Here is a 71,212-nt window from a genome sequence, read left to right as displayed (position 1 = left end):
CAGAGTGAGTTTGCACCACAACAGAGCACGTTTGGATTGAGTAACTTAAAGATTAAATGTTTATGTGAGTGGTCTGGAAAATAATAGCAACTTTATTCAATTATGTGTTTAATTCAAAAGGGGATTTTCCAGGATAGATAGAATGTGATTGAGTTGCAGCGCTCTCCCCATACCAAGGATATGTGTCTCTGAACTTTTTAAGGAAACAATTAAAAACCTAATTTTTCATAGTGTTTGTAATGAGTTAGGTTTTTTTTCTTTTGCTGGTTTCAATATGTTGAAGTGAGAGGGGTGAAAGAGACAATTTTAAAGGTGAAATATCCTTGGAATGATAAATACAAGACAAGGTGCAGATGTTTAGTTTTAGAATATCTAGAACTTCTGTCAGTGACGACTTCTGTGTGATTAGCCTTGACATTTTAAATGTATATTACTAACATACAGCAGATCTCATTTCTTCTTTTTTTTAAGAACAGAAATATATTTCATTATATTATGACATAGGAAGTACATTGTGTCCCACAGGGCGTTGCTCAGGTTATGATTCAGTCTTTTCAGTTGTCTTCATGTACACTTTTCAACGCACAAATGCAGGATGTAAGTCTTAAAATGTAAAACAACAAAAGTTTTATTTTCGTAATTTTCCAGATGTGTGTTTTCTCTTCTGCTCATGTGCTGATCAATGTCACTGCTGTCTCCAAACTGGTTAGCACAAATGTATGTACTTATGCAGTATTCGTAGTAAAAAGATCAAAATTACAGTAGTTATTAACTTTGGGCAAGACACTGAAGTTTCGTGCAAATGCAATATAATACTGTTCTCTGGTGTTTATTATTTGTTCAGCACATGTGAGAAACAATGTGTGACTTCTATGCTGTGTGTGCAGTGAAACCATGTATTTTAAAGATACCTGAGTTTATTTTAAGATACTTATTGGGCAAAACCAAGTGGTAACTTTAAAAAAGGTGGACTGTCTTGTACTGTCTGCCTTTTAACCATCCAATATGTTCTTTTGTAAAGTGCGTGACCTTTATTATATGTGATACTTGAGTAGACGTGGGAAGTGGAAAGGCCAGAGTGTTTTCTGAGTTTCCCTGGTTTATCTTATAGTGCTAGCAATTATAAAACTTCTTAAGATTTACCATGTAGAGAGAGCAGCAATAATATTTAAATGATTGAGTAAAGCTCAAGCATAATTGCTTTTTGACCATGACTACACTAGAACACAGCTTTCCCCCCACTCCCTCCAAATGAAAAAATTCCTGGCAAATAAAACACCATGTTAATTATGTGTCTGCACCCTCAGAATAATAAACTTGTAGTTTTCTTATCCTTTAAATCTAGAAAGGGAAACAGAATGGTGTTTTTTATCAGTCCATGTATTTGATTAGGTATGTCTGACTTAATTTACAGACATGGCCTTCCAGTTCTTTTTGTACCTACAGGTCTGTCACTGTCGGAACTTTGCACCAACTTACTCCACCTCTGGTTTTCTGTTACCTGTCCAAGTGTAACTCTACTGTCCACTGGGAGAGATGAAAGCCTCATCTATTAATAACTTTCTGTGAAGATGAAAACCAGGATTCTCCTGGTCATAATAAAAAGTACTTTTAATGAACATTTAATTCCATATGTTGCTGATGAATATCTTAGCAAGTAGCATAGGTTCAGTAAAAAAAATAAAAATACATAGCTCAGGAGACCCTTCCACTGATCATCTGTAGCCCAGTACTGTTCTCCTGCATCATCCCATCTCCCTTCCGATAGACCATCTTTAACGTTGCTTTGTTATATATAACAGCAAATGCTTCAGCTGCCCACCTTGCCCCTGACAGGACACTGCCATCATCCTTTCTTTTGACCTTTACATCATGGTAGAAACGTCTGCTTTAATTTCTTGTTCTTTAAGAGTGTGTGTGCATGCTTGCATGCTTGTAGATGCTTTTTTTTTTTTTTTTTTGATAGTTGCAAAGAAGAAAGGCAACAGTATGGTCTTGGGGCATGGGAGGGGGATTCTTACTACTGCCTGCTTTTCATGATGTTGTGCAACAGAGTGATACACCCTGGATAATGGAAAGATGCAGGTGATATGGGGACTGCATCAGGCAGATGGCAAATCGCTTTGCGAGGAGTCAGCTCAGCTCTGGGGTGACAAGCTTGTTAAGTTCTGCAGAATGCAGTTCCTGTAAAAGCCATTGGGTGTCTTCATAGCAGAGTCTTGCAGAACTCCCAAACTCAGTATCTGCGTTCATGACAAGATAAACCACTCGAGATTGAGAGACAAATCTGAAATCCAACTGTATAAATAAATAGGCTTCAACTAATCATCCAAAGCAAAATAACCATGCATACTTTTATTTTCTTACACCCATGAATAATTAACCCTTGATATGATGAGATCAACTTCATATTGAGTACTTGTCTTTGCTAGCTTTGAACCTGTGGCTTGTTTTGAGGAGAGACAAGACATGGAATGAATTGCAGATTGCTGGCTAGTTTGTTGCCTTTGGTCTTATTTCTGAAGGTGTTATTTAAACATTAAATATACTCTTACCTACTTTCTATGTAAAAAATACAAGAGATGCATAATTTTATAGCTGAGGCATGTTAGCTCAAATTTTCATAGATATATTTGTTTTGTTATATAGCTAATGCTGAGAGAACTGGAAGTTTCATTAAAATGTAACATGGTTAGAACACAATTTAATTTACTTCTGTGGGTTTTTATTAGGAGCAGGAATTTGTGCAGAAGCAGCAACAAGAACTGGATGCATCTCTGAAGAAAATTATTCAGCAGCAGAAGACAGAACTAGCCACTATTGAACGAGATTGCCTCAACAACAAACAGCAGCTCATGAGAGGTATCTAGCAGCAGACTCTCTTTAAAAACAGACATTTATGTTGTATTTTAGTAAAACAATAGTCTGTCTTAAATTTATGAAATCAAAGACCTTCATGACTAATCTAGAACTGTAATAAAAACATCTGCTATGGAATAACATTGTTCTTTAAAACGCACTTGTAGGCCACATCTAAACATACACTAGCAGGTAGATTAGAAAGTATTGTATTGTACTTTCTGAACCAGCCTTCCTCTTTTTTCCAGCTCGCGAAGCTGCAATCTGGGAGCTAGAAGAGCGACATCTACAAGAGAAACACCAGCTCCTCAAACAGCAACTCAAAGATCAGTACTTCATGCAGAGACACCAGCTGCTTAAGAGGCATGAAAAAGTTAGTATTGACTTTGACACTTTCTTTCGTGTGTTATAATATCCAGGTTTTTTATCAAGTAGTACTATGATCTCTACAGGTAGCTGTTTGCTTGCACAGGCAAGACCCCCCCAGGTATTTTGAAGCTGCGTATGATCTGTTGAAATAAAAAAATCTTAATAATTTAATAACTTAGTAGTATGTTGAAGTATAAGTGATCATATTTTTCCCTTTTGATTCCTAAAAAAACCCCAAAAAACCCAACCACAACATCAACCTTTTTCTATTAAAATTACCAAATTCTGCTTATACACCAAAACCAGTTTGGGCTTGTATTTAAATAAATCTACTCATTAGTAAATCATCCTGGAATTAAATGAGGAGAGTGAACTGGATCAGCTTTTGGGCAAGTAGCTGACAACTGTCTCTCTATAGCTAAATCCTATAAAAGCTCAGAGACAACACTTATTTTCCACAAGGCATTTTGTTTTTTATAGAATACACTAAACAGAATAGTTCAATTTTTGGAAATGTAAATCCAATAGAGAGATATTATAGGATCTCCTTGGTGATTGGATCATGAGCAGCCTCTACTGAAGGCTTGTTTCTGTATCGTTTGGTTTATCCCCATAATGGCTGTTGCTTTCACCAGCTTTTGCAACAAACTGACCCTTCACAACTGCAGTAGTGGAAGTTCAGTTCCACAAAAGTTTCTCCCTTTGAATAACGTAGACTTTTAAAAATGCAATTCAGGAGTTGAACAACAACTGGTAAAACTTGTATTCATATTCGTTAGAGAATTTCATCTGGGTTGGGCATGATCCAGAACTTTCTGGAATAAGTGGAAGACCCCTTCCTTCCCATTGGTATCGCTAGGGCAGGGACTGGTTTCTGCTGAAAGAAGCTTACTCAAACAGCATGCTTATTGAAGAAATGAGATGCAAATATTCTAATGTAATAGTTACTGTGTAACATTTCCATATGGTTAACATTTTAGGAAACAGAACAAATGCAGAGATATAATCAACGCCTTATCGAGGAGTTAAAGAACAAGCAAACTCAGGAAAGAGCAAGACTGCCTAAAATCCAGCGAAGTGAGGCCAAGACTCGAATGGCTATGTTTAAGAAAAGTTTGAGAATCAATTCATTAGCCTCTCCAGACCAAGATCGTGAAAAAATTAAGCAGGTAATTAATAAGAACAGTTTTAATAGTGTAAATGCTTAATGTGATGTAAATGTGAGGATGGGATAGAGTGTACTCTCAGCAAGTTCGCAGGTGGTACAAAACTGGGTTGATGCACTGGATGAGGTCAGAGGAAGTCATCCTTCCCCTCTACACTGGTGAGACTCATCTGGAGCACTGGTTCCACTCTTGGCTTCCAAATACAAGACAGACTTGGATTTAATGGAGCAATTCCTGCGAAGGACCTTGAAGATAACTGAGGGACTGGTGGGTCTTGTTATAGGAAGAGACACTTGGGATACCTGGGATGCTTCAGCCTGGAGGAGAGAAGGCTCAGGAGGATCTTACCCCTGTGTATAAGTACCCAACTGGAGGGAGTAAACAAGGTGGAGCCAGAGTCTTCTCAGTGGTGCCCAGTGACAGGATGAGAGGCAGTGGGCACAACTGAAATAGAGAAAATACAACTTAAACATAAGAAAACGCTTTTTTGGTGTGAGGATGGTCAGAGACTGGAACAGGTTGCTGAGAGAGGTTCTGGAGATACTCAGAACCCAACTGACCCTGCTTTGAGCAGGGGGGATTGATCTTCACAGGTCCCTTCCAATGTCAACTGTTCTGCGATTCCGTGAAATGTTTTTAAGAATACTTGATTTTTGTGAGCTTTTGAACTAAAACTGTAGGTATTCACTCATTCTTTAAAAGGGAATGTTGTAAAGAGGTTTAGAGGTTTGCTTTCTACTGATGCACAAAAGTTCCAAATCATGGTTTCATATGGTGAGCACTGGAAGGATGAAGAATCTGGAAAATACAGTTTCCTGTAGCTGTATAACACCAACCTTAACTGACACTTGTAACAGCACTGCTGTGTCACTTATCAGGGGGAGATAATTTCAGAGTCTGGAAATGAGATGTACTGTCTTTTAAGGAAAACTTAGAGTGCAGACAGAGAAATGGAATGATAGACAAAACTGTGAGGGCATTCCTTTTGTAAGAATTTTAAAGAAAGAATAAAGCAAATACAGTTATCGTTTAAATCTTTTTAAACCATTCTTTTCAGTTATGCTGTATATATTCATTCTGTTACATCCATTTTTTTGACTTATGTAAACTGTTGTATCTAGAGGCGCAATACAAACCATCTTTTTTAATTTTAGTTTGCTATTCAAGAAGAAAAGAGACAGAAGAATGAGAGACTGGCTCAGCATCAGAAACATGAAAACCAAATGCGAGACCTTCAGTTGCAGTGTGAAGCAAACATCAGAGAACTGCATCAGTTACAGGTTAAAAATAGATGATATTAAATGAATATTCAGTGGGAAGCTCAGGTTAATAACAGATGCAGGCAAAGCAGAAACATCTTTTCCTTCATTTTTACTGATTGGTGTAGGATTTTTTCAACTTGGCTTTCAAGGGCCTGCAGCATACTGCTTAACCAGATTCATGTAGTTACATCATTTAATGAAAAATAATTTTAAATGCAAGAGGAGCATGAACCAGAAGCAGATGATCACTTCTAGAATATCTGTCAAGTTCCCAGTGCTATTTTCTGTAGGCAACATTTCCTTTTAACCTGATTTTGCTGAAACTTCTTTAATCAGAACAGAGGTAAGCAGCACCAGGCATTACCCACAAGACATTTGTAGCAATACATGGAATGAGGTGGTTTTTACAAAGTGCAGGCTGCCATTTGTACTTGAGCTTCTGGAAGGTACTTAGAAAGAATTTTCTTCTTGTGATAAGGAACTCTATTTTGTCTCTTTTTGTAGGTATTTTGTAAAAGTTGTTGCTGTATACCAGAGGCCAGATTTCCTTTTCCGTTAAATCGGCTTTTCCCTGTTTCAGGGATGCAAGGCAGTTTTAAAGCATTAAATGATCACCTGCTGATAACCTTTGTGTAGAGAAATCTTCCAATGACCAATGAACCTAGTTCTGCTCACTTTCTTATATCCTGTGAAATAGTCTCTGACTATGCCACTAATACGCCTAGTAAATCCCCAAGTACCGTGGGAGTCTTGTGAGAGTTTCAGCTCACAAAAAATTGAGCGGATTAGGGCTACTCTGAACTTCACCGAGAAAAATTGGCCCCTAGCTGCACTCAGGTCTAGCCAAGTGCTTGTCACTTTTGTTCCTGTGGTTTTGTACTCTGCGTCAGACCCAGCTGGGACTGGAACCCTAGAAACAAGAACATGGGGTTTAGAGATTGCCATTGCCAACTGCTCTTAAAAATCAAAGATTTGATGTAGCCAAATACTTATTTTTTTTTCCTTACCATGCTTCAAAAGTCCTCTGAAAGCTAGGCAGATGCATATGTACCTTCCTGAGAGGAATGTGAAGCTGATGTGTGGTTTGATTATCCTTTTCCTTTTTATAGGGCAATTCTGAGCCTGCTTCTGCAAGCACATTTCTCTCCTCTCTAAGCTCTATTTGTTAGTCTCAGCTCCTTGGCACCAAGAGTTGAAATATTTCCAAAAACATCCTTTTTAATGTAATTGATTTTAATAAATTATACAAACTGTCTTTAGAAAGCAAAGCAGAAACGCTGTATGACCTTGAAAAGCATTATTAGGCAGTGAAACACAGTTTTGAGTAACACCGTCAGCTGCTGCCTTAATGATACTCAACAGTATATTTGGATTTACGAGTATTTCTTATCTCAATTGGTTCTGATGGAAGGATCAGCTTTTGATAATGCAGCCTTGTAACATACTTTTATCTCGTAATTATTCACGTCACTATTTACACGGAATAAGCTAATTAAAAAGAATTAGGACAACATATGTTGCTGTACAAATGTTGAGTTGCCTAATCTGAATTAGTTTTACATAAGGATTATCTTTATCTTGTTTTAAGAATGAAAAATGCCATCTACTGGTTGAGCATGAAACTCAGAAGCTAAAAGAGCTAGATGAAGAGCACAGCCAAGAACTGAAGGAATGGAGAGAGAAATTGAGACCAAGAAAAAAGGTAAATCGGAGCAGTTTATGAATTGGAAAATAATCAAGAGTTGGATCTATCAAATACAGACAGTACAAAAAGTATTGCAGAGGAGGAGAATCAAGCTACTGTACAAAACTGCTATAGTTCACTGAATAATTAAAGATGTTAAAAAAAAAAAAGTGCAAAAGCTGAGCAAAGGGCATGTGCAACAAAAAAGGCTTGTGTCCTACCAGCCTCTTACTGTGTTCTCTCTTGCAGTGCATGTGTGCATAGTGCGTATTTGCATATAAAACTTCTTAGCTGGAGGTAAATCTGGTTTTAGGAATATATTTCAGAAACTGGTAGGTTACTACAAAAATTGAGTGCTAAATAACAGATAGAGGGTGGTGGAGGTTGTTCTTGCGTTTTATATTTTATTTTAAAATGGAAAGTACTAGATTTTCACACAGTTCAGAGAGTATCCTACAGGCAGATGATGTTCTTAGTTTGCTGTGTCTTGGTTGTCTTGCAATTTCATAATTGCTAGGTGATTTTTTTTTTTTTTTTTTGGTGATGGTGTGTGAAGTTACAATGTTACATCAGACAATATGTCACCAGTATAATAGGTTTCTTGTACTTTGCCTTATAATCCTATGACAATCTGATTTTGGTTTTAGACGCTGGAAGAAGAATTTGCAAGAAAACTGCAGGAACAGGAAGTTTTCTTTAAAATGACTGGAGAATCCGAATGCCTTAACCCTTCAACACAAAGCCGGATTTCCAAATTCTATCCAATCCCCAGCCTTCACTCCACTGGGTCATAACTCTGGGAACTGCTGTAGGTTTTTTCATATTTGGAATTCTCCATCCTCATTGTCTAACCTGACTTAATCTGCAGTGTACATCAAAGGACCTAGCGCTTTTTGTTTTCAGTGGAGACAATCGGTGTCATGATCAGTTTCTTTACTTCTCTGAATGGAAGAGAAGAAAAAAAAAGTGTTGGTGTATAATGGTAATGTTATGTCCTTCAGCTGTTTCAAGAATTAAGTGGTTTTTTTATCTCAGTCTCAAAAAGTATGTTATCTATGGTTTTGACTTTAAGCCTAAAATATTAATTATACTCTTTCCAAACACAAAAAAATGGTTTCTCATGTGAACATTTAAACAGTGTAATATTAGTTCTGCTACTGTGTAAGTGTCTGATTTCTCCATGAGAGAATTCCACAACTGAAACTGCCGTGAGAGGTTTAAAATTTTATAATGTTGAGCAGTGTCTTCATAGCAAGGACTGAAACTAATTACTCAGAACATGCCAATAATCAGAAAAATAAACCCTTAAGTTTAAACACGATTGGCAAAAGCAAAAGCCTTTGCAACTTCTTTAAAAAAGAAACCTCTGGCATAAATTAAACTGAGCAGACCTCCATGATGTATTTTTGTCCATTAGTTCCATAATGAAATGGGGTGCTAGTTTAATTAATACAGTGCCTGAAACACCTAGGTATGCTAGTCCTGGCAACAGGATAGTATTTTGTCATTTAAAAAAACAAAACTCCTTAGCATTGTTGTTACTGTACAAACCAGAAGATTTCTTGCTGCTACTGCCATTTTTGTTGTAAATCCTCACCCTAAAATATTTTGCACTAAAATATGTAAAGGTGAAAGAAATGCTAACTTTAAAATGCACAGTTTATTATTTTCCTTAGCTATTACATGTGGTTAGTTCTACAAATTGAAAAACTGTAGAATGTATTTTTTAGAAAGCGGTGTGCAAAATGCACGTGGTTTCTCTAACTGTACCTGGAATGGGTAGAGCCATTTTTCTGTTCTTACCAAAGCCTGTTCATTTAAACTCCATCAGAAAAGTGGAGGTGGATGGTCATATTTATAAATAACCATGGCTAAAGTCTGATTTGATTAGAAGTGTTAGATTTGATTTTTTTATTTTAGTCATTTTATTTTAGAGAAAGATTTAAGTTAAATATATAGACAAACTACTTTATGAAGCTGGGTTTTTTGCTTTTGTGTTGCCACGTACTAACATAGCCTGTTTTTATTTTTCAAGTTCATAGATGTACAATAAGTTATTTACCTGACTGATCTGCAATGGAAAAAATCTGAAATGTTTCTCATACAGCCGGTAGGGAAATACAACTGTATTAGGTCACTTTTACTGCACTCTTTTTGGTGGTTAGAGTTTGAGTCATATCAATACAGTATTATAAGCTGTACTTTGGTATGCTGGAGTTCAATTTGTAAAATAGTATTTGCTTTCTGTCATTTGAGGCCTGACTTTCTAGTCTCTTTGGGTATCAACTGTAAACATTGCATTAAATGTGCGACTGGTGACCATTACATGATGTTCATTTCATGGGAACAGTATTGATGCATGTGAATGAGCTCATAAATTAACATAGGACTTTAATCAGATGTGGTTGAAATCTTGGATGCTGAAATCCTTGGATGTTGAACTGATACCTTCTCAATGAAGACACTTAATTTACAGCACAGTAAAAAAAAAAAAAAAAATTGAAAATGCATGTTTTAATTTAAATTTTGTAACTTTTTGATAGCATAATTACTTTAATAGCTAGCCTTAATTTCCGGCATTTTATTATATAAATATGTATTGTGTACTGTTGTAAATCCACATACCATATCTCTAGAATGTTATCTGTTGCTGAATGCAAAGTTCTTTAAATTGTTTATTCAGTAGGGTGAAAAATATCTTTGAAGGCCTTTTACTTTTTAAGCTCCACCATCATAAATTGACTGTTACTAAAATAACATTAAATAATCTTCATCTCTGTATTTAACAGAATTTGTTTGCAATTTCGTATGAAGTAGGCTCCATGCTTTACTCGGGGAGTAGACAGGGCAGGCAGTTTTCCCCTTCGGGATTTTCTCTACCTTCATCCACATTAAATACTCAGAGGGAAATGTTAATCTTCTCCTTACATTTTTTGGCAATTTCAGTGATAACTTGCTAATACATATTGGCATACTGTTTACTTCTGCCTAAATCTTTTAAATCTTTTATTTGAAGATCCTTTTCACACAAGCCCCTGCAATCTGATGTCATTGTACTTGTACGAGTAAGTAACTGACTTCTGTGATGAAGGGAGAGATCGAATGCAGCGATTGAAGCCTTAGCGGGTGCTTGGTCAGGTCTCCAGGTGTGGAGCACTGTTAAGCAGTTGCAGCCTTGTGAACTGTGCTGAGAATTGATATCGAGCGTGAAAATGTGTTTTTCTGGGGACTAATAGGAACTAGCATGGGTACTTACACATTTAGGCTGATAAAATTGGTTTTAAGTATTGCAGAACATGAAAGAGCTGTACAATATTATATTAATGTCAGAAGATTCAATTCAAATTAATTTAGTCTCACATAGGCCTAGAAGAGATCTCCTGAGATATAAAATCCAATCTCTCTACTATCACGTCACCTTCCTTTAATAAATGTTAGAAGCTCCACCTCCAGGGTAGTTAGGTGTATTTTCCTTAGCCAAAACGATGTACTTCCTTACTGAGTGTTTGGCAGATCTCATTTTCCCCACATGCCTTTCAAAAGATGACCACAAATCAGTATTTGCTCACCTCTGTGTTTTACTACATCGTAAATACAGTCCACAGGAAAATGAACAAAGGCAATAAAATGCATGAATCGCGGTGCAATACATTGGTTGTCCTCTTGTATTACAACTGATTCTCACAAAAAACCTGCCTGCGGGCCCACAGCCTCCGACCGATTCAGACCTCGCAACTTGTTCTTCCTGAGCTCTGAAAGCAGATTTCAGCACCTGCTGAGTCAGCTTTCTTGGCACAGGGCCCTTGAAATACAGGAGCCAGTGGCTCTACTGGCATCCTAACAGTTACTGGAGCTCAGCTATTTGCAGGATCTTGTAGTCCTCTGCTAATGCAATGCTGCCGGTAGCCCAGGGAGATCTTTGGCTAACCAAACCTCAGGTGGTCTTGCTGCCCCTGTTCTTAAGAGGTTCTGCATCTTGAATAAATTCTGTATCTCGCCTGCACGGCGCTGTCTAAGGAGAGGTTACCAGCCAGGGAGGAAACAGGCTGTGTCCAGCCCTTGGCCTCCTGAAGTCCCAGGGGAGCTTCGCTGTTTACTTTGGTGAAGTGGAAATACTCCAGGATTTGTTCCTCTCCGATTCCCATAATACAAATTTGTTTCTTTTTCCAAGTACTCTGCTGTCTCTGCTGAATACTTGAGAAGCATGTACATCATGAAAAGATACAATATTGAGGTTGTTATTCTTATGATTGATTAGATAGCTCCTGATTTATTAACACCTTTTATAGGAAAACCTTTGATTGAATTGACACCTGAATTCAAATTCAGAGGGGGCAGTACCGTGCTGTCCTGACCAGTGGAATTCACTCAAAGTGATTTTTCACATCACTTTTAAAATACTGATATTCATTTTGAGCTGCATCCTTTTTTTCAAACAATATTTTAAGCTAATATCCTTTTAAAATTACATTCACGGGTAGTCAATATCTAATCAATCACGTGGTTAAAAAAATTCTTCTGTCCCAGAGGCTTGTCTCTATTATAACTCCATGCTACTGAAATTTTTTTCTTAATAAATACGAAACTTAGCACCTTAACTAAGACAGAGCCAAGCAAAGCAGTAACGTAATTACTTTCATCAAACCACAATGTCCTTATGACGGCAGTATCATGTAGGAAGTTTAAGCTGATTCTCCACCTGAAACAGTATGTGTCTTGCAAGTATTTCAAGGATACTTTGGTATAGGAAAGGTTTGAATAAGGTTTTTTAAATTCAGGCACTTAATCGGGCTACCTGAAAAGTGGATTTATCTGAGCTGCTGTATAGCTGCAGCTCCTATGAGCTCAGAAATGCTCATCTTCGCTGAACACCAGGGAACAGACTAAAATGTGCATATAAGCTCACTGCTAGTTGCTTCTGCTGAGCTACTGCTTTTTGGTTGATCTGCCATGGGGAAGTGGGACAAGTTTTTGAGGACAGTGACTAATGGTCATTGGAGGGAAAGGCAGGGAAGAGTGTTTGGGATGGTCACTATGTAGATAACTTTCTGCTTTTTATGTTGGTATTTACAATCTGGTCATTTTACTTCAAAATCTGTACTTCTGGATCTCAGAAACTTTCTTGCATTGATGTGTCCATACACATTTCCTATTCCCAGACTTCTGCCATCTTCACAGCAGATACGAAACAAGGTCAGAGAGAATTAACCTTCCTCGTTCACAGGCAAGCCAAGGCCTGGATGCCCTGTTGTTTCTCAGTCTTACAAAAGATAAGAACAGATAAAGGGAAGGAGAAAACAAAAGAAAGTTTACAGTGTTTCTCTATGTTGCTTGCAGAGCTTTTAGTTGTTCTCCATCGCTTTTCTCTTGTCTCAATCTTCATTCTTCATTTCTGTAGCTACTTCTTTGCTTCTGGCATTAGGGCAGTCAGTGGAGCCAGAGAAAGAAGACAACCTCTTAAATAAGAACATGCTCAAAACCAACTCATGGATAAAAGCTCATGTGCTTCCACTACACTGAAAGGAGAAGGGAGTGGCTGAGCCCAAAGATGCTTTAATTTACCAAAATTTCTTCTGCAATTACCAAGCTAGGTGGTAAAGCCTCTTTCTTACTGATTATCAATGCTAAAATAGTGGAAAGAACAGAAACTAGAAAGGGACATTGAGTGAAATCTGTAATGTTGAACTGTCACACCCCTGTTCTCTGTAAGAAAGCCAAGCAGAGTGGTCTTCTGTGGTAAAGCATACACATCTGAGGCATCTCCAACCTCGTGTTGTCCCAGCAGTTTGTTGAATGTTTTGTGTTAACTGCAAACCAAGTTATTTTTGCCTTACAGAAAGCAACCAAAAATCATGAGATGGATGAATAATTGGCTAAGGGTCTCTGTATATACAGCTCATGGAAGTGAACTTGCAGTAGCAACCATACAATGTGGGGGGCGGGGGGGAGTTGTCTTGTTTTTAAAAGCAATTTGATTTCACGGCTTTCTGTAGAATATTGTAATAATTCTGCTGTAAATACAATAAAATCACAGTTTGCTGAGATGGCCTCTGTTTTGCTGATGGAAAACTTGCATGAAATACAAGTGATGTTTGAGTGAATGGGACAATTTGGAATTTCTAAAATAACTGAGTGCAAAAGGTACTTAACATTGTGCGGTGTGTGGCTCCCTGACTGGAATAGCCCAGGGCAGGAGCACAGATTTAGCACAAACCTAAAAGGCCGCTGTTTTCAGTGACTGCCCTGCCCTGTCTGTGGGAATTCAACTTGGGGTTGTAGGACCTCCAGTTTCTGCCCCTCAGTCCATGGGTCCCCCCCTCGTCACAGCCACCCTTCCCACAGCTACAGGCGAAGGAGCGAGGTGCTGCTGTTTGGCAGCGGAGCCCCCTGAGCAATGGCCCAAGCACCGCAGGCTGGATTACGGAGCAAATGGGAGGTTGTAGGGCTGCGGTGCCTCAGACTGCTCTCAGCTGCCTAACCCTGCCCTGCGACACAACCTGCAAGCACAGTAGAGCAGTCCTCAGTGGTTCAGGGACAGCTTCAGACATGGAAACACAGCTGCTGTGCTTAAACATGACACCACATGCGTTTTGTTGTTGTTTTTAAGAGATAATTAAAAGGAAATGTCTCATCACGGCAGAGCCAGGTGGGGAGTATGAATCACCCAGAAGGACTCAGGCTTTATTAGCAAACACTGGAAGGTGCTGTGCGCTGAAAGCTGACCTGGGTCATACAGCCCTTTGCTCTAAACTCTCCTAAGCAATAATGTGGGAAGAACACCAAAACTTGACATCGCTAACACCAGAAATAAAAATGGACAATGGGTGTTTAAACCTGGACTGAAACCAAGCAATTCAAGCAAGTCGTCTTGCTACAAAAATGAGCCACTGACCTGCTTTGGCCAATACCTGGAACTAAAGTAGCACTTCAGGGCTTGTGTGCATGTGTACACGTGGCCCCAGGAACACCATAAAACTGATGTGGTGTCACACACGCAGTGACCAGGCACTGTGCAAGGGGCTGCCAGCTGCCCCCCCTGCACTCCTGCACTGAAACACTGGCCTCTGCCAGGCAGTACCTTGCAGCTCAGCCATCACCCAGCCACGAGGCTCCCCCTGCTCCCCAACACTAAAATGCTTAAACTCTGTGAGTACTGCCTCACTGCAAGGAAGAAGATGATGGCTGTGGCATCCTGGGACAATATGCAGAGGCTCTTGTTAATGTGACTGGAAACTGCTGGCATCTGAGAAGCGGCTTGGCATCTGCTCAGGTCACATACCAGTGGTGAGAAACGAAACAGCCACCAAAACCACAAGGTGTGTCTGCCCATGGTCACAGGGAAGCTGGTACTGACTGCCCAGTGTAACACTGATCAGACAAGGTTGGGGTGAAAAACACATTTTAATTGGGCTGTTTACATTAAAAATTATTTTTTCCAATGTTTATAAAACAGAAAAAAATACAAAAATAACAAATTACGTTTAAAAGTGCTTCGGTTTGGTCCCTGTGCATGTCACATCTCGCTGTGCTGGTATAAACAGGCATTGCAAAGCACGTGCTGACCCACGCTCCCTGCCAAGTACTTGCATGTGCTGTACCCTGTTGGTGTCTGAGCCCCTCCAGTAACAGTTTGTCCAAGGAGCTGGGCTCAGGAGCGGGGTTAATGCACGTGGCGCACTCAAGCATCGCAAAACTGCCGAGCTGTGAGGGCATCGCTTTCCAAAGCAAGTCACGGGCCAGGGTGATGGTGCTGACCCCAGGGGTCTGAAAGTTCTACAGTGGGGACTATCAGGCAGACACCAGCACCGCCATGCAGCTGGGTAGGGAAGGCAGACCCCAGCTATTTCTCCCCGAATCACCTGCTATGCTGCAGCAGCTGGGCATTGGCAGTGCTGGGCTCAGCGTCCCATGTGGGTCGCTGTTTGGGGTAACTCAGTGCAGCGTACCCCCTCCCAGAGACCCTCGAGCCACAGCCCCCCACTCAGTACCACCAGCACCTGCTTCAACAGGTCCTCCTGCTTAGGACCGGCACAGCAGAGCTCGTGGAGAGGAAATCCCAGTGCAGTTAGCAAGCTTAATCCCAGGGTTTCTTATGGGGCCTTTTGTCCTGTGGGCTGAATCCGATCTCTGAAAAATCATGCATTTGGTGGGGGAGGGATTGGTTTCTTTTTTTTCTTTTTGCTAGGTAGTTGGCTAGTTGTTAAAAAAAAAAATAAAAAGGTTTCTACATAGCTGGGAGCAATGCAAGAAGGCTGGACTGGGTGAGACAGGAAGCCCTTGTCAGCCCAAGGACATATGCCTGGGAACTCAAGGGCGCTAAGCCGAACATCAGCAACAGGAGCAAATACCCACATTAGGACCACGCTGGACACGTAAAACAGCCATTCAAATCTCAGTGGCGACACTGAACTATCAACTCTAAGTGGTTAGCTGATTGGCAAGGACGTTTTAGCATTAAGACAGTGAAGATTCAGGCTAATTCTCTATAGGCCGCTGGGAATGCTGCCCAGTGCAGAACTGAGCTGCCTCGTTCCTTAAACCCCAACAGTTCTTCTTTTTCTTCTGCCAACATACACTTGTTCACCTGGGGACAAGCAAATCAAAAGGAAGGTTATTTGAAAAGTTCATGTGGGGTAAAAAAAGACAAAAAAGGCCCAAACCAAACAAAAAATGGGGCCATGTGGGTTTTCCAGCAGTTCACAGAGATGGGCTGGTGTCCGGGGAATCCTTCACTCCCCACCAGGCAAACCCTGCTCTCCTGGGAATGGCAGATGTTCATACCTTTCTCTCCTTTCTCTCCTTTTGGTCCCCTGTGCCCCTGGCGTCCCGGTGGGCCCATTGGTCCAGGGTCACCTGAAGGAATGAGAAGACCAAGTTTGCTCTTGAGCATGACTGGCCCATGAACAGGGACAGGCCAGGGTAAGGAAGACTGAGTTAGGATGATGGTTGGGCTGAGATCCCGAAGGTGCCACCTCCACTGTGGGGAGGATGTGACCTTGAGCCGCTCTGTGCCAGCTATCTCTGTGGACACAGAGCTGCTTCCTGGGCGCTAGAGGGCTTGAGAGGGAAAGGATGGTAAGCCTTACCTTTGGGTCCAGGATAACCCCTCTCCCCCTTTTCACCGGGTGGCCCCTGGATGGTACCATATGCTGGAGAGGGAAATGAAGGAGAGGATGAATGAGTGGGACAAACCACTTGCTAAGAGGTCTGTGCTCACTTAGAGAAGCAGAGTCACACTGGAAGGACATTTCTCTAGGTTAGATGGGATTAGACAGACTGAGAGCAAGTTTTTAAAAAATGGTTTTGGTCACAACAAAGCCCCAGGGGCAGGCTGTGATGTCATTTCACCAGCACTGCTCTGCCACTCTTTCTGGGTGTCCTGGCTGTCACCAGGGCTGCAGCTGGCCCATGGTCAGGGAGGGGAATTTGAGACCAGAGCGAGCAGCTGTCTCATGTTGCGCTACATGTGCCAGCCCAGCCATGTTAAAATGGGCCACAGGGATTGCAAGCACAGTGGCCTTCAGGGTTTGGGATGAGTTTCCTACAAGTAGTGGGAAAACCAGATGTCCTTCCTAATGACGAGACTGCACCTCCCGAGCAAGGTGGGGAAGGGGATGGAAAGACTATCTGCCTCCAGCTTTCTATCTTGACTGTGTTTTTGCAGCACACAAAGGTGAAAAGATCACTGGGTCTATGAGACGTTGGAGAGATCTCATATGTATGAACCAGAAACACCAAGTCAATATGTCACTTACTTCTAAAGAAGTCCATGAGGTCCTCAGTGACATTGCCATAGGCTGCAAAGACCCTGCTGATGCCAGGGGGACCAGGAGGGCCCGGGGGACCCGCGGGTCCCTGTGCAGTGTATGACATCAGGTCCTGGAGAATACCTCGGCCTGAGGAATTAAAGATGTCATTTGAAAGGAGCTCTGGGAGACCTGTGGCTGGATGCTGAGGCAGGAAGGTGTAAGGGAGAGCCGCAGGCAGCAGGAAGGGTGAGGGAAGTGAACAGCATGACACCAGGTACAGGGGGTTAGGAGTTGTGGGCTGGGAGAAGGAGGGTCAGGACAAGCAGGCATTCCACTCACTCTGTAGGCTCTCCGACACACGGAGTGCCAGCTCATTGTAATCCAGGGAACCAGTGAAGGAGCTGCTGTAGGATCCGCTTGAACCTGCCGATCTCCTGTGTGATTCATCCTCTGTCAGCAACCCAGCGAAAGACCCATCACTGCCCAGGGAGGTATCATAAGAGCCATCACTGCCTATTGAGGCACCGTAAGACGACATGCTGCTAACGGAGCTACCATATGAGCTGCCTGTGCCCAGTGAACCTCCATGGGATCCCTCAGCACCAAGGGATCCTCCATGCAACCGCTCGGAAGTCCGTAAACCTTGGTAAGACGAAGACATAGACCCAGCCACCAAACCACTATCTCCTTTGGGTCCTGGTGGTCCCCGTGGCCCAGGGGGGCCAGGCGGCCCTGAGATGTAGCTTCGAACTTCATCACCTGCAAAATACAAGAGGGGGGACTTCACCGGGGTACCTGGGCCCCCCAGGCTTGGCAGAGGTCCTGTGCTACCCCCTGAATGAAGACTGGAGTGTGAAATTCTGTCCCACCACTCACTGCAGTATCCCTCTTCCAGTGCCACTTCTCAGGCAGCAGGTACGTATGTCAACCTTGATCTCTACAGATGGCACGACACCCTCCTCCTTCCCATCTCTCCCACAGTTTTGGGTGCCCAATCTTGGAAACATGCCCAGTGATTTTGCAGAAGGGTGTGCTCCTCTCAGGCCAGTTTCAGCACCTCTGCCAGAACAGCCATTCTGTGACCAGTCTCCCAAAAGTGAGGGGATCCCCATATTTCTGAAAGACTGCCCTGGATGACTTGCCAGCATGAGAGCTCAGACCAGTGTTGCTTCACAGCTGGCCCAGTGCTGCCCTCCAACCCCTGCATCATCCATTGCTCTGTAGGCAGGTGTTTGTCAAAGAAAATGCTTTTCCCATGGCAAAACTCTGCAGGTGACCTTACTAGGGACTCGCTGTTCAGTACAGGCCAATTGTAACTGCCCAGCACCTGTTCCTTTTGGCTCACAACATGGACTTTTGCCTTGCAGTCAGACTGAGAGGAGACAAGCCTATGGGGTGCAGTGTAGTCCTGTGTAGACCTGGCTGTAGAGGTAAGGTGTTGCTGCAGCCCCAAGTCAGGGAAGGCTCCTACAGGGCTGCCTCAGCTGTGGCAGAGCCAGCAGCCTACACAAGGCAAATTATGGTTCGGGGTGTGTTTAGGGAGGATGGATGGCATCCCCTTACTCTTCAGGTACTGGATCAGCTCGCTCCTGAACTCGTCACTGTGGGTGATGTCAGCATAGGACAGGAGGCCGGTTCCTGAGAAGCCTGGTGGTCCTGGAGGGCCAGGAGGGCCAGGTGGGCCCTGGACTCCAGAGAGGGAGTATCCCACACCTCGAGAGAGAGGAAGAATTATTTTCCAACAGTGGGAGGACAAGGAAATCACACATGTCTGGGGATGTTGAAAGTTTAAAGGCTCCAACCCCAAATTCCACCCCTTTACAGCTGATGTTGATGAGAAATTTTTTTTTAAAGTGACCTTGTTCTCAGTGGGCAGTCATGCCCCTGGTAAACTAAATCTCAGCCTCAGTCCCCACAGCACCTACAAACAGAATCTCCTTGCCAGCTGTGAGAAACACAAATGCTTTACTTTGTAGGTAAGCAGAGACGTCCTCCAGAGAGGTGCCTGGTGATCCAGGGATCCCTGGAGGTCCTTGGGGCCCTGCAGGACCAGGGGGCCCAACAAGACCACTGAATTCAGAGTCTGTAAGACAGAAGGGAAGAAAAGGAGTCACACAAACCACCGCAACCCTGATGAACCTTCCCTGACAATACAGGTAATGCCAGCTACAGCCAAGTATAAGGTGCTTTTTTCTCCCCAGCACCTTCTGGTGCAGCCTTCCTGGTGTACCTCACTTCCCTGTGTGTAGATATCACATTGGGAAGTCAGGAGATCCCAAAGAGGGTAGAAGTCCCTATTTTTTAAATATACTTTCAAAAAGTGGCATAAGAAATTCCTTTATGCTGCAGAGTTTGGAGCAGACAAAGGGCTCCTCCATCCCCTTCCCCAAGACAGCACTGTGCTGCTACTGCTCTCCACAGGAGCACAGTGATCTGTCTGCAGCCCCTCGTAGTCTGTGCAGGTCCTGGCAGAACTCAGGAGGCCTGCAATGCTGCTAAGGCAGAGGGACCATCAGAGTCTCAAGGAAGGTTATATGTTGTGATGAGCAAAAGGGGAAATTCTGTACTAAGCCTGTAAAAAAAGATCCTGGGGGTGCATAGGGACCTATGGCAGGGGAGTAAAGAAATTGGCTTACTTCGCAGGTATGCTGTCAGGTCACTGTAAGATATACCAGGTGTCCCTGGAGGCCCAGGTGGTCCAGGGAGCCCAATGCTCATCCCAGAACCTGCAAAATCAAACAGATCCAAGAGTAGCACATTATCAAAACAGTCTGCTACAGTGTGAGCAGACAGGCTGCAGGGCTTGTTCACAGGCAACGCAGGAGGGACTCCTGCAGGGTGGAGTGTTCGCATCAGCAGATTGTGCTGGGAACCACGGCTCAAGCCTTGTCCCGGACTTGGAGTTAAAGCTTGCCCCATTAATCCAAACACAAGGACACCTACAGACAGGCAGGCATCAGGCCTCTATTCTTGGCAAAAGCTTTGCACACCTCATGAACCCCTGACATGGCAGGGGGCACCCCAGGACATGCAGCTCAGCTGTGACCCACTGGCTGATGCATGTGCTGCTCTCCCTGTGTCTGCCTATCTGCAAGCTGCTCTGGTGCAAAACTTTGCACCTTTGTGATTTGCCTTAATGAAATGTCCTTGCTAATAAAATGCAGCTGGCCTGCTTGAGCCGTTGGGGTGTTGTGCTTTTAAGGAGGCTGTGCTTTTAAGGAGATAGTTGCAGGTACCAGGACTAGGCATTTCAGCACTGCTGTTGGGGATGCTCCAGTCCTCTCTGTCTGACAGTACTTACATGCCATATCACCCCTTTACAGATGGGAAAATGAAGCAGAAAGGTGGAATTTGTTTCAGCTAACTTTAAACTTCTAAGAGTTTGTTGCCTGAGCTGCCTCGACACAAAGAGGGCAGAGATCAACTCTTCCACAGAGAGATATATCCTGGCCACAGAGCCAGTGAGAAAAGGGTTATAAAGGCACTTGAAGGTGTCCAAGATGGCTAAAATGAAATTACGTTCCTAAGCTCAGTTTTTAGCAAAGCAAGAACTCATTAATGGAGTCTGTGGATAGTATCTTAGCTACAGGGTATCTTTGTTCTCTTCCAAGTCTCTCGCAATCCCTGTGAGGATGTCTCTGTACGTAGGGATTCACACAGTCGACACTGGAAGAATTTTCACTGACAGTATGAGCTTTCTGCTCAGCTCCCAAAGGAACAGAGGAAAATGCACATTAATAAAGACCATTACTTGTCATGTAGCTAATAAACCGTCTGGTCAGCTCATCATAATCCAGTGACAGAGACATGCCATCTCCCCCTGGTCCAGGAGGTCCCGGTGGGCCCTGAGGTCCAATTAGATACTGACGAATTTCTTCTCCTGGAAATGAAAAATGCATCTTTTAAGGCTGTCCAGCTGCTGCAAAGACACAAGGTGTGAGGAGTTCCCAGCCTGTGAGCTGAGCTCCCACCACTAAGGAGACCATCAAAATCTATGGATGCAAAGATCCTTTCCCCACTCTCCTCCTTTTCTGAGTGTGAACTGCCCTGTGTATGGTGTCAGAGACATTTGTGACAGAGCGGGGAACCTCCTATAATCCAGGGTTTGAGGAGGCTGAGAATTTGGATTGCTAAAGGGACCTCCTTGTGCTCTGTTTCTTCAGGACACCCTGGACAACATCTTGGGTAAAGGGAATTAAAAGTGGCTCAGCTGGGAAAGGCCATGCTGAGTTCTGTGGCATTTCAGCAGCCATTTGTCTATTTGGAATGTGGAATCTGATTCACTGGATCACATAGGAGGAGCGTAGTGTTGGCCAGCATCATCAATACCTTCAAGCACAGCAAAATGACATCCTGGTGATTTATATATCAGTCCACAGTAACAACGTGTGTAGAAAACAATACAGAGCGGGGTATCCTCCCCACCTTAAGAACAAAGACATAGCAAGGTGGGCAAGAAGGAATGGGGGGAACCCTAAGAGAGGGGGGAGCAGGAAAACAGAAGCTCAATGTTTAGTGGGAGATTGGGGGAAATTGTGGGGAATTCCTGAAAAGGAGGGACATAGGCAGATGCCACCTAGAGAGCCAAGGAGGGGAATGGAGGCGAGAGTGGGAAACTGCAGAGTTACAACAGTGGGTATGAAAAGCAAACAGGTAAGAAAGTATAGCTTCCAGAAAGCTCGCAAACTGTCCAGTACAAGACATATAAATCTGTCTCCAAAGGACTTGGAAGGAGTCATCGCAGGTTGCTCAGCAGCACCTATGGCAGCACTTTGCCCTCCAAAGCAGCTGCTGGTAACTCCGGTTGGAGACAGGAGAGTGAAAGGGATGGCAGATCTCCAGGCTGCTGGGATGCTTTATCCCCCAACCCCCATGTTTCCCTTGAGGGTCACTTACTCTGCAGCATGTCCAGAAGTTCTTGGTACAAAATGGAGGTAGTTGATACCGAACTGGCAAGTGACTGATAGCCACCTGAAGAGCCTGTGGGAATGAAAAGGTTTTACATCAGGCAGGATGAGACAGAAGGTGAAGAGGGGTCAGGCAGGGTCAAAGGAAAGCTGAATGAATGCAGTTTATCTGGTTGAATGGTATTCCTGTGCCCCCAGCCATGAATCAGTTGCTGTCTCACACATCCTGGTGTCTCCACAGCTGTGTGGCCTGTGCTCTTCTCACTGAGATTCCAGGCTACTTTCAAAAGCTTGGGGAATTTCATCTACTTTAGGAGGGCCCCAAGCATATAAGCCAGCCCTAGAATACTTGAGACCACATATACCTAATAAAGCCACCTCTGCTTGGATCTTGGGGGCATTACAGGGTCTAACAGCTAATGTTTAGCGTAAGACTTGTTTAAACAGCAGCAATTGTTAGTTAATCTAGCCGTTAAAATGGGACAAGGCTCAGAGACCACCTCAGCTCTGTGGAGTTCCGGGCCAAGACTGCAGAAGATGAATAACTGTGTTGGGGTGCTGCTACTTAAAGACTGTTGTTTCTCCTCTGGTTCTCACCTCCTAGGTGTTGCACAAGCTCAGCCGAGAGTGTGACTCAGTACAGAGCTTACCAACATGGTGCTTACTTGTCATATAGCTCATAACACGGGTAGCCAGCTCCGCATAATCCAAGTTCATCCCATCCGCAGTGGTGATAATTCCAGGTGGGCCTGGAGGGCCTGGTGGGCCTTGGGCACCAGTCAAATAATGCCTTACGTTGTCACCTAGGTAGGAAGCCCAAGATATGCCCACATCACTAGCAGGAAGACAATGGCCGTATGCAGAATTACTGGACCCTCCTCCCCTGGCAAAAAGCAGGCCAACAGAAGGACAGTTCTGCAGAGGCCACAGTGGGCAAGGGCACTTCACAGTATTCAACAGAAATAAGGCCAGAGCAGTAGAGCTGCTTTTTCTAAAGGGAGAATGACAAGGGGCTCAGGGAGCAAAAGAGAGATCGGCATGTGTCTGATGACCCATGGCAAAATTTCATTATACTCACTCTTCAGGTAGTCAGTGACATACTGCTGAATCTCTTGAGATGAACTTCCACCTGGGCCAGGAGGACCCGGTGGCCCAGGAGGTCCTGGGGGTCCCTGAATCTGTCTGGATCCACCTAAACAAAGCATTGTAAGGAGAAGGAGTGGCATGGTTACACTAGACTAAGCGATGCTGAAGTGTGCTTGCATTGAGCCTTTCCCACAGGTCTGGAAAAAGCTTTGGGAATGGACTATGGAGGGGCTCCCTCTTTATCTCTAAACACAGTCTAAGCATGGGCTATTAGGCAGTATAATGTCTGCAATTAATTTGGCATCTTATAATTCAGCCTATGCAGCTCTGCAGGGCCGAGTCCAGAGATCTCCCTGGCTTTGTACTGGTCAGTTTGTGCACCAGAGTGCAATGCTGTGCAGAAATATAGGTGGAGATCCATAAAGCACTCAGGCTCATTAGGCTAACCTTACTGCCCTGCTGCTCCCAAGCCCAGCCAGCCTGGGCAGTACCAGCTCAAGAACCTCCTCACTCATCTCCATTGCAAGATACAGGTGGGCCCTGTGTGACTCCTGTCACCATGTTGTCGCATGACACCTTATGCTCTTTAAGGTGTCTGTCTTCCCAGCACCCTGAGGTAGTATTCCTAGGACACAATGTGGAGAACCAGAGGGCTTGTTCACATTGAGGGGCACTTAAGTTAATCCATATGCAGTTTTTGTGAAACTGCATTAATATCCTGCATACAGAGATGCTCTTACTCAGAATGAAAGCAGCTTAATTCACATGAATCCACCTGAGGCTAGGTAAGTACTAAGTACAAAGAACAAAGGACACTTTTGTTCTGATCAGTAGTTTTTCCACTAGAGGGTTCAATGCAGCTTCCCTAATCCCTTGTGGAACATGGTTAGCCAACTTAGAATCCCTTTCTTTCATGGCCTATGAGGACAAACTCTGGCTCAAAGGATTCCCAGTAAGCTGCAAACAGAAAACTTGCAATTCTTAAATTGTCTGATTTAATGCAGGCTGTGCAAAAAGAGGTTTTGGACACAAATCCCATCAGCATTATGTTGGCACCCACATTTGTAAAACCCAAAGGAGGTTCTTCAAAGTCTCCACCAGGATGTGAGCATTTCTTGATACTATCAGAGCAATGATGGTCTGACCTCTTACCTCGAGATGCTCCTGGGATGCCAGGAGCGCCTGGGACACCTGCATCACCTGGAAACCAGAGTGAGGGAGACAGACAATTGTAATGGGTGTCACTGCATGTTGCATACTTAGTCACGTAAAACAGTTGAGCTACATGTTGTCAGAGAAGCAACTACCCAGCCCTTGTAATGACTATCTTGAATTAGCAGCTTGTTGGGGAAGAGCAGAAAGAAGAGGCCACGGCAGCTTTTCTGAGTCTTCTGTGACCTGCCCAGGTGCTTTGTACTCGGGGCAATTCTATTGCCATGGTCCTGCTCTGCCTGAAAAGGCAGGGTGGGCACAGCTGTAGTTCCCAAAGGACCTTTAGTCTCAACCACTCTTGGCTGTGTGAGGCCACCAGCAAAGAAAGAAAGAAGATTTTTAACTTCACCTTTGGGCCCAGGTGGGCCTGGCGGGCCTGGAACTCCTGGAGGTCCCTGCATGGTGACTCTGTCACCTGCCAATTGCAGAAGAAGAGTCAGAGATTCACAGGAATAAAGTGTGTGGACGAAATCCTGGCTCCACTAGAACTAAGCTAGAATCAATAGAGCAGGATTTTGCCCTCTGGCTTCAGCCTAGGGACAATGAATTCAAAGGAGGAAAGGGGGCACAGACTGACCGTGGGAGGGGAATGCTGAAAGGCCAGGCTCACCGGGTTCTCCTGCATGGGACACAGAAATGGAGGAGCCATCATATACACAGGCAAGCTACCCTGTACCCTACTGATATCTCCTGGAAACTTCCTTACCCGTGAATCCTCGTGGACCTCGCTCGCCTGTGAACAGGGAAGCAGAGGAACAGTGTTAGCATTTGCTTTATTATGATCTGCAACATCCCAGCCCACACTGCAGAATATTATTGTGGCCTTCAACATACAGGGCAGAAATTGGTAAAGGGAGTAGGTCCCATGTTCTACTGCCAGCTCAGAGCTGAGCTACACTTCACAGGGCCACCTGCTTGCACTGACTTAGCAAAGACTGCATTCTGCAAAAAGACTGTTCCCCTTTAATGGCAAATCTGACGCTCTGAATGCTGCTGAGTCTAATAGGCTTGCAAAGTTGGGATCTGAATACAGCGATTGCCTTGACACCAGTACCGGAGGCTAATAAATTTCGCCGACAAAGATTGACTTGTTTTATGGCAGCAGACAGGAGTCCTATTTAGTGACCACTGTGCTAGCTTTCTTACAGCCACAGAAAGGCAGGACACTTTCTGCTTCCAAGCCCTTCCTTCCTTCTTTTCAGTCTGACGTGTTGAGATCCATCTAGTATCTTGGTGAGGCAGAAAAATATACCCACCTTGGTCTCCCTTCGGGCCTGGTGGGCCTGGTGGACCTGGTGGGCCTGTGAGGAATGTTTCTGTAATTAAAACAAAAAGGTTTCTTTATGAAATCCAACAGAACATGACACAAGTTTCCTCTGGCTCCACCTGCTCCTAGCCAAGGATGTGCTCTCTGGAACCCCAACAGTCAGAACGTTCCCAGGGCACAGGAGGGAATGAGTGGGGAGAACCTACCTGAGGTGGACATGGAAGATCCTGGTCTCCCTGGTGGGCCTGGAGGTCCTGGCAATCCTTCTCCTAGGCAAAAGGGACACAAAAAGGCTTCAGGAAGGATGCGCCTCAGCAATTAAGTAAATGCATGTCAGAGCTGCTACATCTCCAGCCATGGCCATAGCTCAAATATTTCCAAGTGTAGGCTAGTATCATTGTTTTCTCCACACACATCTATCCCTGTCAGTTATTTTTCATTATCATTTGCCACCACAGCAGACATAGGACAGAACTCCTTTCTTTGTGGAACAGAGTGCTTATACCACCTGGCCTTCACTGTACTGAAAGGGAAGGTTCATTTCATCACACACCTGACCTGCTCCCCTTTGCTACTAAGCAGAGAGTAAGGAATGGGGCTATGCTCCTGTCTCGTGTCCCCCTGCACCTCCCCTCTTCTAGCTGTGAAAGGGAAATCTGTGCTACAGGAAGTGGAGTGGGGATATGTTCCTCATGATAAGAACCGCTCCATCTGTCTCCAGCTGGAAGTTAAGGCTGGACAAGTAAGAAGTAAAGATGGAACTGACTGCAGTTACTTCCTTTAGGGACTTGAGAACGTTGAGTGTCTTCCCAAAAAGTATGGCTTTTATGAATTACTACTCTGGCTAGCAAACCTCTGTCAAGGCACATCTCCTCTTGGGCAGCATCTTGCTGCTGTGAAACTATATTGTAGTGAAATTGTGTTAGTAGGAACCCACTGTGTGAAATTCTTCTTCCAGTAAAGTCAGCCCTACTAACTCCACAAGGTCCAAGACTGCATCTGGGAAACTGCAAGGCACGGGACAGAGGCACTGAAAAACCTCCCACTTTCCAGGTTTGTTTCAGAGAAACAACCTCTTACCTGGGGGGCCACGAGGTCCAGGAGGACCCTGCACAGATTCACCTGATGACAAAAGAAACAGGGGTATTATAGAATATTTAGTCAGCAAACTGCACGGCCTAGAAACATGACGTGTGTTAGCGTCCCCCTGCTTACATACTGAGCTCTGCTATATTACATACCTGGTGGTCCAGGGGGACCTGGTGGTCCTGCTCGCCCTTGTAAATCTGCCAGCACTGTGCAAATGAAACACACACAAAAAAGAGAAAATTGTTGCTATAGAGCTACTGCTGCTATGGAAACACTGTCATTACGTTGCTGTTAGAAGCACTTACAATCAAAGGTGGACTAAGGCAGGACCTGGGTGACCTAAGTCAAAGTTGAGGCAGAAAGGGAAAGGAAGAGATGTGTTTGGTTGCCAGCATGCAGGTTAGAACATGAAGCAAAATACAGTGCTGAGTAGGCTGGCAGCATTTTGGAAACAGGGAGAAGATCTCTCTGGAGAGTAATGGTTGCTGAGGGAAAGAGCAAAGGACTCAAAGGCTAGAGAAGGAGGGAAAGAACTTTCAAGGAGAGGAAAGATTCTTTCAGAGGGGCAAGTTTTGGGAGGAGAACATTATGCAGCCATTATTTAACAACTAGCTGCACTGTGTTATCTTGATTGGAGATGTATCCTCACCTCCAAGCTGAGGCACAAACTCAAAGTTCAGTGATGCTGAGATCCAAGACTCCTGAATAGGGGATGGGACAGTACTGAAGCATGGTCTGGATCTACATAACCCCATTCAGATGGTGATCAGGCAAGGACCATTTACGATTTTATGCTCTCCTCTACCTTGCCTCTCCTGCACACTTGCAGAGGTCCCAGAGCATAGGAATACTGATTGTAAGTGCACCACACATCTAGTATTGCACAGAACAAGCAGACACTCTTCTTGGGATGCTGCTAATCCATTCTGTTCTGCTCCACTTACTTTCATCTTAAAATAGCATTTGCTCCCCTGTGAATTCGTCCTCTAATTCACAGAGATATTCTGATTTCTGTTGCTCAGATTAATGTGCCTTCTCAAAGTGGTTCTCCTTTTACGGATAGCTCTGTGTTCATATCACAGAGGGAACTGCCCTGTGTGAACACAAGGGCTAAAAGGCCAGGCTGAAACTTCACAGCTCTGTGACCATCTCTAATGTTAGGGACTGTTCACCAGTCACCATTCCTTAGCTTTCCTCTCTGTGACATGGGCCTGATGCCATCTGTCTCCTTTAGAAAGCACTTTTGGATGCACAGATGAGAGGGAGGGCAGAAGAGGTAGCTGGTATTGCTGTCCCACCACCAAACATACACACACACACTTGCCCTATATCACATTGAGGGGAAAGAGGTAGAGGCATCTCCTGTTAGCTGTGAGCAGGCCTTGAGGCCTCTGGCACCTCCAAGCAAAGGAGCGGAAAGGCAGGCCCACTTACTTTGAGATGTTAATGATGAGACTTCTGTTTTGATAGTTTCTATCACAGCTTCACCTGGGGATCCCTTCTCACCCCGTGGACCTTTTTCAGGAAAAAAAAAGAGAAAGTGAATTATGTAACTGAGAGAGGATGACATTTTGTACCCACTCCTCACCTCCCTGACAACAGGTTCAGACTTTGCTTATGTGAACTGGGAACATGAACTCAGTCCCTGGCTCTGAGGGACACTGTATTAAAATGTAGAAATTACTGCACAATTTGCTCTAACAGGATCATAGAAAGCCAGCTAAGAAAGGTTCATAGGAGTCAGCTCTGTTCAGGCCCTTCCAAACAGCTGTCTGTCCAATTGGCAGTGGTTTCACAGTGACATTATTCCCAATTTGGTTCTAGTTTATTCTCCCACCTTTCAAAATGGCAGGAAGCATCCAGCTGGGCTATACCCCCTACCACAGAAAGGCAACTGCTCTTGAGAAATGCCTTAGAAATACCAGCCTCCAGGAAAACATAAGAAAAAAAGAGATTTGCAGCATCCACATCATGCTGGCTCTTACCACCCTCCCTTCTTCCCCTGGGAAAGAAAAAAGAATAGAAATTCTGTACAAGATTAATTAAGCCAAATAGTGCAGCAAAATTAACTGAAGGGAAGAAATCTGCAAACAAAAGGGAGAGGGATTGCGCCAAGGGCTGAGAGAATTAGAAACAAGGGAAAATTAATTAATTCAGTTCTCTTAAGAAACAGAATCAGAGCTGATGGAGAATGGTACCTTGTTGTCCAGGGAGACCAGCTGGTCCAACAGGACCTGGTTTCAAAGGAAAAAAAACAGATTGCATTAGATTTTTCTGGTTGTATTTTACAGTAGCAGGAAAGAATCAATAGGTCTTTTATAAGAACTGAGTTTCAAATAATGTATTTGTCTGCACAAGTAAATGGAATTGCTACGGGGTATGAATTCATCAATGTCCCATGTATTACTTGAAGCTCCGGAGAAGAGACTTGTTTTCCATCATGTGGCAATTAAAGTGCTTAGTGCCTCTTAGACTGGGGAAATAACCAGAAAGTCACTGACCACAGTAGAAATGCAATAGGCCTAATCCTCCTCTCTCATTCCCTGCTGCAAATTGAGGCTAGCTCTACCAAACCAGCTCCAGGATTAGCTCCAGCTATACAGCTGGGAGAGGCACAGAAGTGCCATGAGAACCAGCGCTCAGGAACTCTGCTGCCCCACACCAGCGTGCTGGAGGGCAGTGTCTGACCTGGGACAGAGGAGGCTGAGGACAAGCTCATGCATAGCCAGACTCTGTGTGTGTGTGTGTGTGTGTGAAAGATTTGCAGATGCTCACGTGGGATTTCTGCTGTCTTGAGTTCAAAGCTAAGACTGGAAAACAAGCACTTCCTGATTTCATTAACAGTGCCAGGAAAGGGATTAGACACAAGTCTGCTTTCCTGAGAGGCAAAAGAGCTTGATTCTGCTCACTGGATTTGAACTTATCACTACTTTGTACTCATCAGGTCAAAGGACAACAACAGTGTTCCCAGTTTCTTCATCTTCTCAGCCCTCCCTTCTGTCCTTCCCCCCTGTGATCATATCCCATTTCTTCCTTGAGGCTGCTGCTTTCCTAAGTCAACCTGAGATATTGGTCTTTCTGCAGGGAAGGGTGAGGACCATGAGTCCTGCCTGAGCAATCTTGCCTCCCAGACAGGGCAGCCTGGCAGAGACAATAAACATCACACATTAAATTACGGACTGGATGCACAGCAATGTAAGCTGCCTGCAAAAACCACAGCAGAGGAGCAGCTTCCTCACCTGGAACACCTGGGGGTCCAGTGGGGCCGGCTGGGCCTGGGGGACCTGGTGGGCCTGGCAGAGCAATAGTTGATGAGCCCTCTGGAATACAAAAACATACACTTGCACACATACACATATATACACACATCCAGCAAATGTGTAACAAATCTTTCCTTAAGGAATCACACATCTATAGCGTTATGTATTCTCCCAGCACAGGGAGCCCCAGTACAGGTCTGACAGTCGAGATGAATTTAGGAGGCATAACAAAAAACAGAAAATCCTTCAAAAGCAGAAGTGTTTGAACTCTCACGGCACTACATACCAGCACTTATGACTTTTCCTGGAGCTCCAGGTTCTCCTAAGAAAACAAAGAGACAAAAGATGCATTTCTTTTGGGGGGAAGATTTGTCACTAGCTCAATGACATTGTCTTCTTAAACATGATTTCTGTTCTGTTTGCCCTTGATCTCCTGTCTAAGAAGTCACAGCACTAGAAGGTCATGAGGGAAGCAACAGAGCTCAGCTAATCCAGAGATATCCTCCGATCAGCTTTCCAAGCACTACCTCTGCCAGCATAGGCAATAGGCCTAGGTTTATCCGAGGCAGGCACGCAGCTCCCATTGCAGTCACCAGGCATCATACTCATATGCTCAGGACAGAACCAGGTTTGCTAAGGTTGTCTCAGTGGAGAACTGTCATGCTGCGTGCCTCAGCAGATGCCCTGCCTTTTGTATATGCTCAGGGAGGCCTTGGCTACCGTCTATTTCTCAAACCTTCCCTTCCTAAAGCCACTAGATGCCACTGTTGATTCAGGGACTGGTCAGCAGAGCAGCTATCCTCCCTAAAATGAAGTCTTAGAAAGAAAATGAGTATTAGAAAGGAAACAAAACTCACCTTTAGCCCCTGGCCGGCCTGGACTGCCTGGAAGTCCTGATATGAGGTAGATGAACAATTTAAAATGGTTAGTACAAATATTATTTGCTCTGTTTTTTCCAGGTACCCTAATTGAGTTTCACTTGTGGGTTTATAGAAGGAGCTCCCTACTCATGACCCTGGCTTTCAGCATTTATAAGCAGGTCCCTGACAGCAAGTGGAGGAATTCACAGTGGACTGTACACTGAGCTGGTAGTGTCCCTGGGCATAGTTAAGGCCTTCCTTTCTCCCACTGCTCCCTGGATGACAGCACTGCTTCCTAGATTTACCTATAGCTTCTTCCAGGTACTGCTCCCTGTCCTGAGGCTCCTGGATAAATTCCCTGGTGACTTGCCCCCCAAACCACCTTTGCTTGCAGACATCACATCCTCTGTTTTAACCTCTATTGCTACATCCTCTCCCCTCTGTTTCTGCTGCTGCTTAGAAGGACTTTTCAGTGATGCACAGGGAACTGAAACATGTTATTTGTTGCAAACTATGTTTTGGAGAGAGGCAAATTTTCAACATTCCAAGGCCCTGCATTTCTCAAAAACTACACACCAACCACAAAACCTGTCTCAAAAGCCAAAGAAGATGCAGAAAACTTGGAATATCACTTTGGAAGCCCTGAGCAGCACCAAGGGAAAATTACAAGGGTTTTCTGAGCCCATATCAAGTGTGTCATTAATGAACTGGAACATGGTGGAAAAGCCTACCTGGTGGTCCCTGGGGTCCTGTGAGACCTGGTAGAAAAAGGCAAAAATTTTAAGTTGTCTAAACAAATTTCAGGTGGGGAAAGGATAGCAGGTAGAAAAAGATTGCATTTACTGGAAATTATAGCACACGGTCCACAAGTGATGTAAATTGGCCTAGCACCTAGTATGTAAACTGAACATTGGCTCATAGCAGCTATGTTCTTGTTTGCAGTGTATACAATCCTGAGATCACAAAGGGTCTAGATTCCCTGTGTGTTTTCCTTTCATCACCATCTTACAGTACAGAGATCCTCTGCCAGCCTTAACTTCAAATTAAGACTGGAAATCGTTGACAGACATCTGTGTTCCTGACTGAGCAAAAAGTATTTTTGTTCTCTGTATGCTTTTACCTGGCTGTCCTGCATCTCCAGAGGGTCCTGGGGGACCTCGGGCTCCTGGCATTCCCACAAAACCTGGTTCACCTAGGGATATAATCACCATTAACAAGCCAGAAGTCACTGACTTACAATCTACCAATCCATTCAAGCTTGGCCACCAGCTGTCCCGCAGTACTTTCTACCTATTGTATCCTCATAGGCAACTGGCCATTTTCAGCAGCAGTGTCTGGCAGGTGATCATCAATGACAAAAGAGTTCTGTAGTTAGAAGAACTCTGTCACAAGTTTACAGCCAGCTCCATTGTATGTCTCAGTTCCATGCTTACATGGTTGACTCTACAGCTCTTCTGAGGCAGCAAGATCCCAGAACATGAACCTGCTGCCAACTTCTCCCACCCCTTTTACAAATCAACCTCCTGCCAAATCAGAAAGTACCTGCAGTTCTATCATCTCAAAGGAATCCCTTACCTTTTTCACCTGGCTGTCCATCACGGCCAGCTTGTCCTGTCCAAAGAAAAGAGATTGTTAGGGACTGCTGAAATAGTACCACACTTGCCCTGTCCTCCTGCTAAGTGAGGTACAACCTTAAACACAAGAGGGTGGCTTTTCATCATATTGCATCTGAAAGAAACCTTGGCTGCAGTTACTGAAGATCCAGAAAACATTCACTTGAAACTTAACTGTAGGACATCTTATCTGAGTATACAGACTAATCTTATCTATGTAGAGAAAAGACCTAGGATCACAACCAGTATGATTCCACTCCCACATTGTTTCCTTGTCTGTGCTTATAGAAATACACTCTGGGTGGAAATGACATTGTCCCACATATAAACACAGCTGTTTTCTGTTACCCACCTACAGGTCCTTTAGCCCCTGGCTGTCCTGGAAGACCAGGCATTCCTCTTGAGCCTTGTTCACCTGTAGCAAAATGGTATGAAAACGAATCAAACAAATCTTGGCGAAGATACAATTTATCACTGTCAGCAATATTTGGTGCTTTGCAATTGAAAAACAACATTGACAGGATGTTCAGGCTTCATGATTTGTGACTGTCTCTGGGCATTAGAAAAGCTCTAGTGACAGGAACACAGGGCACATGAGGAAGAATTTCCCTAAAGCTAAATACAAAGATTGCTACCAAGATTACTGGAATCAAGAATGGGATCTAGTTGTTTAAAAATTGGGTGCAAAAATAAAATTCCTATAACCAATAACATCATTATACTTTTTTTCAGAAGGCTAACTGGGATTGGCTGGGCTATACTGTTATTTGAAAACTCAAACAATGCACATGTATATTAGATAGGCTGTTACTCCAGGAAAACAATCCACTGACCTGTCATTCCACGAGAACCCTTCTCACCCTGATCACCTGTGGTACAAAAAAAGGGAATGATTCTGTAAGATTGCTTCATTGTATTGTAAAATGTTTCCATCAGAGAAAATAAAGTCTGCTTTCTGACAAAAGCACAGAAGAAAAAGCCAAAGAAGGATAGGGTTAATACCCATGGACAGTATCCATATCTAAAGAAATCTAAAGAAAATATCCACAAAAGATATCTAACTGATCAACATACCTTTGGGTCCAGGGGCTCCAGCGGCTCCTTTCTCACCTGAAAGATATGTGGATGATTGAAGAATACTAATAACAAGTCAGAATTGAAAGGAATTTCATGCATCAAGAAAAATCATAGTGGAAATACAGATACTCTGATATCAGACAAACTCAAACTGGCAATTCCTTTCCTTCAATACAGCTCCATCCATCCAACCATGTTTCCTCACCTAGCCTGCTCTGTTACCTCTGTGTCTCTTGTATTTCTCAATATTTTCTTGCAATCACTGACTAAGTAAGTTTAGTTCCTCCTTCCCTTTCCTCAGTCTTATGCTTTTCTTTGTCCCTAGCATCAAAATGCTACATGCTCAGACCAAGTCTGCTACTCAGAGCAGTGCTAGAAAAGCACATCAGCTAGTGCTGCTGTAATTGCTGAGGGGAAGAGAAGCTCACCTTTAGCACCTGGGAGACCTGCTTCTCCTCTAAATCCTTGTAGGCCGGGAGGACCTGCAGAAAAATGAGATGGGGGGTTTAATTCATCTCACTCACCATTATGCATCACTGAAGAGGAAAAACTATGAGAAGCTGTCACTCTGTTTTTGTTTTCTCTAGTCTCTAGATGCCATAGCAAAGGAATGCAGCACTCACCTGGAGGACCTTGTGGGCCTGGAGAACCCATCAGACCTGTGAATAAGGAACATGGATTTTCTTTCAGTAACACCACAATTAGAAAATTAACAAATCTCTTTTGGTTTGCCCAATAGCATCCACAACCCAACAGGTGTTTAGCAGATTGGAATTCCCCCAGCTACTGGAAGAATTTGCATCAGTGGCATCATCAAAACCAGGACAACAAATCTACACAACTTAGTCTTGTGACATAGAGGAAGTTGTTTTCCCTAAAGTAAGGTAATGAGACTCAAGTCTTCCATCTTGGCTGAGACGCTGGGATCTGTGCTTCAAGTGGGACTCATTTGTTTATAGTGCAATTTTTATTGCAGTTACATGGATTGTACAGCTGTAATTCTGTTAGAAGCCTGTTAGGGATATGCAGTTTACCTTATTATTTCTGAAAGCAGAGTAAAAAACAGCTGGAAACTTCACATATCTTAAAGATTGATGTTTTGAGAAACTTCCCTGCCAATCCCCATTCTCACTAAAAATCTCCAAGAATTTATTGCTCTAAAGTTATGTGTACCTACCAAAGTAAATTTTATCTAAAACGAGGACCATTAGTTCACTTTTCTGATTACTGCAGTGCAACACAAGTGAAGCAGGAAGGCTGGAGTTCTCATTTACTCCTAACCAGTCTGCTAGGCTCTCTCTGTCCATCTTCATATTTACCTTTAAGGCCAGCAGAACCTGGAGGACCAGGTGGCCCTGGAGGACCTGGCTCACCAACAACACCTAGAATGCAGAATAAGAGCATGAATAGATACTGTAGAATACAATTGCGATTGCATTTTTCCATTATCCCATCTCCTGTTATTCTTTCTTTGGCAAGTGTCATGAAAAATCTGCTGGTCAGTTCAAACCACCCAAATAAGCGTGCATTGTCCAAGAAAAAAATTGCATCTCACTGGGCTTTGGGGTGAGCAAGACAAATCCCCCAGCTTTGGTGACTTGGATAACAGGGAAGAAGATGACCTTGATACTAAGTGCTTTTGGTTCTGCCACATTGAAACCTGACTGTGAGACCTGGCAAACCAAAACAACCCTTGTTTACCCATTGTAAGTTTGACAAAAAAAATCCCTTAGGCCAGATTTGTCTGTGCTGGGAAATGTCTGAAATGAAATCTGGATTTGATTAATCAAATCAAATTCTATCACTGACGTGTTTTATAAATTGGGACCAAACTCTAGCTTTTGTCCATCTCTGCTTTATGCAAGAATGGGACACTTAGTTCCTACCTCTGTCCCCTTTTTCTCCAAATCCAGGTGGTCCAGGCTCCCCTCGAGGCCCTGGTAGCCCTTCTCGACCTCTTTGTCCCATGGGACCTTCCATGCCAGGATCACCTAGAGGAAACAAATGCCTTGTAAAAAAAGGTGTCTTTATGGGAGGCCTTGGACAAGAGGATCCATGGCCACCTCCATGGGGAAGGCAATGATCACACCAACCTGGTGTCTGTATTCCCATGCCATGTGTCAATCAGTTGTGAGAGACTAACAGCATTGATACAGATGCTTACCCATGCTGCCTTTCTGTCCTTTTGGTCCTTCTGGTCCTTGGTGCCCATTTGGACCAGGAATGCCTGGAAAGAAAAACAGAGCAAATGTTCAAAGCCCTTCTCTGTGTACCATGAAAGAATAACATGCAAATTAGGGGAACCTGAAGCCTGGAGGGATTCATTAGCTCGGGTAAAGAATATATTACTTGGAAGGTGGGTACTTGAACAGGGATCTCTTTAGAAAAATACAATACAGGCAAGAGCACAAGAAAGTTGGGCCAAGTACTCATGCAGCTGTGGGACTCTTTCAAAGGTAGGCTGGGATCTTCACAACCCCAAATTAGCCATGTTAAACTAAGTGGAAGTCAGGCTGAGGCCTTGCTTGTAACCAAGTCTCTGACCTGTGTCTGTAGCTCCGCACTAAGGTATTGATCAAGTGACTTAGTCTATGCTAAATATTGACTCCTTAGATAACCAACTTGAGCTAGGTTTGCAGTGCAAAATCTGTTCCTGCCTACAGTAATGTCACTAAATGTCCTCCCTCAAAGGGGAATTGTACTACTGCCCACCTGGGACACCAGGAAGTCCTCGCTCTCCTGTAGAGAGAAAGAAATAGACAGTCAGTAGGGAATAGGTCTTCCCTGTTTGTCACTTTGGCCGATCCTCACCCCCCATAAAAAGAAGTTTATGTTCCTGGCATGTTTACAAGTTCTACCATCTCCAGCAATGACACATTGGCCCCCTTGTATTTACGCAATGGATTGAATCATTCATACCACATAAAATCCTCTGACGCACTCTGTGATTAAAACAGGTAGAGCTTGGCTTCAGGAATGACTTTCATCCAGGTGAAAGAAGTTTCTAGATTCAAAGTGAGATCTGTTACCTCTTCTACTGTGAACTCTAAAATTGTCTTTGCCCAGAAGAAGAGTAAAAATCCCAGTCATCACAACAATATCTGAACTACAGAATGCATCAGCTTCTGTATCTAACTTCTGCAGTAACAATAATCCATTTGCTATGCAGGCCCTACGGCAGGCTGCCAATCTATCTGCTAAAGCAGGTAACTCCAGACTCACCTCTGGGACCTTGCATTCCCATGTCGCCTGAGAAAAGAGAAAAATAAAAAGATCAAGAGAGACCCTGGGGGTATTTCCAATGATTACTCATTCATTTTGTTTTTCTAGTTACTCTCCCACCTTCAATGAAACATGAAGGAGTTTTGGGTGAATAGGGACATTTCATACTTGAATAGTGCAGGATCAGGCTCATCCCACTAGTGGCAAACAGGATCTGGCCTTTCACACTGGCTCAGTGCAAGATTGGGCCTCCTGTATTAGTTCTGCATGGGATTCAGGTCCTCTACAATTTAAGCAGCAAACTAGCTTTACACTCTAGCAGAACTAGAGAAGTGATTGTTCCCCCATACTCAGCACTGGTGAGGCCACACCTCAAATACTGTGTTAGTTTTGGGCCCCTCACTATGAGAAAGACATGGAGGTGCTGGGGCGTTTCCAAAGAAGGGTAATGAAGTTGGTCATGGGTCTAAACTACAAGTCTTATGAGGAGTGGCTGAGGGAAGTAGGGTTGTTTAGCCTGCAGAAAAGGAGGCTGAGGGGAGACCTTATCGCTCTCCAACTACCTGAAAGGAGGTTGTAGCGAAGTGGGCGTTGGTCTCTTCTCCCAAGCAGCAAGCAATAGGACAAGAGGAAATGGCCTCAAATTGCAGCAGGGGAGGTTTAGATTGGATATTAGGAAAAATTTCTTCACCAAAAGGGTTATCAAGCATTGGAACAGGTTGCCCGGGGAAGTGGTTAAGTCACCATCCCTGGAGGTATTTAAAAGACGTGTAGATGTGGCACTTAAGGACATGGTTTAGTGGTGGACATGGCAGTACTAGGTTAGACTAGGTTGGACTCGATGATCTTAAAGGTTCTTTCCAACCTAAATGATTCTATGATTCTTTTTGTTCAAGTATACACCAGCTTTATCTTTCTCACTGCCAATTGCCCCTTGTGGCAACATCCACCCCAAACTTGTGCATTGCCAGAGCCAAGAAATAGGACAGGGGAAGAGAAGGACTATATGGTTGTACCTTTCGCACCAGGTTCTCCTCTCTCCCCTCGGAAGTAGCCTGTAACAGGAAGTGAAGGGGCTGTTAGACTGCATTTCACAACGAAATAGCTACTCACTTCACATACAAGGATCCTTCTATTTGGATTTTGAGGCTGCAGACAGCACAGGCTATCAAGCACAGCATGGCTTTTTAAGTATAGTTTCCTAAAATTTGCTTTCTCAAATCCATGAAAATTCTGAGGCTGGGAGAATGTAGGCTCTTTTGTTCTTAACCTATTTCCATCATCTGCTAAACAGAAGTAAGTCATCTTTCCTTTGCTAACAAAAGTAACATGAGAAATAAGTTGTGGGTTCATTTTTCTGTGTAGTTCTTTCAAAACTGAAAACTCACTTGCTACAGCAAACATGATACATCCTGGCACAGGATGGCATGTCCACAACTTCCTTTCTTCTCCCTTTTCTGCTAGCTTTAAGGGATGTACCATCAGTGTGAGTGGCAGCACTCTGAGCTCCAGCACAGCCTGTCTTTGAGGACAGGTGAGGGCACTATTTTTGACAGACTTCATTGCACTCTAAAAGTTCTGGTCTTTAGGCCCTTGGGCAAGCAAATCCTCCCACTCCCCTTTAAATAATCTGGCCTCATGCAGCATCACAGACATTGACTCTGCTTACCTCGTTCTATTTCCTTGTTCAGTCTGCTCTTCACCATCAACCAGACTGACTCTTCATTTTCATAAGGGAAGGTTGAGGAGGGTGAAATACCATGAAGGAAGTCTACTCTTGAAACATCCTTTTCTATTTTTGAATTCCCTTGGTTAATTGTCAGGAGGCCACCATTGATTTTTTCGAGGTTTTCCACACGAGATTTCAGCTTTCTCACTTCTTCCGCTGGAAGGTTAAAGTGAAATGCTAGGGAACATGCTGCCACAGATGCATGCCTGAAATATGTACTTCTAATAGCAGGGACAAGGCAACACTGTGACAGATGATAGCTATGGCCACTGAGTTTTGCAGGACTGTTCTTTGTATCTTTTTTTCTAGCAGGGATATCTGGAGTTTAAATTCGTTAGTCTCTGAGAAGTAAGACCTCAGATCTCAATAGTTTTCTTATCCTACTCACCCCAAGACTATATAACCCCTCATCAAAAGTTTATATCTCTTGTCCATTCTTTCTGTCCATTTGTAATATCTTAGTGGCAGTCACCATCAAGCTGAATATGCTCGTCCTCAGTTCTCTGGATTGATATCTCTGGTACTTGGCCTCTTTGCAAGCTTACACCCTCTGTTTGTCTTTCTATCCCATTCAATGTTTTGTTCCTCAGTTATTTCTTACCCAGAGCAATGAGTCCAAAAAGCAGTCCAAGGAGAAGCAACCAGGCCAGAAGCAGACCCAGGAGCCATTTCCACCAGCTACAGCAGGAACCACAGGGACACCAGGATGGTGCTGATCCAATTGCACCCCCCGCATCACCATTTCGTATTTCTGGAAAAGGGAAGGGTCAGCGTCCTGGTTAATGAAGAGTTCCTTGACTTCAGAGTCAAGAATCTCTTAGAATAAGCACACCAAGGTCTGATCCATTATACAAAGCGCTATGGAGAAAAATCTTTACACCCCACTCTGCATGTGGTGGGTGTAATTCTAGTCCCTGTGGAAGCTGGGAACAGCATTCCCAATGGGAATTCCAACAGGGGCCAACAGTCAGTGCATTTTAAAATAACAGCTGAAAAACGTGATCCCCTTGGGTTCAACTTTTTGTACAGTTTTGAGCCATAAATGACAGCAATAGCCAGCATGATCTGTCTGAGCCCTCTCCTCTCCATAAATCTGTCCTGGTAGCAGGATGCAGTTGTACCATCAGCTATCTGATTTTCTCCAGCAATAAAAAAATACCCCAAGCGCCCACCCATCCACAATCAAATCACTGGTACCAATTTCTCTGGCATGTGGTCTGCTCATTACAGACAGAATAGACTCCTAAACATTCCCTCCCTCTGATGTCATTGCAGAGAGATCACTCATGTCACTCAAGAATGATTGCTTTTTTGTATATTGTACTTTGGTGCTTCTTCCATGGAAAGTCTGAACTGCATCACTTACCTGCATAAGTTGCTTTGTCCCTTGTTGGCACAGATTTCAGTCCTCCTGTTTTAACAGCAGTAAAAGAGGCTTTAGCAGTCTTTTTATGCATGATTAAACTTAGAATGTGGGCTTGAAAGGGGAAGGTAGTAATGGAGGTGGAAGGAGAAAGTCCTATTGCATTTCCACAGGGAAAAACTCCTACCATTTGCATCTGATTTTAGGCCAGTATCTGTAGCATAAGAGGAAGAAAACCCCTGCTTCTCTTTCTTCAGGGTGTCTTCTACAAAGGATCCTGAACAGGAACCAAATATAATTAAAAACATTACACCAGAAGTTCAACGAGGCCTATCTTCTTTCATTGGCAAAAGGCATATTTTTTATTGGGAAGACACGATAGCTCTGCCTGTTTAAACCAGATCTAGTTTTTTGCTTTCAAAGCTCCTGAGCTTTGTGAAATATTCCAAGGCACACTCTGGAGCTTCAAATGCAAAAGCTAGACCTAGATCGCAGCTGGCATGGTTAAAGGCTAACTGCCTGCCAGAGCTTCTTGTTTGGCTTACAGAGCTTTGAGTCAGGTGTGGTGTCCTGAACTCTGTACTCCCCCTATGATCAGTCTCCATTTCTCTGCCCTCAGCATATCCACATGTCCTGAAGAGAAGAAGTTACCTCCATTAAGCCCAGTGGTAGAGGCACTAAAGACTTTGCCACTGTCCTTTGTCATGATCAAGAGCTCCATCTCCTTCTTTGCTGGGGCATTCTCCTTCTCCAGCAGCAGGAACTTGCAGTCTTTGCGTAGAATGTCATCTCCCTGGGAGCTCAGAATGGTTCCCCCTGGAATATTGGTAAAGGAAGGGGAAGAGGAGGAGATGAGTGTGGGCCACTGAGTCATAACTATAAGCCACAACACTTCTATTCATTAAAATAGGTAGTTCCATTGTGATTGGTGTTGCCACTACTATAAACACCCAGTAAGGGACACACTGGTTACTGAAGCTAAGAGGAGAGCTGTGCATGTCATTAGATTTCTTTAGAAATGTGTATTTCACTAGCAGGGGAGCAACTGCTACCAGAAATAGCATCTGGAATTCAATCACATACAGAAATTACTTGCTCAATGACTTCTTCACTTCTCAAACACACTTAGTATAGAATCATAGAAACTCAGTCTGAGAGAGACAGTCAAGGGTCATCAGAGCCAGCACAGCTCAAGCTGAGGAGCACCTTTAGCAGATCTACTCCGTAGAGCACAAAGCACACCATATCCTTGGGAGCCAGGCACAGTTATGATGCATTGAACTGTAGCTTACTGAGGTTTGGCACAGATCAAACAAGGCTCAAAAACATTGGTGTGGTCACCTTTCTGCCATTAGGTAGTATCAAGTATGCCTGGAATGGTGTACAAACTTGAATTTGCACACAAATTGACAAAACATTGAAAATCAAGATAACCAGAATGGTATTAATCCATTACTCTAACACAAACCTGGAGCAAACCTGTATTAGAAATGTTATCATAACTTCTGTGGTTTTTACATCTATTTTTAAGCCTCATCTTTGGGAGTCCTTGGATTACAAAAGAAACTTGGCTTCCCTTACACAAAAAATAAAAGACTAATTTATAGCTCTCAAAGCTGCAGAAAAAAGCTGGAAAAGATGAATCCCAACCATTCAAGGACAAAAGGCCAGTAGAAATACCTCAACTTTTCTCATTAAAAAAAAAAATCTGATCATGTATAAGTCAATTCCTTGAGTTTTGAGTGGTTGAGGCTGGTACTACTACAATACAATGTTTAAGAGCAACCTTGCAAATGTTTTGGTTCCAAGTGAAGCAAAATTTCACACATGTGATCTTCTATCCAGTTACCTGCCTGTTGAGCAGAAATAGCTGCAATTAAATCATTCAAGTTACCACAGAGTGGGGGAGATCTGAATCAGACCAGCTCATTTGTTCATTCTTAGCTTCTGGCTCATTTGCTTTCTTTTCAGAAAGGTACTGGTAGAAGACTTGGCTAGTGGTCATGCTCCTGAGGAGCCAGGTGTTAGTGTCACTCAGCTGGCTGAGTATCTAACTTGTTTTTATCATGATATGCTTGTACAAGACCATGCCTGAACATCTGTGAATGACACACTCACCTGCTGAGGCAGACACACCAGTACTTGCCATGGTGTTACTCTGAGAAGTGTTCTTCATCCCATATGCTGCAATGAAGAAATTTGAGAATGAAAGAGACGAAGGATAACAAGGTATCTACACACACCAACCTTGGGCTGCACACCATTTCAAAAATCTTCTCTCATTCAGGACAACTCAAACAAGCAAGGGCTTCCCCAGCAAGCAACTCTCTAGTGCTTCCATAGGCAATGGGAGCTGTTCCTGCACATGCAAAGCAGAGGAAATGTTCCTCAACATCCCCTCATACCACACTGCTTCACAGAAGATGGTAATGAAGGAGCCTCTGTCAATATGAACTTTCCAGTCACTATAGAAAAGGTGGGACAAGGCAGCACACATTGGTGGCCCTCACACTTTCTCTAGGCTTAAATTGCTGCTGACCTGCGGAGGCTGCAGTAGCATTCTGGGTCAGGGTTGAAGAGCTTGGAGACAGGTTGTTTTGAACTCCAAACACTGCAAAGAAAAACATTGCAATGGGCATTATAAAAGTCCTGCAGTGCAGGTGGTATTCTGGCTAAAAACAGAACAAAACCAATGACAATAATGATGACTTCTCCCAAGAAATTTTGCCAGCTAGCTGGAGGCATCACAGGCCTAAGCATTTCTTTTCAAAGATCTTCTTTACAAACTGTCTTTTCCTTAGATCATTTTGCTGTATAAGTTATTGTTGGCCCAGGACAATAATGGTGACCATTTTAAAACATTATCTCAAGCTAAACTGCAAGGCCATTCTCATGGCTGCATGGACATTTCTGCAGGTGGGGCACTTGGGGAAAAAAGCTAAATTCAGAAAACTGGTTTGGACTGACTACAGGAAATTTAAAGAGACAACTGCACACAGTGTGTGTCAAAGTACTGTCCAAAGAGAAGCAAACAGCTTGGAAGCTGGCACCTTTGGCACCAGAATCAGTGTGGCAATATTAATGCAGTGTACAGACTGCTCTCATACACCCTGCACAGTCAGAGACCCTGCATGATGGCACTGTGCTGTGTAGGCATAGTGTGTGTGACTGAAAGGAAGAGAAGTGGTTTAGTGACATTGAAGAGAGTCTGACAGAAGCCATGAGCCAGGTGAAGCAAAGGGAAATTACAGGGAAAACTGACAGAGGAGCAGTGGGCCTTTATGGATTAGGACACATAAGTTTATTTTTTAAGGCATTACCCTGATTTGTTCTAGGCAAGAAACAGGCTGGCCTAACAGGTGTCTTTCAAAAGACAAATTATTCTCCTTGCAAAATCTCGTTTTCCCTGCCTCCTAGACAAAAATAGTCAGGACCTGACACCAGCTATACAGGGCCGGCTCAGAATAAATCCACTGTAACCAAAAATTAACTGGGATGTGCAGAGAAGCTGCTGACACTGAGATGAGGAACAGAAGCGAAACTGTGTGATATAGTATTATTTCATGGTACATGTCTGCCAGGACTGTGGTGCTGTGAAAGTGTGAAGGGAAGAAGAGAAAAATCTAACCTGTAGAGGAAGTGCTCAGGCCTGCGTTCAGAGTATGATTGCTGGGAGCCAGGTTATTTGGAACACCAAAAACTGCAAAAAGAGGAAGTGAAATGTTATTACTTCTCTGGAATCAGAAATCCAGCACCCAAAGGTCAGTGGCATAGTCACAGAAATTAAGAGTCAGCATCACTTGGAAATGCAGTTAGTGACAATGCACAATAATGGCACAGAGGAAAAATCTTGAAAATTGTGACACCAAACCACTCTTTTACTGAACTGACAAAGGGGAGAAAATCCTACACCAGACAATTTGCAATCATGAGGCAGTTTGAGAAAGCAAAGCTTTTAACAGTATGCTACCATAAAGCTTTTTCTCTGCAAGCGGGAAATGCAGCATCCCTGGTATTTAGAAGTGGGCCTTAAAAGGTATAAGCACACTCAGCACTTACTGATTACATCTTCAGTGTATGAGGACTGAAGGGTGAGGCCCACTTGTTCTTATAATGGCCCAGGATAATCCAATGTTAACTAGAGTCTAAAACTAGTTTTGGTAGGGAATATGAGCCTGACCTCATTGATAAAGCTATCATCAAAGTGTAGCGACCGATCAGGCAGTCAGGACAATAGAACCTCACAAATAAGGATTTTCAAATACAGTCAGTGTAGAAGCAGAGAGCACCAAGTTACAGAAAACCAGAGAAAATTCAAGCATATCCCCTGCCATCTTGATTCTTCCATCATTTTAGTTCTTGCTGTACAAAAAAAAAGCACTGCTGTTGACCCAGTTTCAGTATGGAGTTACATCCTTCAAGCCTGGGTGGTCCAGGAGGCATACCTGATCCTGTAGAGTGAGACATAGCATTGATCAAGGAAGAGCTGTTATGGTATCCACCAAGGGAAGACCCAGCAGGCAGAGTGGAGGACCACATATATGAAGGGAGGGCGGTATTCAGTATGGTTGTATCATACGTCCCTGACACTGTAAAAAAACCAAACAGAAGTGGTTTTCAATGAGACCAGGCTTGTGGCTCAGCATGTGTTGCAGGTTTACATGGCAAACAACTTCATCTGCCTTAAATTTCAGTTACCCTTGTGAAGTCAACACAATGACTCCAGGTTAACATGGTATAACTGACCTCAAATGCCAGCTGATTATAGCCCACCTGAATTTTAACGAATGGAATAAAGATTGACTTGATAGTGTGACCATTCACAAAACACCTTGAAGAGATTTTGTTGCTTGTAGATGCTATGATACCAGGATAAAACTCTTTGGTCTGCCATTCTGTAATAAATCATCCTGGGCCATGGAATGTATGACTTCTGCTTCCCACATGTAGCTCTGATTGGTTCACTAGTGTATTGGACTAAAATTCCCAGTTTTAGACAGGATTTGAGCCACACACAAGAAAAAAGGTATTGCTTGTTCCTAGATACTGCTGGAGAACAGTAGAGTGAATGTGAATACCACTATCTCATGCACTATGGTGAGTCTTACAAATAATAAAAGCTGGTTATAGCATTTTAAGTACCACTTCCATTATTATCAAGTCCTAGTGATCTCTGAATCATGTGGTGTGGCCAATAAATCACTGACCCAAATGTTGTCTTCAGTGCTATCTCCATCTTGCTTGGAGATAAGATCAAATCACCCTAAGACGTATTTGCTTAGAGCTCTTGTCTCTGCCAGAAACACCTCTGAATTAAAGCTGGTGGCAGCAGGAACTGGCTTGTTTTTATGGAAATTAGACAAGTCACTTGAAAGCTACCCAAGATATCTCTTGTTAGTGCAACATCTGGACAGCCCTCCAGCATTCTGACCCTTTTCCTGTATTGCCACCATTGTCTGGGACAGAGACCATGTATTCTTACTTGGAGGTTCTTAGCAACTGGGTATTTTTATGGAAAATAATGTTTGGAATGGCTCCAGCAGTGCTAACCATCCTCTGCCAAATACCTGACTGAGAGCTCTCAGTAACCATCTTTGTCTCCACCACAGCCTTTTTCGGTATCGGGAGCGTACTTGATGGTGATCGAGTAGGGCTGCAGCTGGCTGATCGACTTCCTTTCAGCAAACGTTTCACATCATCCAACTCTGTCCCTGGAAGGAAAAGCAAGTGTCCAGACTCACCCAAAAGCCATTGTTTCATTGATCTAGTAATCTTGCCCTGGCTACACCATTCAGTGGAATTTACCTGTGAGTGTCTATGAAGTTGTACTTTCTGGGGGTGCCTTCTGGGGCTGCCACTTACTTAATAACAAAGCTTCAGGGCCTCATTTCTGGGATTAAGTACAACTACATCCTTGTAAGACCACCATCTAACCCACAGCATGCTTCCTTGTTCAGAAGGGGAAGACAAATGAACGTTCTTAACAGGAAAAAAAGAATGACATGCTACTATCTGTCATCATGAAGATTGGGTCCCAGAGACACTGCAGACATACCCTGAGCAGCAACACCCTCTATCTTATAACTGATCCCCCTGGAATAAAAGCCATGGCACTTACATCTGCCAGAGGGAGATGCACTCTGCAGTCGTACTCGTATTTCACTCTCTGGGAAGAGAAAAAGCAGATTATGAATATGGAGTGAGGTGCATTTGTGTCCTGAGCCGGGAATGAATCTTTAGGCTGAAGTGAATTCCTTCCTTCTTGCTATGTTCCATCTTGCTGCCTTGCTGCTTGATCTGAGCAGCATTCATGGCCCATGTGAATTGGTTGCAAATTGGTTTGGGTGACTTTTTGTTTTGGGGTCACATTTTACTACTTTTAATTCCAGAGAGCTATATTTTACTCATTGAGGGCCTCTGTTGAAGTCAATAGCATTGTTACTGCCAGACATACAGAAGGCGTAATTATGCAGTCCTCAATCACATTGATATTCCCCCCTCATCACAATTATTATTATTATAGTCCTTCTGGACAAAAACATAGAGAGCCAAAAGAAGCTTACTAAATACACAAATTCCCTACCACTTCTTGGGTAAAATTCACACTGGCATCTCTACAGTGGGCTGTACAATTTAGTTTCTTACAACCTGCTGACTTCTCTTTTGGTTCACTGAATGTAACCAGGCCAGTTTTAAGCAAACATTCTCACCAGGTACTCGATTTTATTACTGACTTTTACTGTCCAGCACAAGAGACTATAGAGTTAAAGTGATTTGGGTGGGGCAAGCCTTTAACCTTGCTACCCACAAGCAAACTGGCCAGCCAGGACATGTGATACATGCTTCTCAAGATGAAATCTGACAGTGCATGCACTATAAAAGAAACACTAGCTTTGGCATTCATGTGGAGAAGCTGATGGATTAGAATTATTTTCTGAAGTAATACGAGAAGCTGGAGCTGATTCTCTGGTGTCCGTTTTATTATGTATGGCCTAGTTCTGCTGGGGGCTCAGGTGTGTACTGTGCTAGAGGAGACTGTGAAGATCTGAGGTAGAATAATTGGTAACTGTGACATTCTCCAGGAAGAGTGTGCAAGAGTGCACTTTGATTTATATCCACTACTAAAATTAACTCGGATAAAGTGACATTATAGTTTCTTCCTCAAGCAGCTGGGAACAGATATTACACTCTTACAAGCAATATAATCCTTCTTTCCCCAACGCTGTTAATAAATTATTAGAAGAGCTGAATGATTTAAATAATGCAGAGCTTTACAGTGAGCTGGCTAAACAGACCACAGCAAGTCCATAATTTCCTCACCATCTCCTTACTACCAGCATGAGATCATTTCAGGGTATGGCCTTATGGTTTGTAAGATAGATCACAGTAAGAGGAACATGAATACAATTACTGTAAATACGTCAGAGGCAGATCACAGAGCATGGATGGACTGAGGTTATGGTAGCGAACAGACAAAATGGAAGACTATCTGCTATGCTCCCAGATGTCCAGGTCCTCAAGTAGATCCTCCTTTCTAACACAGTCCAAACCACCACGACCTTCTCTAGGATCAATTTTTACACCGAGCTTGTTTAAGCAATTGCTTACAGATAAATGGTTCACATCTACAGTGGTGTAAATCCACGTACCTCATCTGACTGATCTACACTTAAACTGGTTGATTCCAGCTAAGAAATAGGTCCATTTAACATACCCTGAATCATACTGAATAAAACAAAGGAGGCTTCTAAAAGAACAGTATCACTCACCTCGACTTTGGCTTCTCCCTCTCGTGGAGGCAGATGCTGTGAACAGCAATGAGAGAAAAGCAGTATTAGGCTTTACTGCCTGTGACATCTTTGAAAATGAACACATGGATCTTGCTCAGAGTGCTCAGATTCAGACAATAACCTTTAGTTGGGGCACAACTGGGGAAATTGAATGCTTGGAGTTTTTACCAGGCCCCCTTTAGACCGTAAGGTATCTTAAAGAATCAGTAGCACCTTTATCATTTCTGGACCAACTGCTGTTTCTTTTTGTACACATAAATGTTCTTCATAGATGGTGATCTCCTGTTTCAACAGGCCAAAAGGCAGCTAATAGGCCTGTTTAGCCCACCAGCCAAAGTTGGGCACTGCGAAACCCTGTCTCCTCTCTGAGCCAGAAAGATGGCCTGATCATACTGTTTCACTATCTGCACTGGGTAAAATTGGCAGCTCAGAGTTTGGACAGGCAAGCTCATACCTGCTGACAATGTTCAGTGTAAATATATCACTTGATAGCCAGTTCAGCTTTCCATATAAACCTGTTGAAGCCTAGAAAAGAGGTACTAGAAAAGTATATCCAGCAATGGCTCAAAAATCCTAAGAGCTTTGGCTTTCTTGCTTGGAGCTGTTCTCCCAGCTCTGGGGGTGGGGGGCAGGGAGAAATGTTATGAAGCATCCCATGTCTATGTTCTCCTGTCCATGTCCCATGCCATATGGGGAGCATCACAAAAGCAGTTGAGGGTAGCAGATATACAGTATGCACCCTCTGTTTGAATATGTATCAACTAAAGACCCTGCTGTCAGCTGTTAATGTAAATCCCAAATAACTCTTCCGAAGTCATGGAGTGGAGCTGCACTGGCTGCCCAATACATAGTCAGCATAGGTAGAGCAAGACACAGCAATGTGCAAAAAGCCACCGTAGCCACCAACTCACGTGACCTTGCCATAATGTTCAGAGGAAGAGCTCTAAAAAGAACATACCAAACTCTTTTCTGGGAAACTCAGGAGAAGAGTTGGCACTGGAGCTCCCTGCAAAGAACAGAAAGGTGTTCATTAATACTTTGTACAAGATCATTAAAAGCTTTCAGAACATGTCTTCCTGGTAACTGTCTCCCAGTGGGCAACAAATATTTCCATTTAAAAAACAGAGCTATTCAGAATTACATGAAGGAGCTTCTAATGTCTTTCAACAAAAATATGCCATAACTCCTTTTAGGAATGAGCATTATTATAAATAGGAGTTAAACGTTAAAATGTGTCCCCAGTGGCTTATTTCCTAGGAAAACCACAATGGGATTCCTGTGCTGTTTGGGACAATTCTGCATTAATGTGACCTCAGAGTGCACTACATATTGCCTCCTTTCTATGTCATATTCTGTGATACCTTCATATGTTGCATGGCGGTTGACATAGGTTTTTCTTTCAAATGTTGAGCCAGGTGATTTGGTGAGAGTAGAGCTGGGAGACTGGGTTTGTCTGTAGCCAGAGGATGATGATGAATTCAACCTACCACTTCCACCTATAGGTAAAACAAAACGCCGTCAGCAAATTGAAGATATGCCCTGGATGTACACCCTGGATGCCCTGGGTGCTTTATATTACTGTCGTCTGAGCTGGACAAATTTGCATTTGGTACCTCACAACTAGAGATGGGCAAGAACCACATTTGGGTCTAACTCTGACTGTCCTCAGCATTCAGTGCAGAGAGGAGTATTGGTTATCTTTGTGGTTTCAAAACTAATCTTGTCAATGATATATATGACAGCAGGTTTTGGCCTAGGGGGATGAATGAGCAGGAATTCCTTGAGCAGGAATAAATCTGGCTCTGGATGGTGCTCGGTTTTGGTTTGGATACAGATCCACCTCTAAATTCAAGTGTTATATGGCATAGGCCACAAAAAACAGGAGATGATTGTTAAGCCAAACTCAAAGTGCTAAAGGATGCAGTTCATGAGATACAGGAAGCAGAGATGAGTCTGCTTCCCTTCCAAAGCAGCTATCCACACTCTCACTTAGTCATGCCTTTGTCAGTCCATTTTCTAGAGAAGTGATTGAGGTGTGCATCAGGACCAAGACAGCCTGGAGGTTATTAGTGGCTGTTATATTTAGACAGAGGAAAGAATTTTCCTTCCTAATTCACATCAGTGCTGTGGAGAATGTGTTCATACTCTTATATGAAATCTAATGCTGGACCGTGATCAGAATGCAGCAGAAAGGGAACCCTGTGGCAAAGTGCAATGTTGATCATGCTGATCAGCAGGATCAGACTGGCTATTGTTTACCCATCACTGCAAAAAGAGCATGCCCTTGTGATCTCAACAGAGTGTTTCCTTGCCAACTTTCCCCTCTACAAGGACCTGTTTTGTTCGGTAACTTTTCCATTTAATTCAGCAGAAAGAACTACTGTGACAAGTAGACCTCCGTTGGAAGCATTTTGCAAGGAGAGTGGGAAAGCAGAGATTAGAAAATGCTCTGTGAAACTGCAAGAACTCATTATCTCTGAAGTTCAGATACTTTTCTCTTCCTTCACACACTGAAAAGAAATAATGAGGAAGATGACAATCCTGCAGAGTTGTCTGAGTTTGCAGGGCTGGGTTCAGTTCTCAGACTGGTGCCAGTCCAGACAATTAGACTGACATCTTCACTGGAGTTACTTCACATCTGCCCTGAGGCAAAGTGATTCCAAACTCTGGCCTTTAATTGGTATGGAGGTGTCTGTCAGATCTATTGGGTATGGCTAATTCTCCTGTTGAGCTTCCAAACTGCGCTTCACTCTATTTGGTTTGTTAGCTCTTTTGGAGCATGGAGAATGTTTTCTGCAAGAATAGTTATGCAGTCTGTCCCACTGGGGACAGAGAGACAGGTGTGCCAGAAACCTGCTTAGGAAGCTTATTCTTCAGGAACCTTTGCTATGACAATCTAACAGCTGGACAAAGAATGCTGTTAGAGAAGAACCCTGTTTTTATGGAGTAGACAGCACATACTGATTTAGCACATCCAGAAAATCTGTCAGACTCTTCAAAGTGCTAAAGCCACGGATGGACACACACAAGAAAATATTTTCTAGGAAATTCTTTAATAGTAATCTATCTTCAGCAAGATCAACAAAAAGATTAATCAAAACTGTCTTTTGAACAAAAATGGTCAGAAAGACTGTGATTTGGAAATCCTGAAAGAAGGGAAATTTGGTTTCCGAATGACTTCTTAACAACAGTGGGAATGGCATTTTTTGTTGTTTTTCTCCTGAAATCAAGTTTTTTCTGTGGAAAATGAGAATTTTGCCATTTACTCACCCATCCTCACACCCAACTTTAGGGAAGTAATAGCTTTGCTTTGAGTATTTCCCACTTCTACTTTCATAAACCCTGTTTTCCTTGCCTCTGACTTATGCTACTTCCCTGCCCTGAATCTCTCCTCAGACCATTTATGCTGCCTTGCTGTCTGTTTGCTCACTGTGCAATGTTTTCATTCCTTACTTGAAGTTACATAGCTGCTGCCATGGGTGTAAGACCTCTTTTCCACTCCGCTCCCGCCAGTGTGGGATGATGTTTTGAGCCCACTGCTGCTCCCTCCTTCTGGAAAAGATAAGCACAAAATGAGACATTCTCTCAGGGTAAAAGATGAGAAGAGCAAGGACACTGCAAGACTGTCCTCACACTCAATTACAAGTATAGCTTCACGTCTGGTGAGATATCAGAACTGCAGGGAAGTGTCTTGGCAGAGCAGATAGCATTCACACCGCAGACCCAGAAGGTTTGTATTCAAGTTTTGCTCCATACATGGACTGAAGAATACTCCTGTTAACCCTCATCATAAATGAGATGATAGTGCAATTCCTTTCCAACGCAGCTGCAGCAAGGTAATCAAGAGTATGGTGGTATAAAGAACATGAAGGATTCTTCCCTACTTGGTACTTGTACTTCCCTACAGAGGTAGAAATCACCTGTGATGTCTAATATTACCCCAAAAGATTCACTTGCTGTTGTCAGCTGGGTAAGATGAGAGGGGAATACACTGCAGCCCCAGCAGTGGAGGCTGCAGACCCATCGCTTTTGACCCTTGTCCCCAAGAGACAGTCACCACTGGAGGCCCTATATCTGGGCTTAAGCCCTTGGAAAGTCTAGTCTACCAGTCTTAGTGGACTGTGAGGCTTTGTTTCTGACAATACCCAGACAACTCCCCACATACTGCTCCTTCTCTCCAGTAACAGGTATTTTGGGAGAAGCATTTCTGAAAATAGCTTCTCTTTGGGTGCAAGTCTTTCTGCACCGAGACCTGCTGCACCCAGTGATTTATGGAAATAATGCAGTTCAATAGCATGGAGGGGCACAGAACACTGAGCAGAAGTAATGTAATGACTGACAATTACTTACTGGGTGGTAAGGACGTCAGTCTTGTGGTTACAGTCTCTGTAATAACTGAGGAAAGAAAAGGGTGCAGAAGTAATGGCGTGTTAATATAGCCAAACAAGATCAATATTCTACTTAATTTCCATGGAAGAGCATGAATCATTCAAAGAAGGTTGACTTATTTAAAGAAAAGTCCCTTAAGACCACACTGCCTAGGGGCTGCAGTCTCATTAGCGCATAATGCTGTCTGTTTGCAGGCCTTTCTAACTCTACAGTAACTAAGAACATCACTGCCATGAAAGACTTTTTTCCTTACAAGATCCCTGTAAAACATGGAAGTATTATTATTTCTGGGCACTTCTAAACCACAGCCATTGCTGTAACAGCAAAGCCCATGGTCAGACCCCTTACTAGCTTCCTACTAGCTAATTCCCATAACGCCAGCAGGAAACTTATCCCCTGTTTTACACGCAGCCAAAAAAAGATATCTAAAGAACATTTTCTAGGCCATGCAGGGCATTGATATCAGAGGTAGTAGGAGAATCCAAATGTCTGCACTACTGGCTAGACATGTTACCACAGGGCAGTCATCTGTGGTTAAACAATCAGGTCATGCTACATGTCTCTAAATGTCTGATCTTGGCCCATTCTATTCCTTATTCTGACTTCAACAGAGAGACCAGGGACAGGCGCAGACTTTAGTTCTGGACCTCTGGTCAGCCTTCAATGCCTTAAAAAACTGCACATCCACTTCTGGGATTTTTGATGTGTAACAAAAATTAAAAATGTTCTCCTTACGTCTTTCAGTAACTTCTGATCCATCTTGCCTCGTTTTCTTTGTTACAGAATCCATACCATTGCCACCTGCAGGGAAAACAGAGAGACTGCACTCAGAGCTCTATGAACAGTAGGAGATGACAACAGCTCCCCACAAGTCCAACCACTTTTTTCCCTTCAGCTGGGGACTAGACTGCCTGGAAGACATCTATGCCAGGAAGTTTACAGTGCCTTTCCAGAGCCATGTGAGTATTACTAATAGGCCAGCACCACTTGCCTACAAAATTGGATGCTGCACAATGCAGCAGAGCTGAAACAGCAGTACAGGTTCTAAAGCCAACAGGTGAGATAGGGGCAACTGAAGCAAATCCACTCAGTGCTGGAGAAGTTTAGACCTGAATTTATATCCAGACTTTGTGGCACTACATTATGGTCTCCAGTTGTGCCCCTATAAAGGCTTGATCAAAACCACAGGATCCAAACACTACTCCCACACATCTGCTCTGGGCAGGACTCAACAGTACAGGATTTAGAAATGCAGGCACTTGCAGGAGTTAAGCTACCTACACCATGTCAGTACTGCCAGAAAAACCTAAGCAGACATACTGTTGCACTGTTGACAGTAATACTGTGCATTCTCAGGGTACATTGATGCTAAAGCCACAGCACTGACTTTAGTGAAGCAGAAAAACACTGGAGGTACCTTTAAAATAGCTATTTTCAGCAGCAAGGAACTTAAGGTAGGAAGTGCTTTATCTTGCTCTACAGGCAGAGCAGAGATGGTTTGGAGGCCCTGTCTGTGGCTTTGGAATCTGATCTAATTTAACGTCAGCTCACGCCAGTCTACACAGTATTGGAATCACTACTGTGAATGCTGTGCATACTCTTCTTCCCTCTCTAGTCAAAATTACAGTCTCTAGCAGAGGTATGACTGTCTGCCAAGGCAGGAGTACCACAAAGAAACATTGTAATTCTGGAAATGAAACATCAGCTAGAAGAGAAAACACTTCTGTCAGAAGGAAATACACAGTTGCTCACTCCTAGTCTCTCTAAGATAACATTTCAACTTGTGCAGCTGCAAACAATGAGAGGGAAAAGATTTTAATTTGTGCACAAGGTGATAATAGGCCAAAACTCTTCACTGCGTTTGAAGACTCTTCCTTAAAACTGAAGGCCCAGCTGTACCAAAATATACACACTTAACAGGCTGAGTCTAAGAAAAAGCTTTGGGCAAAATTCCTCCCAACTTCTAGAGCCCAGCTTGAGGCAGAACCCAAGACTGTGCTCTCCAGTTCAGCTACCATTTGAGTTTGATCCTCATGATTCCACTTATCCTTCCACAAAGTGCCTACCAAGTAGCCCCCTTGATGTTATGCTTGTACTGTGCATGCATAAATAATGACACAAGGCAGGATGCAGCAGAGAATCTGCAGGAATATCTGAAGTTCAGATTCAGTTCTGTCTTTGAGCAGCTCCTGCTATTCCCAGAGCTGGACAGGAACAATTTGAGTGTAGAAGGCACACCATCAGTCAAGCCACATTAGCCTCCTAACACAGACACAGCTGAACTTTGCAGAGAACACCCACGGTGCCCATAGCCCTCACTCTTTGTACCTCAGACCCTGAGCTTGGCTAAGAAGCCCTGTAAATGGGACTCCTAAGGCCACATCCAAGTCTTTACACAACCTTGGCAGCAGGATGCTACCCAACCCTTACGGTGCTTGCTAACACTGGGGATTTCCAAGGGATTATTCAGGGTGTTGATTCCAAGGCCTATGCAAGACTGGAGCTATATGGGTTAGGAGAGTTCCTCCTCCAGCAGGATGACAGTCCCCTGCAATGGAAGGGCTCCTGGTCATTCACTCTTCCTTACTGCATCAATAGTGGAAGCATCTTTAAAGCTCCTTCCCTAAAAACAGATGCTGCCAGCTGTTGTCTAGATGTCAGCACCGTTGGGTTTGCCAGTGGTTTTGGCAGCAAACACAGCTTTGTATTTGGAAACTGCTTTCCTACTGCTTTGTAGCCCCAGAACTCCAATACTGGGAAGCAGTGCTGGTTATGGATGCTGGAAGAGGCCAGCACCACCATGGAGTGAAGGCATCCTCTGCATCTTTGCCTTCCCTTGAGAAAGGCAAATATCTTGCTCTGATACCAATAACAAGAGGTTAAACCACATCTTTGGAGCCACACATGCCACAGGCTAGCCCCAGCACATGATGCATTTTGATCTATGTTGCATGTGTGTTTGCCACATGAATGCAAAAGCTAGCCCAGGCTCCAGCAGGCTGATTGAGCTGTATTTCCATTATCTGCCAGGACTGACTCATTTCACCAGCTCCTATCTGGATTCACAAAGACATACCTGTGGGCTATGTCTGTGGCAAAGCAATAGTGCTGTTGAATCAGGGAAGCCACCTGCAATCATCTCTGATGAGATCTCTGATGCACTGCCACCTGCAATTCATCTCTGATGAAACAAGCAGAAACTTGTGAAGTGGGATCACTCTCAAACAATGCAGGCAGCATAAGACAGGGCAACCCTATGGCCGCTTTAACATAAGCTCAGGGGTTGTAGTGCACTTGTGGCACCCACAAAAACAGGCAACTTGCAGACCTTAATGGCACTAGGAACCAGGAGAAGTCTAGCACTGCCACGCTTGTGCACACTGCTTCCTGTCTGTACAGCACTGAAAAGCAGGATAGTAATAGCTGCCCAGCTTTGCAAGGCAAGCTTAGATCTGTGCTTTCCACATAAACCCAACACTGCAGGGTGCCTCCTGCACCCCCTGTTCCACCTGACTGCAGTGCAGCACATTGGCAAGGACGCTAAGCCAGTCTGAGATGGGACATTCAAACCCCTCTTATTATTTTAGAATTTAGGTATTGTGTGCAATGGTAATAAAGTTTGTTACAGACATTTTTCAAAGGGGAGGGGAATAGCCACAAAGACATATTTTAATGGTAAAATTTTCAGATTCTTTTATTCCTCCACAATGTCCCTCCAGTTTTCATGACAGATTGCTGTTACACTCTCACAGCACATCCTTTCAGGTCTTTCCTCTCTCCATTAATAAGGCTCCTGCCGTGAGACACTCCATTAGGAGAAAGAGGCACCAGCAGGTGCTGAGATTACTAATATTTAATGTCAGTGGAACCGTTTGATCACGAATACTCTGAGACTCAGTAGATGCCTCCAAACCATGTCACTGACTGTTAAAAGCAAATGCCATGTCTCCCATCATATCAAATGTTTCTTAGGGTGCCCCTTCCTCATAATCAAGCCTTTCAGGTGCCACTGTCCTGGACTAATAGAACTGGTTAAAAAATGCCCCCTTATCTCTCTTTCACCCCACAGTCTAGGAATCTGACCTTCTCATTCTGCTTTAAAAGCTGTTCCTTTCTGGTTATTCTACTAAAACCAACACAGTCAGAATCAAATCAACCAAATCATGCTTCCAAATCTGCTTATTTTGTAGACTCACTGAAATGATGCTAATGCCAGGGAAGCAGGTTAGATGCCTGGCCAAAGCTTGGACATGCTGTGGAAGCCAAATGCTGCTCTGCCCAGAACCTGACCTGCCTTCTTTGACACCAGTATGTGCTCATTTCCCAGAGCACAAGCAGGAGCACTGCCCAGACTTTCACCCTGCACTGCCAGGTGCCTTCCTTTCAAAAATGTGTCCTCACTGCCTCTACTTAATTGTGCTACCCAAAGAGAAACAGGCCAAAGCAAGGCCATTCTGACCTGCACAAGCTTCTTGCCTCTGGCACAGAAAGGGAGAAAAACAATCTGGTATTGCAAAAAACCCCCACGTTTGCAGAACAGGAATGTGCTGCTGTCACCATTTCACAGATGAAGAAACTAGTCACAGAAGGACAAGTAACTTCCCCAAAGTCACTCTACAAGTCAGTCCAAAGACAGGAAAAGACGACAGGTCTTCTACCTTATGCCACTATGTTCAAATTGCCAGACCTGCTGCAGAAAGGATTCAAAACTGATTCTCAGATCAGACTTTTCTGAGTTATTGTGACAAAGCTTCAGAAACACCTTACAGTGCCTCCTAATCTTCCATGACAAAAATGTGGCCCAAAGTCATAATCAATGAGTCACTGCTGATAAATAAACCTACCTGTCAGAGGCAAAGTCCATGGCAACAAAAACTTTCAGTCAGAAGCAATTCCAGGCATTCTCAGGACTAGAGATCAATTCCTCAATATTGTACCCTGCACCCACCATCTGAAGCTCCAATTTACCATATTCCTCCAGCACATTTCAGATCTGCTCAGTTTTAAAAACAGCCAACAGATGATCTGCATTTCACCATGCTGGTACCCTTACGGAACAGAGAACATTCAGCTAAACTTTATATATTTGCACGGTAGTTTCACAAAATGCATTAAAAATATACCCAGAGCTAGGCTTCACATTTCTTAGCTCCCTGCAGGTATACTCTTTTCACTTGATACTCACTTTAAAAGAGCTGTATTCACTGACAAACAAAAACCCAAAATGACCCAGCTCTTACACCATCTTATTTTTACATTGTATACCCCACAGAAAAATGTAACACCTCCTCTATTTTGCTTGACAATACAGCCTTGTTCTTCAAGGAATCTGGAAGACAGAAAATAAAGGATACTTGTTTCTTCTCCTTTTTTTTTAGTAATGTAACTTACCTGGATTGCTTTCGTTACTGAACTGAAAATCTGTTTTTCTCCTCAACCGTTTCCTTTCTACCAAAATGTGCCACCTACACTTTATATCATGTCCTTCCAAAGGTGTGTGGAATCTGAGTGATCATCCAAAAATGTTCACCTCTTCTTTATTTAACCTGTTTTATTCTCGCCCTTCTTCTGCTTTTCTGTTCCTGTGCTCTTAAACAAGTCCCAACAAGGGCGTGTCGTGGTTTCCTGCCTCACCCTACCCTTCCAATTATCTGACACTCACTGGAAAAAAAGATCTGCCTCCAGGAATCAAACTTTATTGAAAGAAAAAATGCTCCTACCTATTTGCTCAGGTAGATTAACTATTTAGATCCCAGACAGACAAAGCTGTGAAGGCTTATGTCAGAGAAAATGAACTGTTACGGCAGTACTTTCTGATACGTGATCTGAGATCTGTTTTGGCATTTTCTTACAGGAAGTTACACAGCACCTGCTGATGTCTCTGTAAAGCTGGCTAAAAGCTAAGCATATTTTGCTGCTTGCAATACAAGGGGCTAAACTCCCAGCTAATACAAACTAGCTCAAAACCACTCAAGTCAACAGTTTGAACTGCCTTGCCAGCCCCATAGATACTTATGGTCTATTCAGAAGGCAGAACTATTAATAAATAAAATTACACCAACCTGAGTAAGGAACAAAATTTCTTCCATGTATACCACCTACAGACTTCTTACTGAATAGGAACTGGAGCAGAAGAGCAGCCATGGTTGGGTCAAAGCAAAACTCCATCTAGCTCACGACTCCGTCTTCCACCATGGCCCATTTTAACAGCTCTGGGAAGATGATGTGAACAGGACAAGAATATGCAGATATTTTCCTGGTGTACACTGAAGACTTCCTAAGAAAAAGCAGCAGCATTGCAATCACTCCTTGACGGATATTTTCCATTAATTTGTCCAATCAGTTTTTTAATCTGTACAACACTTTAGTATGTACAGTGTCCTACAACAAAGATTTTTACATCTTAACTATATCTTGTGTAAAGATTTTTCCTCCCACTGAACATGACAGTGTCATTCGGTGCCCTGTACTTCTTTATAAGAATCAGAATTCACCTTAGCTTCTCTCACTCTATAGAGATTTTTGCACAGACCTTTCAAGGGATTGTAGCTGCATACTGTCAAGGTCGTACTCTGTTAAGTTCCATACTGGAAATTTCTAAAGGTGTGTAGGGACATGGCTGCTATACAGCACTACACTGCTGCTCCAAAGGCTACGTCCTGTGTTTGTTAATGGGGATCAAGACTTCTTCGGAATTCATCAATGCATCTCCTAAATCCCAGAACTTGTATTTATATTTAGTCAGACAGGTATTTATGAAGCATAATTTCCTCCCTGCACAGAGCAAGCATCCATAACTCTGCCTTCTGAACACTAATCAAAGGACATTTAGTTGTCTAAACAAGCTGCATGTGGTAATTAAGTCATTAACAGGTGTGGAACTCAGCCTGGGACCTGGCCAAACTGCACTTGGCTTAAGCCTTGACCAAAAGGATAAAAGTGGCTTCAGCTTTTTGAACTTCACGCTCTTTGAATGTGACACATTACCAACCCTTTTATTACCAAAGGCACTTTAAATCTGCACTTTGGTCATCTCATTTCACGTCTGCTTCCAGCACAATCCACAGCTGTGTGCTTCAGACATAGCCTGGCTGTTCACAGACAGAAGTTGTTCAAGAAAAGCCAGCACTGAATGCACTGGGCTATTCTAGCTCTGTAAGACCCACCAGTATGAGGGAGACTCACTGGAATGGCACACAGACTTCACTGGAGCAAGAGAATGGACCTCACATTTCAAGATAATGTATTCAGGACTGGAGGAATTTTCTTCCTCCTTTACCTTTGTCTACCAGTTTTCTTTACATATGCATAAACAAAAGGTAGCCATCACAATTTTGATAAAATAAGAGAATTACTGTATTTTAATCCCTGCAATGTCATCAGTGACAAAGATACTGATTTAATGTTTCTTGAGAACAGAGGGTTCATGGAGCATCTCTTCATGAGTCATTTTGCCAATTTCTTACTGGAAAGAAAAAGAAGGGGGGGGAAGTATGACATAGAGGTGCTTTAAAAGGAAACTGAAAATAAATCACATCTTGAGAACCACTGACTCTGCATTTAAAAGGGGAAATTTAGGAGAAGATGAAGTTGAGGATGCTGTCTGATGAAACACACTGATTAGTTCACTCAGGTGCCTAATGGGCAAGTGTCACCATCAAGGACATAATTTAGAGAGATCCTGTGCTGCTTCACCTTTTACTGAAGTCAGTGATTGCCTCAGGTATTCAGAGCCACTGAAAGTCAGGTGTCTAGCTGGCACAGTGCAATGAACTGCAGCAGACCTAGCTTCAGGTCACCAGCTGCCACTTCAGAAGTAACAGTGGTGGTGTGCAGACTGGTGGTTAGAGCAGGGGAGGTAGCCTGAGGTCCTCTTGGAGGTAACAATCACCATCCTCCCATTCCCTGTCTGTCCTGCTCAATTTTGCTTGTAGAAGGTGAAGTCTGTAGAGTCGGAGTCACACTGCTGCTGCGTGTACCTGGGAATGTTTTACCAGATGCAGAGTTTGCTGCTTTCCCCGTTCCCAGCACAAGAGGCTGCACAGACTTTGAGCTTTCAATTGATGCCTCAGTGTGGCAGCTATAGAGATCAAATCATAGTTGAAGACAGCACCATTTTCTCTGGTGAAAGATGCTCCAAAGGTTTACAGCTGCTGATGCTGGCACTGAAAAAGTTGAGAAGATGAGGCAGAACTCTACACTGCACATTCACCGCACCTGGAAGGAGGCTGTGCTACAGCACATCTGAATCACTCCTCACTCTGCAAGCAAAGTCCAGAGATAAAGAGTCTCAAAGCCAAACCAGCTGGTTTTGTCATGGCCATCTTCTAGCAGCTTATGGTGTGTTCATGGTTTAGAAACCGCCAAGTGATGATAACTTGTTATCATCAACTTCAAAGGGAGCTGTGGAGCACAGGATAAGATGTACATTGGTCTGATAATTCTGTCTCGACTGACACATAAATTACATGGGTAGTGAATCAGCCAAGAAGCTTATTGGAATAGTGCAGGCCCACACAAGGATGGTTCGCACAGGGAAGAAGAAACCACACCTATTTTGGGGTAGCAACTGCAGTTCCCTCTGTGCCTTGGTTTTACACAATGGAGCTGGGCAACTACTGAACAAACCAGAGCCTCCAGAGTCACTCCCTTGACTCAATGCCCTGAGTCCACAGTTTGCACATCACTTGAGAAACACCGTGAGTAACCTTAGGCATGAATAAAAGCCTTGTGAGAACAGATCATTGCTTTTGGGGTGCCGGGAGGTGAGTAATGTCAGGATGCCAAATACCATTGCTAGCTCAGTCTCCCAGGTCCCAAGAGACTTCAGTGATGAAGATGTCTTGGCTGTTTGTACTCATTAATATAAAAGCTGTGACTGCTTTTCCTCTCTCCTTCTTGCTTTGCATAGCATTCTGCACAACGGGAGGCTCACTACAGCTTCTAAGGTTTACCACAGTGCAAATAATAAATAGCAATAAATATAATAAAACTATATATATGCATATGGAGCATTATAAATCACTGACCCTTAACAGCGCAGGACAAACTTAATTGTACTAGTCAAGAGAGGAGGGCCTGGGCTGTTCTGGTGGGGGACAGAGACTGGGAAGAGGCAGCTGAAGACTTGGGCTTGCTGCTCTTACTATTAGTGTGTAGACAGGAGGAGTGGGACTCTTCAGCAGCTGTAGACAGCTATCTACCTCTGCTCTGAGACAAGCCTGTACAGACACTATGGCCCTGATGCTGTCCTGATGCTCTGCAATGCAACTGCCTAATAGTTACTAGCAAGCGGCCCAGCCCAAGGGCTGGGGATGGACATGTGCATTGTCCTGTGTGTCTGGGACTGCTCCTGATAATGTAAGCTTTGGTGACAGACAGATCCAAACAAAAAACATCTGTGACCTCTTAAAGTCCTGCTGTCCTCCATGCAGCTTTTTATGTGTATTGCTGCTTGGGCATATTTTACATCTTGGTACAGGTCAGGCTGTACAGCAGGAGTTGGCTGGCAGAGCCGGGAGTTATTATCCATATCAGACTCACCTCTAATGGCATCAAGGCTGGGATGTTAACAGACCTGTTTGCAAAGATGACCTGCTGTTATCTCTTCCTCTCTCTCCCTCTCTCTCCCCCCACCCATGGCAATTAGGGAGCTATGCCAGCTGTCCAGCAAACTGCAGCATCTGCCAGGGAACACAGCTGTGAAGCAGATGGTCCTGATCACTGCCACTCTGAGGGGTATGCTGTGAGTTTAAAGTAAGTCAATTTCATCCATAAGACTCCTCCCTTCCCAGTGCTGGCATGATGAATAATCCCTTTCATTTTGTCCTATAGGTTAAGAGTTGCCTGCAACATGTGCAGCATACAGCAGCAGAGCTATGAGCTGGACTGTCTCTTGTTTGATGCTGCTAGTTCCTCACAATCAGGCCACTGCAAAATCTGCTTGGTCAAAGACAAAGGAAAACAGTCCTTGAGTATTTTATTTAAGAGAATGCAAAGTTTGATTCACAGGATCACATAATTTCCCATCCCCTAGCTTTTAGAAAACTACTGACTGTTTGCAAGCTCACCTGTGAACCCTTAAAACAGTTTTAGCACCAGTGTCTTTCAGACAAAAAATATGCACCAGAAAATGCATTATTTGCTAACTTCGCACAACAAATGTTTCAGTCAGCCAGGCAGCAAAGGGACAACCAATGCCAGATGACCTGGCTGTGGTGCTGCCAATATAAATAATGGAGAAAATCAAAGCAAACTGTTTATAAAGAACTGGCAGCATGCAAAAAAAAACCAAAAAAACAAAAACCAACCAAAAAACCAAACACAAACCCAAAACACCACCTTTCTGGCAGCCCCAAAGAAAACAAGATCTGATTTGTGAATTACTCACCAGCCATACCCATGGTCAAAATTCCAAGCAATTAGTTTTTCCAACAAACAATTCAACCAGTTCTACCTGCTGCCAGTCCAAAGCCTGCGAGTTTAAGCACCTTTACAAAAAGCAACAGGGAGAACTGCAGTGCAACAGCGCATACAGGACGAAAGCTGGAGACAACACTTGTCTTGGAGATCTACCTGAGAAAACTGTGAGTGTTGGCAAATAAGCCTGATTTCTATCTGCCATCTTGACAGAAAATTCAAAACACACATTGGCAGAAAAATCCTTATGGAAAATCTCTGCCTGGCTGAAGTACAGGTTGCAGCAACTCACCTCCTATACAGAGAGAGGGATTCTCATTAGCAGGATAGGAAACACATGGGAGGGTGACTGAAGGGTCTCCAAGAGCAGTTTTCTTTTGCTCTCCCATTCTCCAGCTCTATACATTCCTGCCCTGGAAGTCCTTTTCCCTGCTAAGTTTCAAAGGGTTTGTTTTTGGATCAAGGATTATTTCACAGCCCAGAGAGGATTTTCAGGAGACTTTAGGAACAGAAGTGCCACTGATGCTCTGTCAGTCAGGTAAGTTTGTACATAGTGCAAGAACATCTCCTGAAAGTACCTGGGCACAGAAAATGAAATTAAACACAAGATTGTGCATAAAGCCTATAGCTCATACCCAGTCCCAGGAACCTGGCCAAGCACTGGGGATCACTGCAGGGGCAATAAGCTGAACTGCAACTGAGTCTATACTGTTTGTGGTACATCTTCTGTAGCCCATCCCCAGGCTTTCTAGCCATATGTATATTGTCAAGATCTAACTTCGCGTTCATAATAGATTTCTTCATTATCCACATTGTTTACACACAAGCTTGTGCTAAGAGAGAGCATTAGGCTGAGCTCCAGAGCAGCTTGGGGGCAGGCCCAAAGCATAAGCAGTGGCCAACCCTCCTTTGCTCACGCAGTCCAGATTGATGTAAAGCAGGTGTCACTAGTTTTCACATATCCCCAAAGGCCTAGTAGCCATCCCTAGAAGTTTTTTTAACCAATATGCAGGGGATTTTGCAGTGTATCTTCTCCAGAACTTGGCCTGTCCTAAATGCTGTATTGATACAATGAACTCTAACTACTGGTTTCCTAGACCAAGACAAAACCAAGTATGTGGAGTGAAAGTCAATGACTTAATGGAGGTGGCAGGTTTATACTCACTCTTGAGGTGGTGCTTGCAGTGTACGTAGACCCTCTATGGCCTTGCCAGGTGCAAGAGAAAAAGGGCGCTTCCTGAGAGACTCATGTCAGTGAAATGTGAAGTGCCATGCAGGCAGCAGCGCTCCTGATTCTGGGTGGGGGAACCCCAGCACCAGAAGAAAGCACAATGAGCACACCTCCTAACAAATTTATCAGTGATATAGCTTTGTGGGTCACCAAGAGAATGTGCTTCAATTTTCAGGGATTCTGATTTAGCATAGAAGCAAATGATCACCCATGGGAAAAAAGAGTTCAGATATAAGGGTATTTAAAATGTGTATTCAGTATGTTGATTTTTCTGTTTTGTAACCTGACAATTTGGGCCCCATTGTGGATGAAGTACATTTCACCCACCCTTTTCAACCACAGATTTTCTGAGGTACCGGTGGTAAGTAAAATAACCATATTTCCAAATGATTTTAGTCTACAATGGAGGGATTTCCCCCTCCCTTTAAAAAACTTTAGAAGTCTGCAAGTTGAAAAGGGCTGGAAACTGTTGTATCAGATCAGAGAAAACATGTTAAAAGCACAAAACATGCAGCACGAGTATACTCTGTATGGTTTGATCCCTTCTTCAGGGATCTTTGCTAGCATGTGTAAAATACCTAACGATTTTGGATTCAGGGCAGAAAGTAAATGATGATTCAAACTCAGTCTATTTTATTAACACAGACCTTTACTGTGCCCCATCTACATGGCATGCCAGTCTGCCACTTTAGGAAATATAGAAGGATAAAACAAATTAGCCAAATCAAGTTTTTGAGCTTTTATGTTTGCACACAATAGGCTTCTTGCAGTCCCTGGATGGCATGTCCACATTTGTTGGTGTGCCTGTGCGCAGTGCATGTTGATCATGAAACTGCCTTTGTTGTAAGTTTCAATTAGAAAACAAAAGGACATTGAATACAATGGGCCAAACCTGGTTTTGTACTCCAGCAACATTATTGCAGATTTTGTGTGGCTTAAAGAGAGATGGGTTTTTCCTCAGGAGTATATGGCAGTTAGGAGAAGGGGAAAAGACAGATCCAGAACCAGGATAATCTCTCCATTTTTTACAATAGAGGAAACAAATGATGGAGCAAAATCATTAGCTGGCTGAAAATTCTCTATCAATTTTGGTTTTCACACCACTTTTATAGAAAAGTTTATAAGAAAAAATTATTTTTGTTTCCAACAGAGTTTGAAAACAACAAAAAGTGGAAAATTTCTTTTTGTTCCTTTCCTCTTTTTTTTTTTCCAGGGCAGTAAGAGGAATCATTGGGAATACAAGTTTTCCCAAAGTAAATGGTTTAAAAAAAATTCAAAGCTCTTTAGAACATTTTTCAACATTTCTTTTTCATTTTTATAATTTAAAATGAAAATCCCTCCCACTTAGAATTAAACAAAGAAAACCATGCATTTCTTCCAGAAATATTGCTTAAATAGATCCCATTTGTGAACCCTCTTTGCTAACTTTTTCAAGCTGTAGTCTGGTTCTAGGCAGAACTTGAAGAAAGTCACTGCTAAATGAGGCCGGAACAATCTAAACCCAGAAATGATAAGGTAAGCATAAGACTGCTGATTTTCCAGATCTGAACGGTGGTAACACTTGGACACTGTTCCCACATACATTGTTCTGGGATCACTCTTTATAGTAAAGGGGGGGTGAAAGCACAAAACCATATTTCCACTCCTTTAACAGGCAAATAAAAACATTTTAAAACACACATTTCATGTATAATCATGAGGTTTGATTTTTCACTCGGTTCTGCCAGGTTTACATAGCTAAGATTCAAGAGTAGTAACTTGTGTCTCTGAGTTTCTGTCTTCATATTTGAACTCTCCTAAGACCAAATTATGTAGCAAATACTGTCTGGCACTACATTAATACTGATGGGGTAATGTTGCGGAGGATCCACAGGGGACATCACACACAGACCAATGGGATCAAGTGAAGCGCATTTACTACAACTTTTAACATAGTTATATACCTTATGCACCTGTGCACGCGCCTCATACAATACTCTAATTGGTACAATACCCCGTTTCACGTGATGCTACCTTATCCTCTATTGGCTGTGCAAGCTTCTTCATGAGGTGTCTAGCAGTTACTTATCTCATTCTTCGGCATCCAGGAGTTGTTTGTCAGGCTCTTCTTATCTTCCTTTTTCCCAGCATACAAGGACACAGCGTCCTTGTCCGCTTCAGCACTTTGTAAACTTATGCTTCGTTCCCAGCTAACTGCTGGATTGCTCACATGCCCTCGCCCAGCCAAGAAATCCTCAACAGGGTAAGAGTCCCCCTCTTAGTTTGAAATCCATGTCAAACTGAAATCAAGGCATTCCAATTTTTTTGTGGAGAAGCAAGAGAAGGCCAGGCCAGTGGTGAATATATTCACTTGGAATATGCAAACACCTGTACAGTGATTTGAACCTGTAATTTTCACATTATTCTCTCTAACCCTGTGATCAGACAGTCCATCCTAGGCTGAAGAGGCTTTGAGAAAATGTTTCCTTTAAAATAGTAAGAATTCTGGGGCAATTATCAAGCTTAGGTAGCAATGTTTCTGAGGGGAAAAAAAGTGTTTTTGTACAAACATGTTACAACAGCTGTGCTCTGTATATCCTGGGAAGTTCTGGCTATCCCCCGGGCCCATGCACGATGAAGACTGAGGCTATCCAGCAAATTTCCCGAGTCACACTTTGAATGGACTACTACAGAGTTCTACAAGATTTCTGTTCCAGAGATGGTCCGTGTCAACAGGATCCTTCTCCTTCTTCATGAGGAAGGTACTTCCTGTGATTAGGCTCTCAAGCATTTCAGGGTGGTGCTCACTTTTCACTGCCAAAGTAAATAACCAAATGAAAAGTCCCTGCTGGGCTACTAAGGCGTTCCCTCTAAGGGAACATGCTCTGTTGTGAGCCCTGCTTATTGCCACTGATCATCAGGGATTTATCACGGACTGGCATTTATCACAGTAAAGATGGTTGTTATTATCAGGGATGGGCATTTCAGCTTATATCAGCTGTTTGTTCTCTGGGTGCTTCACAACCATAAATCAATTTCCAAACATATGCTTATCTGAGTATTGCAAATCAGTTTTATTTAAATCAAGAGACTGGTTTCCATTTGTGTAAAGGTGGATTGTGCTTGTTTCTGTTGCTCTTCTTTAGATCTGGATTAACACCACGCACTCTAAAGGAGCAATTTGGACCTTATTTTGGTTCTGAAGGTGACATCATACCACTTGCTATAACTGCTTGTGGCAGGGAGGTATGTGAAGCTGTTTTTATTCCTGTTTCTACTTCTATTTATTTGCTGAACTGGTCCTCAGAAAGGCTTGAATCCTTCTTCCTGGCTGCTGTCATGCTGCACCTGCTTTTCCCGGGGCACACAGCCTGACCTGCCATGTGCAGGCTTGCAAAGCCCCAATTTAAATGGCACTCCTTTAGTAGAGGATACATTCCAGAGGCATAAAATACCATTATCCAATATACATGGCTAGAAGACTGCTGATCTCCTGCAGGATGGCAAGCACAAGATGGGACATGAGACTCTTGGTGAAATTGCTCTCCAGAACGGACCTCATGTGGCAGCTGGAAGCTTTGTACATGTTCTCAGTACTGAGGTTGGAGACTGCCTTGGAGACCCTTCTCTCTCACACTGTAAAAATAACTGAAATAAAGAATGAGTTAATCTCATTGAGAGCTAGTGACACTTCTTTAGAATTGTGTCTTCTTTGGAAACGTTCTCCTACTTTACTGAAATTATGCCTCCACCACTTTTTTCTCTCTTCCCTTCTTCAACATCTGCTAAGTATTCTCTTCAAGACAGAGATATTAACTGTCCTCTTTCTATTCCTTTCACAACTTTTCCTTGTCTTCTCTTTTTAGCAAGGAGCTATGGAATTGTATTAATTCCTAAGTTTTGTGGTCATAGGAGGGAAGGTATTATTTCAATTCACGTGACTGGCAGCAGAGTTGTATGAGCTGTTGTATTGAAGTTCTTCAGATTTAGTACCTTTCCCTGGTCTATTCACTTCAACTGTGTCTTGAGCTACTCTTTATTTCCAATATGGAACTGCTCATTTAACTTAGAGTGCATTGTTTCTACTCCTTGATTTAATACCCAAAGCTTTAATTTACAAGTGCTCTGTATTTTTTTTACAATTTTTAGCTTTCCTGACTATTTTTTCCAAAAAAAATCACCATCCTTACTGAGGTCTGCTGGAAGGACATTCACTCCCTTGAGGCAAGCAAATGCACCATCAGATCTATAGTGAGTGGGTAAGTTGTACATAACACCTGTTTTGATAAGCATTTATTCATGATAGAACTAATATTGATTTATCCAGAAATGTGAGCTATACAGTATCAGTTTAACTATGTGTTTTGAAGGCTACTATGTATACCTTTTCTAATGCCTCCTCCTCCCCCCAAATCTCCCCAGCTCAGTAAATAGTGATAAAATGAAGAATTGGATTATTGCAAATAAGAAGTATGTAGTTTATAGCACCAATAAAAAGCTGAGTCCAAAATAAAAGTTTCTATTTCTAAAGTCTTTTTTTAAATGCTGTTTTCAGTAAGCAAAGAGGCTATAAAGTCCAAAGCTGCTATGTTCTATACTGCACACAGGGCCTATGGCAAGGATGCAGGAAGAATATGTGAGAGGGTAAGAAATATACTTCATTTCTATTGCACCTTCAATAAAAAGAGAACTCTGACCAAAGTACTTTAAAGCAATACAACCCAGAAGCTCATATCCCAATTTCAATACTGCATCCATAGAGGCTTTGATCTACAGATCTGAAAGCAGGGCAAATGCTTTTGTCCTCAACAGAGGGATGGGAAGCTCACAGTGGAAGACATCAAATTAGGCTGTGATGGATTTGGTCACAGGTTCTAAATCACTTGCCTACCAGTACAGTATCTTTCTCCTCCTAATTATGTATCTTTAATCCATATGATGAAAATCTTAAGCCATTTTAAGTTTATCAACCAGTTTCTTAGGAAATGGAATAAGGTGGATGGACTGAATGATTACATGTCAGACTTTCAATCCTTCAACGAAGATAATGATAGATGCACTGTATAGAACAATCAAAGTCAACAAGTTTTAAACTATCTGTCATGAGTAGTAAGAGCTACAAATGCCGTAGAAGGGTATGATAAGCAACTCTTGACTCCACAAGAACACATCAAAAACAGGCATTAAAAGAGTCATACTGTTCAGCAGATCCAAAGCTGAGTCAGAGTCTGCTAAGATCTCTTTCAACAGGGAAGTTATAGGTGTCTTTGTCTAGAACATACTTTTATCTTGACTTTCAAGGTGAAATGTTTTTTTACAAAAAGACATCTTTTTATCAGGTTTGCAGAAAGCATAGCAGTCTGCCTTTGCTCAACCTGGTCATTGAAAAGGTTTGGAGACAGTAAAGTGTCTACAGCGTGCTGCCTGCTCCGTGGTGGTTATCCTGGAGGTAATACAGATCTTCACTCTGTTCATGAGGAAGCTGGCATATACTGAAATCGGGATGCAACTTTGTTCTACATTTGGCTTTTTTTTTAAGATCTTGGCCAACAGGTACAAGGCCTATCTTTCTCAAATTCTGTTGTTATATATGGATTTTTATAAATACTCATTATTTATCTTTTTCATAGTGCTTTTCATCTGTACCTTGTTGTGTTGAAATTAGTTATAGCATTTGTGGACTTCCTTCTACTTTGATATGCCAGCACTTCAGTAATCTTGATCAAGTTTCACACCGACGTCTGACACCCTGGCACAGACTTCCTGACCATACAAATGTTCCCACAGAGATAGAACAACAGGCCAGACCCATAGGGAACAGTCACAACATAGACTCAACACTTCTCATCAGAAACCGTTAGGAAAAAACACAGATTAAAGGGTTAAAATAAGCCAGTCCCCACGCATTCTCTGAGTTAATTATGAACAGATATATGTAAAAGCTGGAAACTGTGGTTGGAGTTACAGAGTAGTTAGAGACACACCATTTATCAACAGTTGGAATGAAAGTAAATATTTGAGCAATATCATAGAAGTCAAAATTCATAGCTGGCAGCTCATTAACAAGTGTTTTTCAATCTGTTTTATGATCCCTCACTGTTCTTTAATCTAGACCATCTTTTAGTTTGCAGCTTTCTTCTTATGTGTGTTAAAAGCAGTATTCAGTACCATTCATGGTTATTTTCTTTATGCTCCCATTCCCTCACACCTCTTCAAGTTTCTCGCTTTTCATTAGAGATTATGCTTCTGCAAGCAAACCTCTAGCCAGACACACCTTTGCCATACAAAACCACAAGTGATATGCTAATTCCAACCAAAACCTGTTTGTTGAAGGATAAACAAGAGAAGATTGGTGACCCAGAAGAGAACAGAACAGATCAGTGAGGGTCTGTGGCCCTTTGATATTATTTATTTCTGCTTCATAAAAACACAGAGGTACAATGCAGTCTGTGGAATATCTACCCATGTTTACTGGTGTAGCAGTAGCAAAAATAGTAACAATAATAATAATTTCTGTAGAAATCATGCAGCTTTTTCATGCACGATGGTCTTACAGTTAGTTCATGCACAGCTAGAACCCAGATGTCCCAAGTTGCTGCATCTATCACAATTCATCTAATTGATCTTAACTCATTGTTACAATCAAAATTACAATGTTAAAGTGACAATTGTAGGGCCAGCTCTCCAATATGCCAGAGCTGACTGGGAAGGTTTTATTCTCAGCAGGACTCATATTTCTATGGACCTAGGCAGGAATGCTTCTTCATTTTAACTGTTGACCTCTTTCACACATTTCTCCTGATGGTTACAAGGAAAAGATGATCCTTAGTTGGCGGGGGTCACATTGCCTTGCACAATGGGGTCTCTCCTGGAATAGCTCACCATTTTTTCAAAAGGTGAGTATTATAATTTCAGTTGCAATGAGTAAAACAACAAAGATATAAAAAAGGAATATTGAGAGAAAGACAATGAGCAGTAGCTGGCTTTACTGGGAAAGCCTCTATATAACTCTGGCTCCTAGGCTCAGAGTTACTCTTTCACTCCTTGCTCTCCCCAGTAATGGCCATCAGTGATTCTATCACTCCTTCACATAATGTAGCCTGCAAGAGGATCTCATTTTACAAACCAGCTTTTCTCCAGTGCCAAGAAAGTATTTAAAATCAAAAGCAAAAGAAGAAATGGTGGCATGACGGCAAGTACACTGTGCTTCAGCTGCTCAGCTGGTAGGCTAGAACCCTGGGGGAAAAGGAAGCTTTTATTTTCAGTGCCTTGCTTATACAAGGGCTTGAACACTGACTTCAGATTAGTAGATTTTTTTAAAAATAGTTCCGAGTAAGATATTTGCAAGTGAACACTCAAAACTTGGATCCAAGCTATTTAAGTTGCCTCTGCTTCCAGTTTCTGGCAGTTTTTCTGACTTGGCTCTGAACCTTCTGACTGTGCCCATCTCTATTTTCATGTCTCTGCTTGAAAAACCCTGTTTCTTATCCAAAGCACAAAAGTATTGCCTCTCCCAAAAGCCAGGTCTGTTGTGTGTCACTTCTTCTCAGCAAGATGACTGGCTAGAAACTTAGTTTTTACTCAAGCTTTTCATTTCACAGTGATTCGGATTCTCATTAATTTGCTTCCA

The 71,212-nt window shown here is 43.1% G+C and overlaps 2 protein-coding genes across 4 annotated transcripts in view; one reads left to right on the top strand and one right to left on the bottom strand.

The window, feature by feature from the left end:
- SLK (STE20-like kinase) overlaps nt 1-11,634 on the top strand; it is a 49,850-nt gene extending 38,216 nt beyond the window's left edge. For all 3 annotated transcript variants that reach the window (XM_010564782.1, XM_010564783.1, XM_010564781.1), the window contains 6 exons: nt 2,733-2,862; nt 3,108-3,232; nt 4,209-4,397; nt 5,549-5,674; nt 7,245-7,358; nt 7,988-11,634. In XM_010564782.1, coding sequence (XP_010563084.1) covers nt 2,733-2,862; nt 3,108-3,232; nt 4,209-4,397; nt 5,549-5,674; nt 7,245-7,358; nt 7,988-8,134 — 831 coding nt within the window. In that variant the 3' untranslated portion in view covers nt 8,135-11,634. The remainder of the gene's footprint in view (nt 1-2,732; nt 2,863-3,107; nt 3,233-4,208; nt 4,398-5,548; nt 5,675-7,244; nt 7,359-7,987) is intronic.
- A 4,240-nt stretch (nt 11,635-15,874) lies between these two features.
- Nucleotides 15,875-52,743, bottom strand: COL17A1 (collagen, type XVII, alpha 1). Its single transcript, XM_010564780.1, has 55 exons — nt 52,689-52,743; nt 51,018-51,116; nt 48,926-49,060; nt 48,523-48,570; nt 47,544-47,579; nt 45,893-45,940; nt 45,342-45,485; nt 44,220-44,363; nt 43,403-43,474; nt 42,314-42,385; nt 41,893-41,958; nt 40,426-40,590; nt 39,962-40,051; nt 39,778-39,822; nt 39,013-39,162; nt 38,352-38,567; nt 37,699-37,737; nt 36,683-36,709; nt 36,173-36,199; nt 35,625-35,687; nt 35,347-35,451; nt 34,780-34,842; nt 34,084-34,119; nt 33,889-33,942; nt 33,458-33,493; nt 33,217-33,252; nt 32,736-32,798; nt 32,346-32,381; nt 31,891-31,962; nt 31,502-31,528; nt 30,768-30,803; nt 30,197-30,232; nt 29,890-29,970; nt 28,849-28,884; nt 28,085-28,165; nt 26,803-26,856; nt 26,642-26,683; nt 25,768-25,824; nt 25,551-25,610; nt 25,001-25,027; nt 24,872-24,913; nt 24,644-24,709; nt 24,235-24,282; nt 23,075-23,188; nt 22,662-22,799; nt 21,986-22,069; nt 20,841-20,969; nt 19,726-19,815; nt 19,059-19,172; nt 18,653-18,802; nt 17,429-17,848; nt 17,096-17,236; nt 16,427-16,489; nt 16,122-16,193; nt 15,875-15,924 (listed from the first exon to the last, which is right to left on the bottom strand). Exons 1-55 carry the CDS (start codon nt 52,741-52,743, stop codon nt 15,875-15,877), a joined length of 4,500 nt encoding a protein of 1,499 aa, XP_010563082.1.
- Between the last annotated feature and the right edge of the window lie 18,469 nt (nt 52,744-71,212).

This window comes from Haliaeetus leucocephalus, unplaced genomic scaffold (assembly GCF_000737465.1).
Source record: "Haliaeetus leucocephalus isolate CR32 unplaced genomic scaffold, Haliaeetus_leucocephalus-4.0 Scaffold184, whole genome shotgun sequence".
NCBI lineage: Eukaryota > Metazoa > Chordata > Aves > Accipitriformes > Accipitridae > Haliaeetus > Haliaeetus leucocephalus.
The sequence above is the reverse complement of the archived record's forward strand: the minus strand, read 5'-3'. Positions and strand labels throughout refer to the sequence as shown.

Excerpts from the sequence above, each read along its gene's own strand:
- COL17A1 (XM_010564780.1), bottom strand. The coding sequence starts at position 52,743 with ATGGATTCTGTAACAAAGAAAACGAGGCAAGATGGATCAGAAGTTACT. Across the intron at positions 49,061-51,017 it reads CAGCAGCTATGTAACTTCAA|GTGGAAGTGGTAGGTTGAAT; the intron begins GTAAGGAATGAA and ends TTTTACCTATAG. Across the intron at positions 22,070-22,661 it reads TGTTATGAGCTATATGACAA|GCTCTTCAGGTGGCTATCAG; the intron begins GTAAGCACCATG and ends TCATTCCCACAG.